Here is a 72089-nt window from a genome sequence, read left to right on the forward strand (position 1 = left end):
ATAATTGAGTATTTTAGAAGAAAATCAGAAATCCTCATTTTATCCAAAAAATTTTCAAAGCTGAAATGAATATCTGAAACAATCAGAAATCTTTTTGGAGCTGAACTGATGTCATAGGTTGAAAATTTTTGGAATTTTGGAAAAATCTGAGTAGAGTGTCAAGTTTTTGATGTGGGATTTAATTTATTTTGTTCAGGTTTTTTTTTTGGTGAGAATTAAACATTATTTCATACTTAAAAAGCCTTCCCTTGTTGTTTGTTGTTGTTTAAACACTGTTACAAGTGATTTGTTGCAACTGGGCTGTTTTAGTAAATAATGACCAGTTCTCCGAAAATATCGTTTATCAGAAATAGGCCCGGTCCTGACTGTCTTGGATAAGTGGAGTTGTACTGTATTGAGATCTTAAATAATACGAATGTTAGCATGCATTCAGTTGATGGGAGATTTTCTAGCCCTGGTCAACATAAGTAAAGCAAAAGCTGAGCTTGAATGCAATACAAAAACATGCTGTACAAAGTCACGCAGCTTAATGGGAAGCAAAGGGAAACCAATGTTTTAAATGTTGATTGCCCTTTAGTTCCTAAGGATACTGCATGGCCTGTTGAATTTCGCCCACACATTTGTGTATTGCCCCTGGAATTGTATCTTGCATTGCAAACGAGATTGATGTAAAAAGCATATCAACGTTACGTGGAGGGAGCAGGCATTGATGGCCTTTAGAAACACGGAGTTCTCCGTTGGACTCTCATCCATCCCCAGATTCAAGCTCTTATCTAAGGACTTGAAGACAAAATCTTGCCTGATGCTGCAGTGTACCAATAAGGGAATCCACATTGTCCAAGTCGCTACGTTGTCAGAATTAAACACTGAATTGAGGAAAGTTAAAAATAAAAGATCCTATGGCACTACTTTGAAAGTTTCCTTGATAGTCTAGTACATTGATCTCCTTCATTAAAGCTTCTATTTAGTCAATGTTGTGCTATAGGAGCTTCCTGTACATAATTTGGCTTCCATTTCTGTTGTTCTACAAAAGTAACAACATTTAGATTCAGATTCAGATTTACTGTCAGAGTACATACATGCATCACATACAACCCTGAGATTCCTTTTACCTGCGGGCACAGCAGAATTACTAATTGGTAGTGCAAGAAATAAACTGTAAACAGTGTAAACATGTAAACAAATAAAATAACTATAAACAAATAACAAATGTAAACAAACTGACTGTGCGATACAGGGAGAACAAAAGAAAATCAATAAAGTGCACAAGTAAGAGCCCTTAAATGAGTCTCTGATTGAGTTCATCATTGAGGAGTCTGATGGTGGAAGGGTAGTAGCTGTTCCTAGTGGTGCGAGTCTTGTGGCATCTATACCTCTTTCCTGATGGCAGCAGCGAGAACAGAGCGTGTGCTAGGTGCTGTGGACTTTTGATGATTGCTGCTGCCCTCCGATGGCAGCATTCCCTGTAGATGTACTCAGTAGGGGAGAGAGTTTTGCCTGTGATATACTGGGCTGCGTCCACTACCTTTTGGAGGGTTTTACGCTCAACGGTATTGGTGTTAACAGACTGTGATGCAGCTGCTCAGTACACTTTCCACCACAACGCTGTAGAAATTTGCCAGGCTTCCTGGTGTCATATCAAACCTCCGCAAACTCCAGAGGAAGTAAAGGCGCTGACGTGCTTTCTTCACGATACCTTTGGAACATTGAGTCCAGGAATAATCCTCCGAGATAGTGAGTCCCAAGAACCTAAATTTGCTCACTCTCTCCACCTCTGATCCCCCAACAATCACTGGATTGTAAACCTCTGGCTTTCCTTTCTAGAAGTCAACAATCAGCTCTTTTGTTTTAGTGACATTGAGTGCAAGGTTGTTGCTGGTGCACCATTCAGGCAAGTTTTCAATCTCCAACTTGTATGCTGACTCTTCCCCATCCTTTATACAACCCATCACCGCGGTATCGTAGGCAAATTTAAAGTCTTCTTAAAGTGCATTAAATGCAGGTTCATCCAATGATTGCGCAAATTGGGATTGTACTCGCTGGAGTTTAGAAGATTGAGAGGGGATCTCATAGAGACCTATAAAATTCTGGCAGGACTGGACAGAATGGATGCAGATGGGATGTTTCCAAGGATGGGAAAATCCAGAACCCGGGGCCATGGTTTGAGGATAATAGGCAAACCATTTAGGACCGAGATGAGGAGGAATTTCTTGACCCAGAGGGTGGTGAATCTGTGGAATTCATTGCCACAGAGGGCAGTAGAGGCAGGTTCATTAAATATATTTAATAGGGAATCAGATATATTTCTTCATTATAAGGGTATTAAAGGTTACGGAGAGAAGGCGGGGACGGGGTACTGAACTTTAAGATCAGCCATGATCTCGTTAAATGGCGGAGCAGGCTCGAAGGGTCGAATGGCCTACTCCTGCTCCTATCTTCTATGTTTCTATGTGTCTATCCTGCCTTAATGTAGATCACAACTGCACGCAATTTTCAAGGTAAGAATAGCATTTAGCAAATGCATAAAAAATAACATTTTAGCTCATCAGCAAATGGTCACAAAGCTTAAAAACTACCACCTGCTTGCTCCTTGCGACCTAACCCTAACAGAGCAAAGCACCAAGTTATTAATTCATTTTTACCTTCAAAAAATACAAGTTCCAACGAGTAAAACATTTGTAGTCAGTTTGACCCACTTTTTATGATTCCATGTATCCATACACTTAGATTTCTCTGTCTAAATATATTTAATAATTCCGGTGCAGAAAAGATGATTGCAATTATTGAAGTAGAATAGCAAAGCTGTTTTCAATACTCTCAGTGTGGTCCCATCAGCATTCTATATAATTGTAATACGATTCCTTTACTTTTATATACCATCCTCTTTGCTGTAAAGAATAATATTCCATTTTTATTCCTAATTACTGTGTTTCATGTGCAAAGACACCCAGATCCCTTTGTACAACAGCATCCTTTGGTCTCTCTAGTCAGACAATAGTTTTCTCTCTTCCTGCCAAGGTTGATAATCTCTCATCTCCCCAGATTGTGTCCCATCGGCCAGTCTTTTACCCACTCACTTTACATATTTTTCAACTCGCCGCATACTTACCTGCGTCGGGAGCAGAGCCCGTCGGCGCTGATGACATATCCAAGGCAACGCGGGGGGGGCCCATAGCGTGCACACATGGGCTAGTTAAGAGGGCTGCAGATGTGGGATGGATCTCAGATGCAGGAGGAGGAGAGTGAGAGCATCAGGATGACCCGTGTGGCAGAAAGTCAATGAAAAGGTCAGAGGGGTTTGGCTGGGTGGTGTTTGGGGAGATGAAGAATTAATTCAGTGTTGTGTCTGAAGGGAATAAAACAAGTCAACTCCATTTTGTGTAGAAACAAAGGAGTGAATTTATTCTCTAATTGTATGTGAACTGTTGCTCCACTTGGTGAGCCTGTGGGTTGAAAGCACCTTCCAGATTAAAATGGAAAGAGATGAGAATAAGCCCCTTACAGGGAGCAGTTGGGGAGGTCAAGTTGGAGGTTCCCCTCCGTTTTGTTAATAATGCACCGCTTGCTTCATGGTCCTCGAGGTACATTTCTCCGACCACAGTGAGACAAGTCAGAAGATCAAATCTAGTTTACTTATGGCTCATCTTCCAGAGCAAATTGCCCGTGAAGTGGAGGATGTTTTGTCTGATCCAGGTGATACGACACCCTTAAGGCCGCTATCCTGCGGTGTACTCAGATCTACTCCTATGCAGCATGGTGGCGTTCACAGACCACTTCAGCCCATTTAAGATGGTCCTTTTTTTAATAGAATGCCACCCAAAGACTTTTGCGATTGACAGAAATGGGAAAGCTGAGACAGTCTCCAACGACAGGTTGAAGCCGACATGCATCGACAGTTCAAGTTCTGCATCGGCGCTAGAGTCGGAGGACCAGCTGCAGCCCTGCCAGTCAGAGCATACATGGCCTGCCTTCCAATATCGTTATGAGGTCAGGCTGGGCTATCAGCCCTCCAGACTATTATGTAGTGGGACAGATCCAATCAGTCACCTCCTTGCATGGCTTGGAGACTGGGTGGGGGGGGGTTGAATCTGTCACGGTAGTGTACTTACCTGTGTCAGGAACAGTGCCCATCGCCGCTGATGACTTATCTGAGGAGATGCATGGGGAATAATAGTGTGCATGTAAAGGTTAATTAAGAAGGCTGCATATGTGGGATGAATCTCAGACACAGAGGAAGGAGTATAAAAGTGGAAAGCCAATGAAAAGGTCAGAGGGGTTTGGCTGGGTGGTGTTTGGGGAGATGAGGAATTCAGTGTTGAAGAGAATAAAGTGAGTCGATTCCATTTTGTGCTTGTAAGAAATGAGTGAGTGTGTTCTCTAATTGTGTGTAAACTGGGTAAATAACTGTCTACATCAGCATTTACACAAATAAATAAGAAAGCAGAAAGAAAACAGAAAGTACTCAAATTATTTAACAGCTTCAGACCTGATTAGTGAGAAGAGAAACAGAGTCAACAATTCAGGTTGAAGACCCTTCACCAGGAATAGGAAACTAGAATTCCCTCCCAGGTAAGAAAGAGAAACTTCAGAACAATGGAATCATAGAACACTGCAGTACAGTATTCAGCCCATCTAGTCTGTGTTGAATGATAATTCTGCTTAGTCCCATTGACCTTCACCTAGGCCATAGGCCTCTATAGCTCTTCCAGACATGCAACTATCCAAATATTTCTTGAATGTCAAAATCTGTTGGCAGCTCATTCCACATCCTCACCACTCTCTGCACGAAGAAGATCCCCCGTAAAGCCTGTTTTGCCAGTGAGAGGTAAACTGCAGATCAAGGACAAGTGGTGTTAATCTCTACTGGTTTCCTCTTCACTCTGAACATCACTGTTCATTCACCAGTTGTGTGAAGGCGAGGGCGTTGTCATGGATTTATACAGCATGGAAAAATGCCCTTCAGCCCAATTCATTCATGCCAACCAAAATCTCAGTTAATCCCATTTGCCAGCATTTGGCCCATTACACTCAAAACCAGCTATTCTTAATGGGGGCATGCTCCCGGCACCCCCTCCCCCTATCCCCATGGATGCCACAGCATATTTAAGGCAGACCATGGACTAAAATCATAAAATAATTCATGATTTTTTAAATATAGACGGTAGGAGAAAATTATGGAAGAGGCCAACTCAATGACTACTTCACAGGGAAGGGGCCCATAAACTTTGAGCAGAGTCTTAATGGGGATACAGTCAAAAAGAAAGTTGGGAATGTCTACTCTACGCCTTCCCTATTCATGTACTAGTCCAAATGTTTATTAAATGTTGTATTGGTCCCTATTTCTACCACCATTCCATATATCGTGACCACTTTCGGTGTGAAAAACCTTACCCCCTTTAAGACTTTCCTCTCATCGTGAACCTATGCTCGAGACGTGATTTTTTTATTCTCCACCCTCTCTAGTTTACTCACACCCTTCCTGGCACATGGAGACAGGATCTGCACATGTGTGGTCTAACCAATGCATTTTCATTGCTCTTGTCTGATCTTCAGGTAGAGAAGATTTGTCATGTCGGCTTAACCATCCAATCCTGAGTGGAAGAAATTCACAAGTTGCCTAGCTGACTGATTGGCGGTCTTGCTCAATAGGACTTAACTAAATTATGATCTTTAATGGAATTAGAACAAGGCCTTCTGAAAAATGCAGCACTGTGTCACCAGGCCCATCACATTGTCCAGTAGAACTCTCTGGGTTTTTTCTCTCTTAGAGGTCGAATAAGGTAACCAGTCTCCTGTCAGCACCTAACTGCTGTCATCTATGCTCAAATACGTGATAAAATGTCGAACGTGCCCACCTTCACCTGAAGAAGCCATAACATGCATGTTCAGCAAGGTGTACATCTTGGTGCCTGCCCCATTGACCACCGCCAGTGGGCTGATCTCGCCTCAAACCGTGGATCTTGGCGCCTCACAGTTCGGCGGGCAGCAACCTCCTTTGAAGACGACCGCAGAGCCCACCTCACTGACAAAAGGCAAAGGAGGAAAAACCCAACACCCAACCCCAACCCACCAATTTTCCCATGCAACCGCTGCAACCGTGTCTGCCTGTCCCGCATCGGACTTGTCAGCCACAAACGAGCCTGCAGCTGACGTGGACATTTACCCCCTCCATAAATCTTCGTCCGCGAAGCCAAGCCAAAGAAGAGAAGAAGAGACATCAGGGCTAACTGTAATTTAAACTTTCCCAGTAGGGGAGACAATCCTTGAGAAAATGAAGTATGGTATTAAGTCAAAGATATATCTCTTTTTGCAGCAAGGCTTCAGTGCTACACATTGATCAATTATTTTACTGTATTTTTCAAAAATACAGAGGCAAAGTTAATAGGGCTTTTCACTTTCGAGTGAAAAACGATGAGAGGTGACTTAATAGAGGTCTGCAAGATTATGAGAGGCATAGATAGGGTGGATAGCCAATACCTTTCTCCCAGGGCAACAGTAGCAAATACCAGAGGACAACTGTCTGAGGTGAGGGGAGGAAAGTTGAGGGGTAATGTCAGGGGTAAGGTTTTTACACAAAGTAGTGGGTGCCTTGAATGCATTGCCAGGGGTGGAGGTGGAGGCTGGTAAAATAAAGACATTTAACAGACTCTTGGACAGGCACATGGATGCAAGGAAATAGAGGGTTATGGATGTGAGGTAGGGAATGTTTAGATTTCTGAGTATGTTTATATAAATCAGCATCACATCGTGGGCCGAATGGTTTGAACAGTGCTGTAAAGTTCTCTGTTTAAAAAGAATTGTTTGGTAAAGCCTATCATTATCTCTCTGTTTAGTGCAGCAAGGATATTTGAATATTATAGAGCAAATATTTGATAAAAATCATGCATTTTTTGAAAAGTAAGGCAGCAGATCAGTCTATACAATCAAATCTCAGACCAATGTTTCTGAACTGCAAGAAAGAGCATAACTAGGCAGTTCAACAGGCCACTTCAATGTGATTAATCATGGAACTTGCTGCTTTTCCATTTTGCTTCAGAACTGACTTTATACATTTTGGAATTTTTCCGACTCATCCCTTTATCACATCAATCTCATGGTTGAACCAGTGTTCTGTCAAAGACAGGAAAAGGTGTTGTGGTGGAATCATTCATTTTGCTGACCCACTATTCACATTCATTTTCCAGATGTTCTATAGTTTTTCTCAGTTAATCCTTTCTGTGCCAAGTCAGCTCATCCATCCCTTAATAACTTTCTGCTACCAATGGCATTTCTTCTTTTAGCTGGCTGATTTCCATGGAATTCTACTCCAAAAAACTCTTCACTTCTCCCTTTCCACTCCTCGAGACGCTCGACATAACCATATCACTTTGACTAACCATTTATTCTCACGTATCCTACTTGAACATTCCACATTTTAAAAAAAATGCTTCTTGACTGTTGCACTAAAGAAAGAAGCTTTCGCATTTCTGAGCACCTTTCATGACTTTGGAACCCCCTTAAAATACTGCACAACCAATATTGAACACTGCAGCTCAGAAGCAGGTGTTTTGGCCCATCTAGTCTCTGCCAAACTCTGTCTAGTCCCATTGACTTGCATGTAGATCATAGCCCTTCATGCCCCTTCCATCCATGTACCTGCTCAAATTGTTCTTAAATATCCTTAATCTTAAATTGAGCCCATGTTTACCATTTCAGCTGACAGCTCATTCTACACTCTCACCATTCACTGCGTGAATTGCCCCCTAACGTTACCCTTCCAGTTGTTCTCAACCTTTTCCGGTCCAAGGTTCACCTCGCCATGGCTCATTAGTGGCAATGACTTAGCAATATTTTCAAGTCAAAGGCAGCACAATAAGAAAGACATCTTCATCTAATTTAAAGTGTTTTATTTAACATATTTAAAGACCAACATGGAAACACGCTGTGGCTCACCACTGGACCAAGACCCACTAATTGAGAATCACTGCCTTAAACATTCCCCCTTCACCTTTAACCCATGTTCTCTCATCCTTGTCTCATGAACCTCATTGGATAAAGCCTGCTTACATTTCTCTATCTATACCCCTCATAATTTTGTATGCATCATTCAAATCTCCCCTCATCCTTCCAAGCGCCAGGGAATAAAGTCCAATGGAATGTTTTTAAAATATAGAAATCAGCATTTATTTTATTCATTCAAGGGATCTGGGATTGGCAGGTGAGTCAATATTTTAATTCGTAATGGACCTTGGGAAAGTGATGATGAGCTGCCTTCTGGAAACATTGCTGTCCCTGGGGTGTGGGGATACCCACAAATATCAATGGGGACGGAGTTCCAGTACATTGACCAAGTGATGGTGAAGGAAGTTTCCAATGGATGAGTTGGATTGGAGGGTAACTTCCAGATGGTGGTGTTTTTTAAATTTAAAAAAAAATTTTCACACTGTAAACCATATCAACCAAAACATGTACAAACGTTTCTCATTAAATTTACATAGTGGCATTTTCTCCAATTTTTCCCCCTTTCCCTCCCTCCCCTTTTCCCACTCCCTCCAAAGCCCATAAATATTCAACATATACAATACAATAAAACCATAAAACAATATCTTCACACAAAGGAAAATAAACAAGAAAAATGCGTCGTCTATTTATTACACACTGAATCTAGTCGTTTTATCTTCTTATCATTTTCATTTTAGGGGATGGAAGTCCTAGGCAAGCTCTCTCTGTTATGTTGCATGTATGGTTCCCAAATTTGTTCAAACAATGTGACTTTATTTTTTAAATTGTATGTTATTTTTTTCCAATGGAATATATTTATTCATTTCCCAGTGTGTAATAATTTTGCTTTGTTTTCATTATGTTCTTCTCCACCTTATACGTTTGTAATGTTTTGTATTTTTTTTTTGTCAGCCAATTCACTCCTTTTCATTATATCATCCCTTTTTACTAGTTCCTTTTCAGTACTTACTATCTCCCTTTCCAACTGCTCTATTTCCCGATTGTAATCCTTTTTCATCTTAGTCACATAACTTATTATCTGCCCTCTAATGAAGGCTTTCATTGCGTCCCATAATATAAATTTGTCTTTCACTGATTCTGTGTTTATTTCAAAATATGTTTTAATTTAGCATTCAATAAACTCTCTAAATTCGTGCCTTTTAAGTAGCATGGAGTTTAACCTCCATCTATATGTTCTTGGTGGGATGGCCTCCAGTTCTATTGTTAATAACAGGGGTGAATGATCTGATAGTAGTCAAGCTTTATATTCAGTTTTCCTAACTCTATCTTGAATATGGGCTGACAACAAAAACATATCAATCCTTGAGTATGTTTTATGCCAACTTGAATAATATGAATATTTCTTCTTTTGGGTGTTGCCTCCTCCATATATCCATAAGTTTAATTTCTTGTATTGATTTAACCATAAATTTGGCTACTTTATTCTTTTTGCTTGTCTTTTTACAGTTTTATCCAACATTGGATAGAAATTAAGGTTAAAATCCCCTCCTATCAATATATTTCCTTGTGCATCTGCAATCTTCAAAAAAATATCCTGCATAAACTTTTGATCCTCCTCATTAGGTGCATATATATTGAGCAAATTCCAAAATTCTGAGTATATCTGACACTTTATCATTACTTATCTCCCTGCTGGATCTATTATTTCCTCCTCTGTTTTGATTGGTACATTTTTGTCAACTAATATGGCTACACCTCTGGCTTTTGAATTATAGGATGCTGCCACTATGTGTCCTACCCAGTCTCTCTTTAATTTGTTATGTTCCACTTCAGTTTGATGCATTTCCTGCACAAATGCTATATCTATTTTTTCCTTCTTCAATAAATTTAGTAGCCTCTTCCTTTTAATTTGGTTATGTATTCCATTAATGTTTATAGTCATGTAGTTCAACGTGGGCATCTTATATCTTGCTTTCACCTCCTTTCCACCTCCTCGCCACCTCCATCCCCCTTTTTCACATTTTCATCTTAGTTTTCCCTTATTAAACTCAATTTACGACAACACATTTAAAACATAAAATACCCCAACAGCTCCCACACCCAATAATACCTTAACCCCAAATGCTCCCCCCTTCTCTTAGTTGCCCCTTATCCCTTGCTGGGCAGCCACAACTCCCCTTTCCATTTGGATTGCGATCTTGCTCACAAACATCAACTGATTTTGCAGTGACGGTTATTCCCTCTCCCCCCCCAGCCCCCCCAGAAAACACTTTTTTTACACACATATAACAAAGCTCTCTCTTATTTTTCCCTCCTTACTTCCTTCCTTCCCTTCTCTTTTCCCTCTTTAGTTCTTTACATATACACTGTTTTTACATCTTTATATATACTTTATCACCGTTCTTCATTCTTGTTACATCTCTTCATTTCTTCTGTCCTGCAAACATTCTGCAAATTCTTGCTTTTCCTCCAGATCCGAGAACAGTCTGTTTTTCTCCCTGGGTATAAATATTTTAAGCATGACTGGATGTCTTAACATGAATTTGTAACCTTTTTTCCATAAAATTGTTTTTGCTGTATCTTTTTGCTTCTTCCTCCTCTTCAAGAGTTCAAAACTTACGTCTGGGTAAAAAAAATACTTTTGACCCTTGTATTCCAATGGCTTATTATCTTCTCTAACTTTATTCTTTGCCCACTCCTGTATATTTTCTCTTGTCGTATATCTCAAAACTTTTACTAAGGTGGATCTTGGTTTTTGATGTGTCTATGGTTTCGGAGCTAATGCTTTGTGTGCCCTTTCTATTTCAATTTCTTCCTGCATTTCTGTTGTTCCCAGGACCTTCATGTCTGTGCCTTCTTCACCCTCCTTCAGGCCCACTATTTTTATGTTGTTTCACCTACTATAATTTTCCAACATATCAATTTTCTGAGATAACAAATCTTGTGTCTCTTTAATTTTTTTGTCACTTTCTTCCAATTTTTCTCTTCAGTCATTTACTTCCATTTCTACAGCCATTTCCCACTCTTCCACATTCTCTACTCCTTTCCCTATTTCTGTCATGACCAGCTCCAAACTTTGCATTTTATCTTCTGCTCTTTTCATTTTCCTTTTAATTGCACTAAATTCAAATGATAACCATTCTTTTAATGATCTCATTTGTTCTTCAAAAAAAGCTTTATCTATATTCTGTCCATCAGTTTTACCTTCTATTTCTCTGTGAAGATCTTGGTCTTCTTCTTCCTCTTCTTCTGTGTCTGTACTTGTGTTTGTGTCTCCTTCTTCTCTTCTTTGTGTCTGTGTCTCTTCTGTTTTTCCTGATGAGCAGCTTGTATCTCTTTGCTGGGCCTCCTCTTGCTGAGCCTCTTTCTATTGGTCCTCCCCTCCTGGGCTGTTCGTCTGTCGAGCCTCCTGTCATTGATCCTCTTTTCGGTCACCCCTCCGTCTTTCTCCCTCGTCTGTTTCCTCGCTCCCTCCTCTGCTGCCTTCCTCATCCTCCAGCTGAGCACCTTGGTGTCGAGCGTCCCTCAGCTGTTCGCACTGTGGCTGCCCACTTCTCTGCTGAGTCCCCCTCCCATTGGTATCTTCTTTTTCCTTTGATTGTGTAGTTGCGCACTTTTGTTTGGCTCTGAGAGCCATTTTTGAAGTCCACCGGTTGGGAGGTCGCAACTCCGCAGGGCAGGCACTAACCTTGGGGATCGGGCGCTCCTCGCCACGACAGCTCCCTGTTCCTTCATGCAGGTAGGGCCTTCTTCTTTCTTCTCCAGTGACTTTTCTACTTCTTTTTCGGTTGTTTTTACTTTCTCCTTCTTGGGTGCCATCTTCTTTCTCTTCTCTGAAACTTTATCTTCTATTTCTTATATTTTATTTTTTGTTGTGCTTTGTCTTTTCCTAACTTTTTTCCTATTTTTCTGGAGAGGGCTGGTTTTCCCGACTGGCCACTACTCCATCACGTGACTCCTCCCCCAGATGATGGTGTTTCCATGCTATTAATGCTCTTGTCCTTCAGCTGGTAGACGGGTTTGTGGTGAGTTTACACAGTGCATCCCATAGATGGTTGACAAAAGACAAAGGAGGAAAAACCCAACACCCAACCCCAACCAACCAATTTTCCCCTGCAACCGCTGCAACCGTGTCTGCCTGTCCCGCATCGGACTTGTCAGCCACAAACGAGCCTGCAGCTGATGTGGACATTTACCCCCTCCATAAGCCCATAGATGGTACAAAGTACTGCTATTGTCTGCCTATAGTGATGGTATGGTTATGGGTGGGGTGCCTATGAAGTGGACTGCAACGTCCTGCATGGTTTTGAGTTTCTTAACCCAAACCCTAATTCTTACGCTAATGCGTGGTGAAGGTCCACTTATCCAGAAAAGTGGAAAGTGTTCCACCACATGCATGAACTGAGCTGTGTAGAAAGTGGACAGCTTTTGAGGATTCTTAGCCTCTGACCTGCTCTCGTAGCCACGTTGTGTATTAGCTTCTCCAATGCAGTTTCTGATCAATGGTGAACCTGCAGATTGTTGATACAAATTGTAGTACCATTGAATGTCAGGGTTAGATATTCTCATTGCCTGGCACTGCTTGGTGGAAATATTGTTTGCCAACTATTTGTCCTGATATTGTCCGTTTTGCTGTATTTGGTTGTGAATTTATTATCTGAAGAGTCATGAGGGGTGCTGAATATAGTTCAATTGTCAGTGAATACCCTCACTTTGGATGAAGCAGTAAAGATGGTTGGGCTGTGCACATTATCTAGGGACATCCTGCAGCTGAAATGATAGGCCTTCAATCACCACAATTGTCTTCCTTTGAGTTAGGTATAATTCAAACCAGTGAAGTGGTTCCTCCCCGAAACCCCTTGACTAGTCTAACATGGGCTCTTTGGTGCCATATTCAGAGTCAAAGAACTTCATCATGTGGTATTGGGCCCTTCGAGCCAACTTGTCCATGCTAACCATCTTTCACATCTGAGCTACTCTCATTTTCTAGCATGTGGCCTATATCCCTCCAACCCTTTACTATCCATGTAAATATCCAGATGTTTTTTTACGCATTGCAATTATATCTGCCTCTACTCTTTCCTCTGGCAGCTCATTCTATGTTCCTACGAGCCACTGTGTGCAAAAGTTCCCCCTCAGATCTTTTTTAAATGTTTGATTGTAGGCGATGAAGAGACAAACTTCCTGAGGTGGCGATGGAAGAGCATACTCACCAACCTCCATTCAGAATGCTTCCTTGTCCACTCTTGGGAAGGTTGAGTGATCGCTTTGTGGAACACCTGCACTGAGTCTGCCGGGTTGGCCCTGAGCTTCCAGTTGCCTGCAACTTCAAGTCTCCCAACTCGTGACCAGATGGCCTTTGTGTCTGTGATTGTCCTTACTGTTACATTAAGGCCAAGCCAAGCTTAAAGAGCAACACCTCATGTTCTGCCTGTAACCTTGTAACCATGTGGACTCAATATGAAATTCTCCAACTTCAGGTAACTCATTCTGTTTTTCTATCTGTATGAGGATTGGATATTTCCGACGATCATCATGTTAGACCTATTTTTCTTTTTATATTTGTATGGTCTCATCTGCTCAGCTTTACCCACTATCTTATGATTAGCAACACGTTACACAGACAAAGTATCTTATTCTGATCTTCGCTACTTACTTCTTCTGCGGCATAAATTAATTTGGTCTAACCCTATCAGAGATATTTCCTTTTTTTTTACCCATTCCTCCATCACATTCTCAGCTGTTGACAGCTAAATAGTTTTCATTTTTTCACCAGTTCTGAAAGGTCCCAGACGTGAAGTGTTAATTGTTTCCACTTCCTGAAATGGAGTTAGTCCTGCGGCGTATTTCCAGCATTTTCAGTCTTTGTCTCAGGTTTCCATCATCTGCATTAAAAAAAAATCTACTACAATGTAATGCAGACTTGTGGGGAATTAATTTGTCGCCAACTCTTGCATGCAGACCCCAGATCCAGTAACACGTTTTGTGCATAGTTGTCATAAATGATAACTGGATTTGAAGGATAATATTAAACAACTGTGGAATCAAGAAGTTACACAGTATTCTTTGGCAAACGTGTTCATCCACACCTCCTCTAAATCTTTCCAATCCAAGAAACCGTCTAAATGTCTGTTAAACATCACAATTGCACCCGTTTGTACAGTTTTCTCTGACAGCTCCTAACTCATACACGCCACCCTCTGTGTGATAAAGGGCAGAGTGAACCATGGGTTGATCACAGTCAAGACAGACCTGGAGATCAAGTTAAGGGAGCAGGTGGATTCTGTTCCTTCTGTGCCAAATTCACAAGTGGAGACTCAGGACCTCGGGTGCTGAGTATAACGCCATCTCCAAGGAGCAACTAGCAATTTAAATGGGTATAATTAAGGAGATAACCTTGTAAACCATTGCACCAGTTTCCTGGAACAATCAATTGTTGATTGCAGTTGATCTGCGCACATTTATTTTTTTTTAAAGCAAAGAAAAGCTGAATTATTTCGATTTTGTAAACCTCTTCAATCAAGATTTTCATTTATATTTCTCAAATGTTTTGTGCAAGTGCCAACATAAGCACATTTTCAGTAGAGATCTGGCACTGAGAAGTTTCTTTGTTTTCTCACTGTTTTGTTGTATAAGAATACTTCCCATTTTTATAAATTTTATAAATTTATACGTACAGCACGGTTACAGGTCCTTTCGGTCCACAAACCCGTGCCACCCAATTATACCCAATTGACCTACATACGATCCCCGTATGTTTTGAGTGGTGGGAAGAAACCAGAGCACTTGGAAGAAACCCACACAGACACCAGGAGAATGTACAAACTCCTCACAGCTTGATCCCCGGCCCAGATCGCTGGCATTGTAACAGTATTGCGCAAACTGCTACGTTAACCGTGCCATTTAATAACTCCTGGGAGAAGATGATAGGCATTGGCCCATTGCAAGCCATCCGTTGAGTAGTTGCAGAAATGAGTAGACGAACCTCACAAATGGTGTTAGGTCCTAAACTGCAGGATTTAGACCCAGAGGGAATCACCACTGACTGAAGCAAAAATCAGCTTACAATGCAGACATTTATTTATCACCTCACTGTCTAGACTCTAAAATATATGCATGTGATTAAAGACATCCTCTGTTGGATAACTAACCCCAGTGGGGCGGGGCTGTTTGGAGAAGAATTCATGAACATAATCAGCAAATACACTAAAGCCCCTCCAGTTTAAATATCATATGGAGTATTTTGGAGGATCAAGGACCAACCCACCAACCCTGGTATCCAGCACCTATGAGGATTGGTAGTTGCTGGATAAGTGTATTTTCCATTTGTTTGAGACTTACTCCACAATGTTTAACTAATACACCTGTATTAAGAATAAACAGTAAAGACTAAAATATTACTGATGTACTGCACATACATGGAACAAATTTTACTTGCCTGAATAATATAATCCTTATAGCATTTTACTTTATTTTCAGCCACATTTTTTGAAAGCATTTAATCATCGCTACATCAGCAGATTCCTTCTCCTCCACAGAGCCACCTGAAAGATGAATTATAATATTCTAGATAATTAACCACCACCCCTTCCCCTCCACAAGTTTACAGATAAAGCCTCTTACTAAGCAAGGTTAAGGAGACACTTTAAGAGAGTTACCACAATGGCGAACGACATCAAACGGTCCTTCATCCTGGGTGACACCATTGCTGTTTCACACAACTCTATTCAAACAAGGTGCTATGAGCAAAGCTCGACCAAAGCCCTCCGCTGGCTGAATATTTGCTCCCATCTTCCCCAAAGTTTTAGTGTTACTTTAGAGAGCATTAACTTTTAAAATTTCAAACACATTTTCTAACCAATTATTTCATTGTTTATTTTATATTTAAAATGTATTTTCCTCAATTTTTTTTTCTGTTGAGGCTGCCGCTTTCTTGAATTCCGGATACCAGGGGTTTTACTGATATTAGGACGTAAATCCTCCTCTTCCTTATCAACAGCTGAGAAAATGGGCTTCAAGCCACTCTACCTCGGTGAGTTGTTTGGAAAATTACGTGTTATGAGAAAGCTCATTAATATATCTCTCTGCAGCACACTTGTTCACCCTGCATCCTGATATGACTTCCTTTTGTGTCGGAATCAGAATGTTCACTTCTGCATCTGAGGCTTGTGTGTAAGTACGGCAGCTGAAGCAGTGGTGATGGGGTCCTCCAAATGCAACACCAAATTGCAGTTCAAACTCTATTAATGTGAAATAAAAGCACTCACATAGTGACTAACAGGGGAGTGAACTCTTCATCCCTCAATAAAAGAGGTTATCATGTCAGCGCTCATGTGAATCGACTAGTTTAAACTGTCACACTATTTTGCGTAATCCAATGATCAGCTTGCAATGCTCATTGCCAGTGGTTCTCAACCTTTTTCTTTCCACTCACATACCACTTTAAGCAATCCCTACACCATCGGTGCTCTGCGATTAGCAAGGGATTGCTTAAGGTGGTATGTGAGTAGGAAGGGAAGGTTGAAAATCACTGCTCAAGACCCCATTGCTACTGAAATATTTTGCTTGAGAAAAATTGTCAATGGCCCATTTCCTTTGGAGTTATGAAACTGTGCATATAACGAGTCAGTTAGGTACGATTAAAACAGTGGATATGAAACCTTATCTTTCCACCCAAATATACTTTAAGCAATCCCTTACTAATCACAGAGCACCCATAGCATGGGGAATACTCAAGGTGCTATGTGAGTGGGAAGGGAAGGTTGAGAATCACCGCTCTAGATCCAATTATTACTGAAACATTTTGATTGAGAAAAATTATCATTGTGTAGCGGGTTGGGAGCGAGCACGACGAAAGGACTGAGGCGACAGGCTGAGAGCTCGAGTATCACAACTGCTTTAATTTGAATTCCACGCTGCAGCCTTTAAGCCCGTCTCTAGTCCTGCCCCTAACATCTCGGCGCTTGCGTCACAGTGACGGGAGGATGCATGAACCCTTTCCTGTCTGGACCAGAAGAGACAGTCCTGCTATGCCATCCTTGCCGCAGCTGCCGCGCTGACTGCGCGTGACAAGTGGGGCCGGTTTTCCACCCCAAACATGTGCATTGCCACAATTGGCCAATTTCCTTTTGAGTTCTGAAACCTGGCACATAATGAGTCAATGAGGTATGATTAAAACCGGGGTTTTCAAACTTTTTCTTTCCACTCACATACCACCTTAAGCAATCCTTCACTAATCACAGAACACCTACGGCATGGGGGATACTTAAGGTGATATGTGAGTGGGAAGGGAAGGTTGAAAACCACTTGTCTAGACTCTAAAATATACACGTGATTAAAACCATTCTCTGTTGGATAACTATCCCCATGCAATATAAAAGGTGAGGTTGTTTGGAGAAGAATTCAGATCACTATGTACAAAAGAAGTTCCTAGAAGATAAAACACTTTGGAACATCTAGACATCCTGAGAACATAAAAGTTGCTATAAAAAATGTAAACCCTTCTTTCTATTGCTTCCTTAAAGTAATGCAACCAATGCAAACACACAGTTACCTAGAAATTTTAATATTACATTTTAGTGGCAAGACAAGTGTTAGTGTGACAATAATTGCATTTGTGAAAGCTTCAAAATGACCAAGATCTCAAATTACAGAGTTCACAGTGGCATTGTAAGGTTTCCTGGTCGATCATTTTCAGCTCTGTGTTTTCACTTTCTCTATTGCACGTTCTTGCAGCTATTGGCATTCAGACTTGCAAATGTAGTCTGTGCTGTCACCTCCACAGGAACACCTGGCAATGCCAGCAGCACACCTCTAGCTACTGAATGAGTGGATGTGCAATGAAATTGGTTAATAGGAGAATGTAGAAGGATTTGGATAGATTGAAGGAGTGACCTAAAAAGGAGCAAGGGGAACATAGAGCTTCTCCAGAGCTGCACTCAGGTAATTCTGACAGGAAGTGGTCAGGGAGGTCTCCCTAATGTATTAAGTGAAATTTGTGAATGCTGAATTTTGTTCAAAATCAGGGCAACACGGTTAGTGTAGCAGTTAGCGCCATGCTTTCGCAGTACCAGTGATTCAGGTTAGAATCTGTCTGCAAAGAGTTTTGAATGTTCTCCCTGTGATCTGCATGGCTTTCCTTTGGGTGTCCTGGTTTCTTCCAATCCTCCAAAAAACTTAGAACATCACATCACACAACAGCTCCTCCAGCCCTCAATGTTATGCTGACCCATATATTGTTATATAAAAACAAAATCCTTCCTACCTTGCAACTCTCTATTTTTCTTTCATCCATGTAACTGTCTCTTCAATGCCCTAAAGTTTCAGCCTCCACAACCACATGTGGCAATGTATTCTAGACACCCACAACTCTGTGTAAAAAAAACTTACTACTGATATCTCCCCTCAACTTTCCTCCCTTCACTTTGTACAGATGTTTGCTGCTCCTGCCCCTGGGAAAAAGGTGCTAGCTTTCAACCTTATCTATGCCTCTTTTAATCTTGTAGATCTCTATTAAGTCACCTCACATCCTTCTTCACTCCAAAGAGAAACCATGCCTCATAAGATTTATTTTCCAATACAGGCAGCATCCTGGTAAATCTCCTCTGCACCCTCTCCGTGGCTTCCGCATCCTTCCTATAATGAGGTGACCAGAAATGAACACAATATTCTAAGTGTGGTCTAAGTATGGGGCTTTAGTAGGTTAATTGTGTGTAAATGGCCTGAATGGTTGAAATTTTTTAAACTTAGAATTTAATGACAGCAATGCAGAGAAATTAATGGGACAAAAAGTGCTCACTCTTTCAGTTCACCAAAACTTTGCTGAAGAATTCCAACCTGAACTGTCGATCATTCTTTCTCTCCCAGCTGTTACTGCTCAACCTGGTGAGTTATTCGAGCAGGTTGCTTTTAACTCCAATTTCTAGCATCTGCAGTCTCTTTGCCTCCAATGTAGAGAAATCCTTGTATCAATCAATACTGTCTGCTCCAGTTGGCTTAAGATCAAATAGACAGTTTTCTCTCCGTGAATATGGGGTGTCGATGCAAGAGCAGACGCAAGATATGGCAGAGACCAGCAGCCGCAGCCTGGAATGACGCTGAGACAGGAAGTTCAGAGTGACCTTGACCCCTATGGACAAAGCAATCCAGGCACATGTCACAGGGAATATTAGATGACAAATGAATACAGTTTAAGTGTTAGGACTTTAAATAGGGGTCATTTAAAACCTGGAGGTTTTCTGCATAAACACGAGCTGTCATATTTTTTCAGATGAAAATCACACTGTAGATGAACATTGATTGAACTATTGGTGGTATAATTTGGGGTACTTTAAACTGAATTTGGGATTAAAATCTGCAAGTTAAATTATTCAGCACACAAGTGGGAACAAGACCGCTGATCTTTCATCCTTAGTTTGGGATGTTGCAAAGGAATTTTTTTGGCCAATGTTTGCAAAATTTTGACACTAAAAACATTATATTTTGTACCATCAGCAAGCATAATCATGCCTTGAACTGAAAATATGTATCATAACACATTTACATTGAAGCAAATATTAAAAAAGAAAATAACCTTCCTGCTTCAATGAAACAGAGTAGGAGATAATGTCTCACATGGAATTTTGATGTAAATAGGCTGTGTTTACTACCCTCAGGAATAAGGCAATTTCTTTCTTGCTCGCTCAAATGACAGCCACTCCTAATAATTGACTTTAATTGATATTTGTGTCAATGAATAAATCAAAGTAGTTTTTAGAAAAAAATGGACATTGAATTGTAGGATCCAAGGATGAAAATGATTTAAAGCAAGAGGTAAAGTATTATAATTACAGTATCTACAGTTTTGCAATGAACTCAGCTTCAGTGACCACTAACGGTTACGGTGAATGTATCTGTGCGTGAATTGGGACTGACTAAATCTGGAACTGTGAGTAGGGTCAGAGAGTTCACTAAATGCTCAGCATTTAGTTCCTATTTGGATCTGAAGTGAGCAACAAGGAGTCTGTTTAGTGTTGAGTTAAACATAAAAATCCGCGGATACTGGGATCTCACTGCAATACACAAATGTGCTGGAGAAACTCAGCAGGTCACGCAGCATCTATTGGAAGTTAAGGATAATCAATGTTTCAGGCCTGAGCCCTTCATTAAAGAATGAGGAAAGAGCAGCCAGGCGCCTGAGTAAAAAAGGCGGAGATGAGGGAGGAGGGATAGGGGGATGAGCACAGGTTGACAGGTAAGAGGTCATAGATGGATAACAGATGGGAGGGTAGAAAAGAAAATGCTGAGGTATGGAGGGGGGTAAGTAGCTCTCTGAATGGAGAGGTAAGGGAAGGCGTGGGGAGCTGGAGGAAGGGAGATATAGGGAAAGAGGAATTTGGGGGAGGGGAGATTTAATGGAAATTGGAGAAGTAAATGCTAATGCTGTCTGGTTGCAAAGTACACATTTTGTGTGGTGCTCAGATAACGTGGACACCCGTAAATGTCGGTACACAATGCAATCCTAACTTACTACTTAGGTGTCATTATTTCCAGGTTGATCTGGGTGCATTACTGAGGGATGCAGCACTAGGGGAGATATTGTCCCTTGAATGAGATGTTAAACCAAGGAGCCATCTTTCTCCCAAGTCAATATAGAAGGAATCTAGGAAGCATTTTGGACCAGCAAAAGGACTTTTAGAATGCGATGTTAAACCTGAGGATTCATTTGAGAGGCAAATTCCCAACTAAACTCTTGGTCAGGGTATATTCTGCTGTTGGAATCCATGTTCCTATCGCAGAACAATAGATAGAACTGACATTCTGATACTGTCAGTAGGTTCAAGGTTCTACATTGGACAGTTAATATATGGCAGTCATACACTTTAGAACTGTCACTCTTCAGTCATGTCGTCAAGTCACCTTTATTTGTCATTTATACCATACTCACAAGGTAAAGACAAGAGAGCGTTTTTCCATGACCACAGAGCATATTTACATAAATTAGAATAGAAGTTAAACACACTTAAAATTTTAATACGTATACAATAACAGTCCACAGTACCTTATCCACAAATGTTCTGGGAGTCTGATGGCTTGGGGGAAAAACTGTTACCCAATCTGGACATAACAACCAGAGTGCTTCACTACCTCCTATCAGATGGCAGAAGGGAGAACAGTGTGTGGAGTCCTTCACAATGTTTATTGCCTTTCGCCTGCATTGAGTGCTGTAGACGCCCTTCATGGTAGGAAATGATCTTTTCCACTGACTTCAGTCTCCTTGCAGTCCGAGGAGGTACAGCTTCCATACCAGGTGGTGGTGCAGTTGCACAGGATGGTCTCCATACATCCTCTGTAGAATGTAGTGAGGATGGAGGGTGATCCAAGGCAGTGAGGGGATAAGAAATGGAGAAAAGTATCTAGAGCATTGAAGTATTATACAACACTGCAGATGTAAGTGATTAAGTAATACACTGTTGATGAGAGCAGGTGATAGTTTACCAATGAAATTGGCAAAAAGATAATGTCATGCTGCTGAGGCTGTAGGCAATAGAATGCAATATGATAGTAAGAATATAGGGAATAGCATATATTGAGAGTATAGGAAACATGGTACTGAGGATATGGGAAATAAAATGTAGTATTTGACTAAGTTATAGAATAATATAATATAATAACATTCGAGTGTTAAAACAGGCCAGAATAGGCAATAGAGTATAATATAGTCCTGATGTAGAAGATAAGGATCAAAGACTTTAATATTGCACTGAAGGTATAGGTAATTGTGAAATATGTAATCAGTCTGAAACATTCCACTGCTCCACAACTATTTTGTATCCCACTCTGTTAAACTGCAAGCTTTGAAGCATCATTCTAAGGCACCTTTATCACAAATTTCTGTACCAAAGTCTTGATAATAGAGCCACTCTTTGTTGGAACCTAGCTGGGGAATTTCCTTTAAACTCTTGGCAAGAACACACAGGGATTAGCCTATTTCCATGCTGTTGTGTTGATAGCTCCACATTGATTAACCCCAGATGCGTTCTCTCTGCTGCCTGTCGTGTGTTCAGCACTTGTTGCATATTTTGGGGAATGCTCAGAGTGCAGTAGATGTCACTGAATAATATTTGACCATTTTAGTCCCACTCCAATCTCATTGGAACACAGAGTTCTGCATGTCTTAATGAGGATCAAACTTCAAGGAAAGTTTATGGCAAAGTGCTCACTGCAGAATGAAGAAGTTGGAAGTCACAGTCCAGCTTCCTAATGAGGCTTTGGGTGCATTTGGATTGATGACGTTGCAGAGGGGAATTTTATAGGAGATTTCAGCTGTGCGTTAAGTACAGGTACGATGATTTTGCCTGAGGAGATGCAGTTGCTGTAAACTAAAGTATGAGGTGAAGCAAGATGTGATCTAATTGAACTGGGAAAAGTAAAGATTCCCTGAAGTTGTTACATGGATAAATATCCAGAATTCCACGTGCAGATGATATCTTCAGAACATTTGCATTTATCAAGACTGCATTTCCACCCTGTGCATCTAGAACGACCATCTGGAATGACCATCTGGAACGACCATCTGGAACGACCATCTGGAACGACCATTTGGAAAGACCACCTGGAACGACAATCTGGAACGACCACCTGGAACGACCATCTGGTACCACCACCTGGAACGACCATCTGGAACGACCATCTGGAACGACCAGCTGGAACGACCATGAGAATGTGTGATGTTTACTCTAAAATAAATTCTTTGGGAAAGCACAACTTTAATAAAAAGTGGGTACATTATTTTATTCAATGCCCTCTGATGCTTGGAATTAATATTTTAAATTTGATTTGTAAGTACAGAAACAAAAAAATTACAGTATTCGACCCAAATCTGATGATTGGACTGAGAGCTGATGAAGGTTTCGGTAAGATCTTCTCTCATCTTTCTACACGAATGAGTTTTGTCCCTACTCAATATAGGTTACTCAGTCTCTCATAAACTAACCTCCTCAATTCCAGAATCAACCTGCTGAACCTCTTCCACACAGTTTCCAAACCCAACACAGTAAAATTCTTATTATCCAGCAGCTATGGGGGTTGGTAGATGCTGGATAAGTGAACTTTCCAGTTGCTTGAGGCTGCATGCTGCGTGCTTGGAGAACTAACTGCGAAGCGAGCCAATTTTAAACTTCCTGATTTTTTACCTATTTATTTTCAATAATTCCGCTTGAGGCTGCTGGTTGCTTGAAAACCGGAGAACAGGGGCTTCATTGTATATCCTTTCCCAAGTAAGGAGACCAGAACTGCACACACTGCACCCTCACCAGTACCCTGTACAATTGCCGCGGAACTTCCCTGCCCTTAAAATCAAACACTTCTAGGAACCTAGGCCAACATTCCATTTCCCTTTTTGAATACCTGCTGCACCTGCAAGCTAACTTTCTGTAATTCATGATTCCTCCTACTTCAGCACTAAATACTGCTTAAAGCAAAAACTTACACCAACACTCAGAATAATAAAGACCATGGCAGCCTGAAGCAACAGTCTAATTTCACCTGGTTCTCACACCTAAATGTTGGCAAGTGACCAGGGCTGGGGCAGTGACTTGGCTTCAGAACTGGATTTGATTGTAACCAAAGGTGGGAGTGGAACTTTGCTTCCTCTCAAACTTGTAAGAGAATTTAAGATTTTCTGTGAATGATGTGATTGGACACCTAAACACTATCAGAGGTAGTGGAACATTTTAAAGCAATAAAAGTAATTAAAAAACAAGCAATCATGAAATACATTAAAGAAAGTTACACGTCCAATCTGCAAGCTGAGAAAAACCATAAAAATTAAACGTGTCTCCTATCCTGTGCCATGTTTAGACTAATGATGGATGAGAGAATCAATTCCCTGGTGATGGACCTTAATGAAGGACAAGGTGTCATCTGTCACTCAGAAATTCTCAGATTCAATGTTGAGGCACGCAAATCCAGGCCTTGTCTCTGTCTGAATAGCCATATATTTGTGGTTCCTTTTAGACCGTTTGGAAACCCTATTTACAGCTAGCAATTTTCAACCTGACATGGGAAGTTAATCATAGAACACTAGAACAAACAAACAGGCTCTTTGGTCCATCAAGTTCATTCAGAATTATTATACTACCAAGTCTTATTGACCTGCACTCAGATCATATACCTGCCCTCAATGTACCTGTCCAAATTTTTCTTAGCACAGTACGATCGACTCTTGGTGGCTACCAGCTTGCAATCGGGAGTGAGGTTGGTGAATAGTGGGGGGAGGGTAGAGAGGCCACAAGTAGCCTGTGGGGGGGCTATCCGACAACTGTATGTCACAGATGGTGAAGGGGGTGGGGGGAAGGACCCGTCGAATTGCAAGGTGACCTTCTGCAGTTGGCACTGGAATTACAAGGGAGCACAAAGCCGGTGTTTGAGCAGTCAGAAGTGTTCATTCACTACACCTCTGACAGTCAGGGGTCACTACATAGGGCCCATGGATGGCTACAGAATATGATTCAGACAAGAGAGATTCCCAGTGTTTGGCGGGCCTTACTTTAAGAGACAGACTTTTAGTAGTATCAGGGTGGATAAAACACTCTGTACTCTTGCTATCAAATAAGCATTTGCCCATTTACCTCGACGTCCATCATGGACTTGGGGAGTTCATGTGGTTCCCCCTGATTCAGTGTCTGAGACTGTTGGATGCTCTGCTGCCAAAATGACCACCCTTGGCCGCAAGATGGACAGCCTCGACCCCTCGTGGTATCGTACGTCAGGGAAGATGGCGTTTGGTGCGCAGTTCAAAATAGCCCCTCCCATGATTTGCCAATGGCATAACTGGAATGCAGGGAAGAAGGTGACGATTGCAATTCCCGGGGTAGTGAATGGCCACAGGTGTTGCTACTGGTTGTCACGGGTGGTTTAGATTGGTAAATTTTGGAGTAATGGCCTTTTTTTCAGCACCGGGAGCATACCGCATCCTTGGCAGGGCAGTATTTCCTCGGTGCCTGCCCTGCCTGCAAAAGTAGCAACTGGAGAGATTGCCCAATGATGGCAGCTGTGGTCAAGTCATTCGAGTAATGGGTCGGTGTAGGTGACCAGTCACTCGCAGGGTGGGATGATGCCCCATCTCAGGGTAGAGGCGACCAAGCGGCCGAGTAGTCATCCGAATTATGGAGGGCCACCTCCAGTGTCTCTGTAAGCTCAACCACCCTTTTGCTCCTGTAATCACTGGCACATGTATCCAGAGTAGAGGGTGGCAAACATGGGCATCCTCTACACATGATCCAGAGGACCCGCAGAAACTCAACACTAGACTCACCAGGGCATTGTCTGCGTAGACCTCGTTAACCTTTTGGCAATACTGGGCTTTGAAGATCTCAATCACTACCTAGTGTGAGCTGGCGTTGTTGATCATGGGAAAAACCTGGGGCCTGACCTGCGAGAGGAGTAGTCTCAGCCGAATTTTGTCCATGGTGATAGTATCTGTTAATGAAAAATGGAGGATATTCAAAAAAGAAATTTTGAGGGTACAGAGTAGTTATGTCCCAGTGTGGATCAAAGGAAAGGCTGGAAGTCATAGGGAGGCTTGGTTTTCGAGGAATATTGGAAATTTGGTTAGGAGAAAAAGGGAGGTGTGCAAGAGGTATAAAGAGCAGGGAGCTGAGAAGTTGAAGGAGGACTACAAGGAGTGTAGAAGGAATCTTAAGAAAGAAATTAGAAAGGCCAAAAAAAGGCATGAAGAGGCTTTGGCTGACAGAGTAAGTACATTAAAAGTAAAAGATTAGTGAGATATAAAATTGGACCCCTTGTAGATAGCGAGGGTAGGCTGAGTGAGAAGTCTGAGAAAATGGGGGAAATTTTGAATGATTTCTTTGCCTTGGGAAAAAAATGTTGAACCAGTTGAAGTAAAGAAAAATAGTGGGGAGGTCATGAAGCATATAAGGATAAACGAAGAGGTAGTGATGGCTGTGTTAAAAAAGATAAAGGTGGATAAATCTCCTGGACTGGACAAAATATTCCCTAGGACACTCAGGGAGGCTAGTAGACAGTTAGTGGGGCCATTAACAGAGATATTTAGGATGTCACTGGCCACAGGGGTGGTACCAAAGGATTGGAGGGTGGTACATGTGGTTCCTCTGTTTAAGAAAGGGTCCAAATGCAAACCTGGGAATTATAGGCCTGTAAGTCTGACGTCTGTGTTCTGAGGGATGCTATTTACAAATTTTTGGAGGTACAAGGATTGATAGGGAGTAATCAGCATGGTTTTGTCAGGGGTAGACCATGCTTGACAAACCTGATTGAGTTCTTCGAGGGGGTTACAAAAAAGGTTGATGAAGGGAAAGCTGTGGATGTTGCCTATTTGGACTTTAGTAAAGCTTTTGACAAAGTTCCCCACAGGAAGTTACGAAAAAAGGTGGAGGCATTAGGTATAAATAAGGAGGTAGTGAAATGGATTCAGCAGTGGTTGGATGGGAGGTGTCAGAGAGTAGTGGTAGAAAATTGTTTGTCCAACTGGAGGCCGGAGACTAGTGGAGTTCCTCAGGGTTCGGTCTTAGGTCCACTATTATTTGTTATATATATTAACGATCTGGATGTAGGGGTGGACAATTGGATAACCAAGTTTGCGGATGACACAAAGATTGGTGGTGTTGTGGACAGTGAGGTAGATTACCGTAGATTAAAAGGTGATTTAGGAAGGCTGGAGGTGTGGGCTGAGAAATGGCTGATGGAATTTAATACAGATAAATGTGAGGTGCTACATTTTGGAAAGGCAAATTTAAATAGGTCATATACATTGAATGGTAGACAATTGAGGAGTGCAGAGCAACAAAGGGATTTAGGAGTTATGGTAAATAGTACCCTCAAGGCTGATACTCAAGTAGATGGTGTGGTGAAGAAGGCATTTGGAATGTTGGCCTTCATAAATCGGAGTATTGAATTCAAGAGTAGGGAGGTTATGATGAAATTGTACAAGGCATTGGTGAGGCCAAATTTGGAGTACCGTGTACAGTTTTGGTCACCAAATTATAGGAAAGATATAATCAAAATAGAGAGAGTGCAGAGAAGGTTCACGAGAATGTTGACAGGATTTCAGGGTCTGAGTTACAGGGAAAGGTTGTGCAGACTGGGGCTTTTTTCTCTGGAGTGTAGAAGATTGAGAGGGGACTTGATAGAGGTGTTTAAGATTTTAAAAGGGACAGACAGAATAAATGTGGATAGGCTTTTTCAATTAAGAGTGGGGGAGATTCAAACTAGAGGACATGGTTTAAGATTGAAGGGGGAAAATCATAAGGGGAACATGAGGGGAAATTTCTTTATGCAGAGGGTGGTGGGGATGTGGAATGAGCTTCCGGCAGACGTGGTCGAGGCGGGATCATTGGTTACATTTAAGGAAAAACTGGATCGTTACATGGATAGGAGGGGACTGGAGGGGTATGGACTGGGTGCTGGTCAGTGGGACTAGGAGGGTGGGGATTTGCTACATCATGGACTAGTAGGGCCGAACTGGCCTGTTCTTTGCTGTAAGTGGTTATATGGTTATATGGCTGCCGCCAATAAGTTTTTGAGGCCTTGAAGCCACAGCCCGAAGGTGTCCGGGGCATCTAGCGACCGTGTGTTGATGTCAAATTTCTCTGGATTTAGGTGTTGCCCAAACGCCTTTGAAAATTTTAGCTATTAAAATTGATGTCCCATCAATAATTGAGAAGGCTGAGTTGTGAAACAATCAGGCTTTTAATAGCTAAAGGCTGGAACACTATCAAACAACCGTCCACCTCCTAGACTGATCAGAGCAAAAGGAAAGGGGTAGTCTGTAAGGGGCTATGGGTAGGATTTGTCTCGGCAGGAGGGTCCAGTCGCTAGTAGCCAATCATGGTGTAACAGTGGTTTACCACAATTTGCATCCACAAACTTTGTTAGTGCAATTTGAAGATTGAATTTGCAGTGGAATTTGTTCTAGAGAGGAGGCAGCATAGTTTGAACATTTTCCTATTTGTCACAGAGTCATAGAAGAACTGAATCATGAACCAGAAAAATAGGCCCGTTGGGCCATTTTGTCTATGCATACCATCAAGTTCCATACCAATCGCATTTAGCGCACTTGGTTCATTGCCTTCTTTGCCTTGGTTGTCCAGTTGAACCTTAAATTTCATAGAAACCCCTGGTTTCAGACTCCCCTACCATTAGAAACATTCTCTCCACATCCTCTCCAGGCTTTTCAGTATTCACTACATTCCAATGAGACCCCCTCACCTCCTCATTCTTCTCAGTGAGTAAAATACCGGATGATATCAAATGATCCTCAAATTAAAACCCTTTCATTCTGGGGATCATTGTTATAAACCCTCTCTAATGCCAACACACCCTTCCATAGATATGGAGCCCAAAACTACTCTAAATATTCAGTGTCACCTCATCAATGCCTTATAAAACCTCAATCTAACAGCCCACTTTCATATTTTATCATTCTTGAAATGAATGCTGGTATTTCATTTACCTTCCTTACCACTGTTTCTACACACGTTGACTGTTAAGGAGTCTTGCACAAGAACTTCCAAGTCCGCCTTGATTTCTGAACTCGTTACCCATTCAGAAAATAGTCTACACCTTTATTCTTCCCACACTCCTCTCACTGTACTCCAGGTGCCATTTCCTTGCCCAATTTCCGAGCAAACTCAGTGCTACCTCAACACAACCTGCCCATCCTTCAATCGTTCAATCATTCTCAAACTTGGTCACATGGGTATCCAAGCCATCACCAAACCATTGACATATAATGTGAAAGGAAGTGACCCCACCTCTGAGCCCTGCGGAACACCACTGGTCACTGGTAGACAACTAGAAAAGACACCTTTTATCTACATTCTCTGCCTTCTGCTGGTCAGCCAATGTTCTAACCATGCGAGTATCTTTCCTGTAATACCGTGGGTTGTCATTTTGCTTAGCACTCTCATGTGTAATACCATATCGAAAGCCTTTTTAACATCCACGTAATCGGCATCCTTTGTCTATCCTTCCTGTAATTTCCTCAAAGAATTCCAACAGGTTTGTCAGGCTTTCTCCTTCAGGAAACCATGCTGAGTGATCTGTATGTGCTTAAACCTCATCCTAAATAATAGATGCATCTATTAATGCCAGGGGCAGCGCTGTTGCTGGTGTGGACCCATGGAGCATGTGGAGGGGAGATACACCACTTCCGCAGGGTCCAACCACCCAGTCAACTGCTATCAGATCCATAAAGGAGCCAACGATAGATTTATTTATGACCCAAGATGGTGGCACCTATGATAGGCAGAAGCCACAAGGGTTTGCAGACCCCATGGAAGTGGAGGACTGGTACAGAGCACCAGAAAATGGGGAAACTATCTCCCATCTGAGAAGGAGAAGCAAAGGAGATGACCCATGGGATGGTGACCATGGCAGTTGACCTGTGAGAGGGCTCTGCAACTGAAAGAGCCACGCATGTGGCAGGCTACTGGAGACTTGAAGCAGGAACCACAGAGACTGGTGGCTGCTGGAGACTGCTGTTGGGAGACTCGCACCAGGCTGCAGACTGCTGGAGACAGGCTCAAAACTGGCTGAGGAGTTACCAAGCACCGGAAGCGGGATGTGAGGGGGTGCCAAAAGCATTGAAGGTTCATGATCTGGAGCTTGGATTTGGACTGGAGTCTGTGCGGCTGCAGAAGTGCAGGAGGTGAATCTACGGACACACAGTGACTCTGGGGAATCTCTCTTTTGCTTCTCTTTCTCTGACCGTAAGAAGCGCTTCAGGGAATTTCTGCCGATGGCGAATCTGTCTAACTTACAGCAGGCAAAAGAAATTTTGTGTAATATGACACTGTTTTATTGCATGACAATAAAATGAATCTTAGATCTTGAATTTTTAACATCTCACCAATCCCAGGCCTACCTCCTTTCTTGAAGAATGGAGTGACATTAGCAATTTTCTAATCCTCCAGAACCATTCCACAATCTAGTGATTCCAAAAAAGATTATTACCAATGCCTCTACAATTCCTTCAGCTACCTCTTTCTAAACCCTGGGATGTCATTCATCTGGTCCAGGTGATTTATCCACCTTCAGAACTTTCAACTTTCCCAGCATCTTCTCCTTTGTGATATCAACTACACACACTTGCACCCTTGACACTCTTGAACTCCTGGCACTCCTTCCGCAGTGAAGACAGATGCAAAATAGATGGTTGCATTGAATACACTGTGGCCAACAGCGATGGAGGCAGGTACAGTAGGATCTTTTAATGGACTATTAGATAGATACATGGAACTGAGAAAAATGAAGGATTATGCAGTAGGGGAATTCTAGGTGGTTGTTAGCTTAGATTATTAGGTTGACACATCTCTGTGGGCTATAAGGCCTGTAAATGTCTATGTTCTATGTTCAAACCGGTACCAATGCACTTCCTACAGCTTTCAGGTGGACTGTGGTGGCATCCAGACACCCCACAACTAGGGTGTCATCACTGCAGACGATAGGCAAGATGAACTACTCCTTTCCTGCCCCTCGCAATGCTTATAGATTGGTGCCTGTTACATAATTACAAATAAACACAATGGAATTCTGTTGCAATCAACATGTCGACATGCAAAAAAAAATGATTAAACCAGACTTACTTGGTCTGGGAACCTGTTACATCAGGAGTTGATTAATTCAGGAGCAAATTGGAACATGTTAAAGATTTCTTTGCATTTGGAATTACCGAGGAATTTGCTTATATCAATATTGCAGTTTGGTGGAAGTGATTAAATATTAGGAAATACATTACCACTTACCCAAAGTGGATTAGTAGAACCATCTCCCCACACCTATAAAGCTGTGCAGTCTAGTCTATGTCGATAAGCACTTCAAGGGTTATCTGTTGGATTGAAGGAAATATTTATTGCAGCTGTGACTAAGATGAGCTCTTGTTGCACCCTGCAGGAAATAAGTAGTTATATTCTAAACTAGTTCCACTTAATAAATTCATCTTTTAGACAGGTTATAGTGGATATCATAGACCAGTGCCAAGATTCCACAGTGAGAACATCAGACTGAAGTGTCAGTCTGAATAGTTCGGGTCTTTGAGCAAACCCTCAGGTAAAGTCCCATCACCCAAACAGACAAAACCAGAACCTATGATTTATGGATTAAATAAACCTAAAAGGAAATTTGTCGAGGGGAACAAAAAAAAGACAGACAAGAAGAGAAAGAGAGAGTCAGACAGAAAGAAAGGGGCAGAAAGAGAGAGAGGAGAGAGAGAAGGTGAGATGTGCATTTTTAAAGAGCTGATGCCATTCACAATTCTCTGGGTGCCTAATATCTTGGTGCAGAAACACCAGGAATTGGAAGACACCCAGCAGTCCACACCTGAGACCTGTCAGCGCAGGGATTTATTCATTTTAATAAGGGTTTGAGGATGGTGCCAAGAAATGCTTGCTGTGAATTAAACCAAGTTGGCCCGTTCCTCCAGGATCTCAGACGGAATGTTCTGTGGCTCTAAGTTTCCATGACGCATGCAAGGGATGAAGTGATGACATCTTTAATGTAATTAATTATCTCACCTGTGATAAGTAATCTATAAAAAGTAGAATTCTATGAATGTAATGAATCTGAAAGCTTGTGTCAAACATGACAAGTGGGTCTGTTGCTCTACATTGGCAGATGGACACTGCATGTAGGCGAGTTACTAGTGCAGTGGGTCGCAACCTTTTTTCCCAACTCACATACCACCTTAAGTAATCCCGTAGGGACCACAGACCATCCTATGCACTAGGTGCTTTCTGGTTAGCAAGAGATTACTTAAATTGGTATGTGAGTGAAACAGAAATGTTGAGGACTGTACTAATGCCTTTCAAATGGATGAATGAAACTCCTCCAGATCTCTACAATGCTCCATCACTGGTCTCCTGAAGTTCTGGTATTCATTTTTACGGTGCAAGTCACTGTGCCTTCATTATCTTCCTTTATTCCAAAATGATCCCTGCACTAGCCCTTAATGGTCACTTTATGGCAAGCAAGCTTTGTGCCACTTGCCCCCCTGTGACTCAGGCTAAGTTTGTTTGATCAGTCACTTTGTTTCACTTGTAGATCAACACTGGTCTCTGCCCACTCGTAGTCTGTGGAATTCTTGCAGAGCTAGTTGGAAGGAGGGGAGGTTTGATAGAGGTATGCAAAATTATGGGCGGTACGGACAGAGTAAATGGAACTAGACTTTGTTTCCCACTAGGGCTAGGTGAGGTACAAACTAGAAGACATAGGTAAAAGGTGAAAGGGAAAAAGTTTAGGGGAACCATTGGGGGAACTTCACACAGAAAGTACGGAACGAGCTGCCTGCTAAGGTGGTGAATGTGGGCTCAGTTTTCACATTTAATAAAAATTTTGAAAGATACATGAATGAAAAGGATATCAAGGGCTATGGACTAGGTTCAGGTCAATGGGACCAGGCAGAATAATAGTTCAGCACGGACTAGAGGGGCCAAAGGTCCTGATTTCTGTGATGTAATGTTCTATGGTTTTAGTAACTGTGAAATACAACAGTACTGTCATCTCAAGGACCTGTTGTGATGGGACTTATTGTCATTACCTCCCCTAAGGGTAGATTAGTCTAAGAAGTTCAAGTATACTGCTCCACCAGAGGGTAATTCCAAGGTTAATTAAGAGCCAACAAACTTTGCCTTGAAATGTTCCAGACAGGCACAGTGCTTTAATTCCATGGTCAATTTATCCTCTCTGGGACTAATTAGTGCCTGGACCAAGATCTGCTTCATGTCTGCGAGGAGAGGTGGGTGCTACATTGAGCAGAAATCCCAGGGAAAGTTTTAATTTTGTTTGGGCATCATGTTCAATGCAGACATTGTGGGTCTAAGGGTTTGTTCCTGTGCTGTATGTTTGATAACTACTTCCTGAAGTTGAGCCATTTCAGAGGGTCAAAGAGTCAAACCGTTTTGGTTAGTCTGAAGTCATGATCAGATTTCCACCACTAAAGGACGTTAGTGGATCTGATGGGTTTGTAGAATAACATTAGTCCTGGTGTTAGGTTTGCAGTGCAATACACAAAAGTGCTGGAGGAACTCAACAGGTCATGAAGCAAACCTATATAACCAACATTTCAGGCTTGAGCCCTTTGTTAAGGTCTGGTCCTAATGTTTTATTCCTTATTTAAGGTCTTTGTTAAGGTCTGGTCCTAATGTTTTATTCCTTATTTATTTAATAGCAAATTCCTTAGCTGCTGAGTTGGGACTGGAAAAAAAATAATTAAACTCCTCTAATCCAGAATCCACGTGTCTATAAATCCCAATGGTCTGGTATCCAGATCAATTCTTAGTGACACTATATGCTCAGAATAGTGGGGTCAGGAAAACCGAGGTCCGGCAGGAAGAGTGGGTTTGCTGTGTTTGGGAGCACTTTTTTGGTTCAGCTCCCCGATGTTCACCAATGAGTAAAAAAAAAGTGAGAAAAAAATGCCGCCGATGGTAGAAACACAAAATAAAACCAGAACATGCTAGAAACACTCAGCATATCAGGGGAGCTTCTGTGGAAAGCGAAACTATTAAATTGCTGCAATATGTCAAGAGAGAAAAGGGGATAATAAATGTGAATGGATATTGACAATTCCAGTTTATGCAAGAAAAATTGATGTTTCAGAAGTGCACGTAGATCTTTTGGTGGTCTCGGAGTAGTTAATGGTTAGGTTCAGATTATGGTTACAGAGCAGCTGATGGTTAGTTTGTGCAAATGGTTCAGGCAAGCTAACGTGCTAAAGGAATAACCATTGAGGATTATCTTCAGCCATGCATTAGCCAGAGCCACATTGTTATAATTTCACTTCAACGCCGTGTTCAAGCAATTTCCTTCCAAAATAGTCAAAGACTCAAACAGCAGGAAAGCAGACCCTTTAATCACTACGTCCATCCTGAAGAAGTAGCACGACAGCACTTTTCCTCAATTTCACTCAGAACACTGGGAGTTTTAGAGAGAGAAAAAACAATTATTGGAATTGCCCAAAGGCACAAAGAGCATCTTTGGTGTTGAATTGCTGTCCCACAAAAATTGTTTCCCACAGTGGGTGAATTGAGGACAAAAGGGCGCAACTTCAGGATTGGATGGCACAGAAATTTCTTCAGCTAGAGGGTGGTAAGTCTGGCACAGCCCACTGTGGAGCACAGAGATTTAAGACAGAGATTGATAGATTCTTGAGTCACCAGGATATCAGATGTTAAGGGGAGTAGGCCAGCCAGTGGAGCTGTGGGAAAATGGATCAACTCATTATTTAATTGCGGGCAGACTTGATGGGCCTATTTCTGCTCCTGTGTATTATGACATAAAAATAACTCAACTAACTTTCTTCTCAAACTTCCCCATTCTAAATAAAAGAATACCTAACTTAGAGTCTTTCCTCATCGCTAATGTTTTCCAGCTGGGTAACATTCCTGTAAACCCCTTCTCTGTTACTGTAATGTGGCAATCATAATGGTGTTGATTCAAGATTCAAGATTCAATTTATTATCATTGTATTAAAACATATTACATGAAATTGCTTTTGCCTGCTGTAAAGCAGACAGATTCGCCATAAACAGAAATTGTCTGAAGCGCCTCTTACAGTGAGAGAGAGAGAAGCAAAGAAGAGTCCCCCTAAGAGCCACGGGGTGTCTGTAAATCCGCCTCCAGCACTTGTGCAGCCTCCACAGCCACACAGAGTCCAGTCCAAACCACTGGCAACACAAGCACCAGATCCAAACCTCCGGCACGGTCAGGAACCCCTCAGCGCCTTCAGCACCCCCTTGCATCATGGTTCCGATACCTGGTAACCCATCAGCCAGTTCTGAGTCAGTCTCCAGTAGTCTGCAGCATGGTGTGAGTCTCCTGACAGCAGTCTCCAGTAGTCCTCAGCCTCTGAGGGTGCCTCACCTGGAGTCTCCATCAGTCTGCCGCACGCGACACCATTTGGACGTGACAACTTCTGCATGAAAAATAGTTCTATTTATTTATTTATCTTTTGATTTTAAACTGTTGCACTTAACATGCCATTTAACATATGAAATTGGATTGCAGAGGTGAGCCCAGGTATTTTTCTTATTACGGTTAACCATGACCTGTGATGAATATAAAATATTTTAGAGCAAAAGCACTGTGTGGTTCTGCCCTTTACTGACCTGTGCTGTAATATGACAGACAATTTAGCATATCGATGTGGAAGAATGTTAACACATGGTGTTGCCTTGCCCTTGTTAATGCAATATAACAGTGCCTCATGCTCAGATGGGCATCGTTTTCCAGAATGCTAAACCTTGTAGCAATTGTGACTTTCTTTGCATCAGAGACTGGACACAACTGGGAGATCACTTCGCTGAGAACCTTCACTCTGTCTGCATCAATGACAGGGATCTACCAGCGGCCAACCCTTTCAATTCTGTGCTCCACTTCCACGTTGACATGTCCATCCATGACCTCATACTGCCAAACTAAGGGCACCTATAAGTTGGAGGATGGTGCCATCTGGGCACTCTCCAAATTTTTTTGTCCGGTTTCTGGTAGCTTACTCCCTGTTCTCTGTCTCTTCCACATCCCTCTTCCATCCTGCAGCTCTCCATCCCCTTCCCTCTCCATTCAAGTCAAGTCAACTTTATTTATTGTTCATACCATGCTTGTACAATAAGACAAGATCATATTTCTCCAGGACCAGAGTATATTTACATAGATATATTAGGAAAACAGCTAATACATTAACATATTACACTGAAGGTCTACGGCACATTATTGTTACGAGCCCAGAGGACCCCAAAACCCAGTAGCAATAGATGTTCACCAAGACAAATGGTTACTTAAACAGAAGTTCCTTTTAATTATCTTTAAACATGAAACTTATCACTATTAACTGAACTAACCTAACTTAACCCCCTTCTAATTCTAAGCACACCTGTTTGAAATGTGTGTGAAAGTTTAGAAAAGTTCTTTGATTCACAGTCCAATCTCACTTCTCATTCCTCCTAGTTAACTGGTTGCAGGCAATTCTTAGACTGTGCTCAGAATTTAACATTTATGAAGTTCACCAGGCTTTGGTGCTTGAAAGGTTACCACTCAGGAAAGTCCTTGTCAGTTTTCAGAGAGAGATATGTTGTTCCTGGACACAAATTGATCCTTTTTAATCAGCCACTTCGGTGTCTTGCCAAAGAAACTTGCCACATCAGGGTTTTCCAGATGATATCCTCTTTGTTTCGGGTCTCTTATTTCAAGTGAAACATTAGGCAGCCTGTCCTCTCCTCTTGCTTGAACCACAAGGGTTTTGACCAGGCTGAAGTAAACACTCACAACCCATCTTCCAAATGGGGTTTTCCACAAGCTTGCCAGCTTGTCCTGTTCCAGTCCCAACTGCTGCTGCTGACTGTAAAACTGCAACACTGATCTCTCCCTGAGAAAAAGCCTATTTTACTCTCTCTACTTCCAAAACTACATGATCCTCTTAGAACAGCAAGCTGCACTCCCAGACAGCCTGTGGCTCTGAACTACTCCTCTGATCTCTTTCATCTATTGCTTTTCAAATCAACAATCCATTGGTTAAGTCTCTTGGGCAATCCCCAAAGTTTTTGCAAAGGCCCCCAGGAGCTGCCCTGTCTGGCTTGAGCAGAGCTCCAGTATTTTAAATGAGATCTGTTTCAAAGTGTTTGCATGCAACCTACACTTTAAAAAACCATAAAGAACGCATATCACACAGGGGTAAAAAAGAACAATTACTTTATTAACAAAAAAATTCACCTTCAAACTTTAATTCAAAATCCCCCCTTTTATAACAATGCCTACTATTTACTATGCAAATCTCATAACAGTGTAAAACTAATAAATTCCCCAACCTAAATATAACATATGTAATTAAAGTCTAAGTTATATTTCCAACCAGCCAACAGAAAAACTTAGACACAAAACAAACACAAAACACACAAGACTCACAAAATTTTGATCTTAACCGAAGCAAGGATCATAAATAAAATTCAGTTTGTTTGATAAACTGAAGCCAAAAGATCTTTGAGAGAGAGAGAGAGAGAGAGAGAGAGAGAGAGAGAGAGAGAGAGAGAGAGAGAGAGAGAGAGAAAATTCGAGGTTGTCTTGTATTGCTTGCAGACAGAGGAACCACTGGCTTCGTCCAGATCCTTCTGGCTGCCTTCGGAATGTTCATCCTTTTTGAAATCCCAACATTCTAAACTGTCCTCCAGACCATGACTCATGCTCTGGGCCTCCTTCCACTCCACAGCATCACCCAGTGGTGGTTTATCATCCAAGTCCAGAAATTTTTAGATCATTTGCTGCACATGCTCAGTCCGTCTCCCACTCTCTCAGCAGTCCACCTTCACCTTGGCTCTCTAAGGCAAACTGCCACTTTTTAACATAAAACCACACAACACAGAACTCTGTAACAATATCTATATACAATACAAACACAATATGATCGGTCACACTATCCACAAATTTTACTGGGAGTTCAGGAACCTGATGGCTTGGGGGAGAAAGCTGTTTTCCACTCTGGACATAATTGCCCGAGTGCTACAGTACCTCCTACCAGATGCAAGAATGGAGAATGGTTGAAATGCCAGATGTGTGGAGTCTTTCACAGTGTTTATTGCTTTCCGCCTGCATCGAGTATAGTAGATGTTCTTCATGTTAGGAAGAGGTTCCCCAATGGTCTTTTCCACTGACTTCACTATCCTCTGCAGAATCTTGCAATCCAGGGGGGAGGGGGCAGCTTCCAATCCAGGTGGTGATGCAGTTGCACAGGATGCTCTCGATATTTTCTCTGTAGAATGTAGTGAGGGTGGAAGGTGGGAAATGGACTTTCCTCAGCCATCATAGGAAGTAGAGGTGCTTTTGGGCTTTCTTAGCTATGGGACTGGTGTTAAAGGATTAAAGGATCAGGTGAGATTCTCCACCAGGTGCACTCTGAGGAACTTGATACTCTTGACGACCTCAATGGTCAGGGAAGCGTGATCTCTCTGGGTCCTCTTGAAGTCGACCACCATCTCTCTCCCCAGGTCCTCTTGAAGTTAACAAACAATGTGATAGTATGGGATACTATCACCAATATATTTACATATAGTAACAGTGATTAGGTGAGAGCTGTAGCCACACCTACTGGCATGTCATAAAGGGCTGCTCCGAATGAGACCCAAGCCAGTCTGCACTAGTCAACCTCAATGTACTACGCTCCAACCTTCTGTTAATAAAAGCCTTGATTTGAATCAACAAGTCTGAGTCATTCAATGCGCTACAACCATGTCTTTTGTTTTTTTTTACTGTTCAGATACAAGTTGTCTGCACTGTACCAGTTTGTTAGTGTTTGCACTTCATCTCTATACGCTACCTCCGCATTCTTACTGATAGGTCCCACCACTGTCGTGTCGTCAGCAAACTTGATGATGTAGTTGGAGCTGCCTTTGGTTTCTCAATTGTGGGTCAGCAAAGTAAATAGCAGTGGACTAAGCATGTCACCCTGGGGGACCCCTGTGATCTCAGTGTGATAGTCTTGAAGGTGCTGTTTCCGATCCGGACTGATTGAGTTCTTCCCGACAGGAAGTCAAGAATCCAATTGCAGAGGGGAGTGTTTAGACCCAGCAGGAACAACTCCCACCACTGAGCTATCCCCCTCCCCCTCTTTGCTGGTGTGCTCTCCCTCACTCGTCTACATATTACCTGAGGGACTGTACTCCTCCCCTTGCCCCACCCCCACCATTATTTTGTTTGGGCATCTGTACATTTTGCTCATACCTTGATGAAGGGCTGAAGCCTAAAAATGTTGATTAAGTATCTTTATCTTGGCTATATAAAGTACACAGAATGGCCTGCTGAGTTTTTCCAGCTTTGTCTTTTTACAATACTCCCAGTCTACCTATTGGCAAGAAATGGCAACTTCTTGATGCCCTTTTCAAGCAGGTGGGATACTCTAAGGGCATCAATCATCCCAGTACCCAAGTAGAGTAGTGTGAGATGCCTCAATTACTACCACCCAGTAGCACTAACTTCGACTGTGATGAAATTCTTGTTGTGGCCAGAATTAACAGATCTGGACCCACGGCAATTCATCTATCTTCACAATCGCTCCACAACAGATGCCATATCGCTGGCTCTCCACTCAGCTCTGGACCACCCTGAAAACAGCAATTCATACATACGGCTGCTCTTCATCGACTTCAGCTCGGTAGTGGAGAGGGTCAAGAAATTCAAATTCCTGGGTGTTAACATCGCCGAGGATCTGTCCTGAAGCCTCCATGTTAAGGCAATCACAAAGGAGGCTCGCCAGCAGCTATACTTTGTGAGGTGTCTGTGGAGTTTCGGTATGCCATCGGAGACTCTCGTTAACTTCTTCAGGTGTACCGTGGAGAGCATTCTGGCTGGCTGCATCATTGCCTGGTTTGAAGGCACCAACTCTCAGGACAAGAATAAACTCCAGAGGGTTGTTAACTTGGCCTGAGACATCCCAGGCGCCAGACTTCACTGCATCGAGGACATCTACATGAGGCGGCGTCTTAAAAAAAGCAACTTCTATCCTCAAAAACCCCCACCACCTCTTCACTCTGCTACCATCGGGAAAAAGGTACAGGAGCCTAAAGATGAGCACGGAATGGCAGAAGGGCAGCTTCTTCCCTGCTGCCATCAGATTCCTGAAAAATCAATGATTCATAAATACTGCCTTACTTTTTGTGGACTATTATTTTTACTGTTGTAAGATGGTTATAATATAAATGTTTGGACTACGACGCTGCTGCAAAGCACTGAATTTCATGACTTGTACATGACAATGAATTCTGATTCTGATGTTTACTGGGATGTCCGATATTTCCTATGATGCAATTGATCTGCCTTGTATTAGGAGAAGAGGATTTGGTTTCACTCCTTCCTTTCCCAGTATTGGATCTCCCACCACCTCTGATAAGGTCATAGACTAATGCAAAGAATCAGATTTGTTTGATTCTACCTTGGTAATCAAGAGGCAAGATTCACCTCACAACCTCCACCTTGGTGGCACTGAACAAGCACTGATTCTGATCTTGATGCAGGAATTTGTAACATGGCATGAGGAGATTCTAGCTGATTAATAATTACATGTTATCCTCATCTTTTTTGCAGCTCCTCACACTAATGTCCTAACTTAGAGCAGGCAGTAATAATAATGAACATTCCAACACACCTATCTTTGGCAGTTTATAACTTGTTGAAGCTTCACCCTGTCCTTTCTCTCCCAAAAGCAGCGGAGTCGCTATGGTCTGAGATTAATTTATGCACAATGTCGGCACGTTTGGCGTAGAGGGTAGCACAACGCCGTTACAGCGCCAGTGATCAGACTGCTCTGTCTATAAGGAGTTTATATGTTCTCCCGGTGTCTGCGTGGGTTTTCCCTGAGGGTTCCGGTTTCCTCCCACCGTTCAAAACGTACTAGGGCTGTAGGTTAATTGGGTGTATATTTTATGGCATAGGTTCAAGGGCCGAAATAGCCTATTATTTTACTATGTCTAAATTTAAAAAAAAAAATAGAGAAATTGGCTTCAGCAATGCTTCATAGACAAATAGAATAGCAAATGATCAGTCATGCCCTTTTGTGGCAGTCCAGGAAATGATAGTTATCCTAATCAGACTTAAAATTCTGGTATCATACCCCACCCCTGTCACAATTCCTTTCTTCTGTCGGGCAGAAAATAGATGAGCTTAAAAATATGAAACTCTAGATTCAAGATCAGTTTCTTTCTATCCCTTGATGGCCCGCTCACTGATCAAAGATGTTTAATGGTACTTCTCGCTATAACCTGCACTTTGTCCTGGTACCAATATACCCTGCACTTTTGTTTTTAACTTTGTTTGTTATCATCTGACTTACATGTACAACCAGAAGAAACAGCTTTCCTCTGGACCAGGATGCATACGCACACATGCACACAGTACACAGCATATAATAATCACATAAAAACTTGAAGACATAATGGAAAAATAATTACAGGAACTCCCTGTCTTACAACCGTAATTTGGACCAAAGGATTGGACGCAAGTTGAAATTTTGCCCACGTGCGTGGAGGTGCATAAATCTTAAAGCAAACTTTTTAATCAAATCTTTTTTTTAATCGTAGATGTGATGAAAACAACTTAAAGCTTCCTGAATTTATTAATCAACCTTGGTGACCACATTCTGGTCCATGCTTACCTTGGTATTCGTATCCCGGGGTCCTGGGGCCTGTAAGATGGGTGTGGCCATCTTGATTCCACACACGCACACGAATCAAGATGGCCGTGCCCAGCGTAAGGACCCCATGATGCTGACTAACAAGGTAAGTATGCACATTTTAGCTCTTACATGCTCTGTATCCCTGTTATAGTTTGTAAAATACAACATTAATTATGTCCTTGGTTACAGGATTCTATTCATCAATCTCACAACCTGTGGGAAGAAGATATTACCCAGCCTGGCAGTCCTGAATCTGATGCTCCTGTACCTCCTGACAGATAGTAGTGGGTCAAAGATACTGTGTGATGGATGGAAAGGGTCCTCAATAATTTTTGAGCCCATTTGAAGCAATACTCCTGATAATTATTATCAATAGAGGAAATGGAGACCTCAGTGACCTTCTCGGCTGTTTTGATGATCCTCTGTAATTGGCTTGCGGTTTGATGCTTTGCACCTACCATTCCACATTGTACTGAGATATGAGTTGTCCTGCTTGGTTAACTATGAGGTAAACTGGAGTTATTTCATTTGGAACAGAAAGAGTGGAGGAGAAACATGACATGTAAAAACAAATGAGAGGCTTATGTGGAATAAATAGGAAGGATCTGTCTCCCTTTGCAAAGATATCAAAATGCAGGAAATATAAAATTAAATTGGTAGAATTTTTTTATAATTTAGACATCCAGCATAACAGAACATTTCGGTCCACATGTCCATGCCACCCAATTTACACCCCATTAACCTACACCCTGGTACGCTTTAAACAGTGGGAGGAAACCAGAGCCCCTGGGGAAAACCCACGCAGACTCGGGGAGAACATACAACCCCCTTACAGACAGTGTGGGATTCGAACCGCGATCTGCCCCTGATCGCTGGTGCTGTAAAGGCTCTATGCCAACCATGCTGCCCCCACCTTTGAGATTAGGGGGATGAGGATCGCTTCTTATCCAGAAGGCGAGAGGTTGTCCGAAAGTCATCAGGTGAAAGCCCGGCGGAGGTGGAAGTCATCATTGCATTCAAAATGCACTTTCATGGCTCTCGAATAGATGCGATCTGCCAGATTATGGACCAAGATCTGGAAAATGGAACCAGGCCAGGGCACATTTTTAAAGTGGTATGAACATGGTGACCTGAATTTCCTCCTGGGCTGTAAATGTTCTGTGATTTCTAATTCACTGGATTAAAGAAATGAATAGATGCCTCACAGCTCTATTGACAATTACAGTTGTTTTATTTTTTGAATCACGGTATGACATAATACACATAGAGACAAAAGGATAGGATGTCGGGTCTGAATGCTTGGGGTGTAAAGAGTCATTCAGTAGTTAAGATTTTTCGTTCATCTTAAATTAAAAAAAAGCATTGCAAGGATTAAGAGAACAAGCATAAAACTGGCGGAGGGTGGGAGTTGGCAGAGAAGATCATACTCTGGTGGTAAGAGGCAAGGAGACTTGGAAGAAACAAAAGGTGTGGTAGATAATTGTGAGTGAAATTCAGTCCTTGAAGTTAAGTCATGCAGTTCATGTATAGTGAGTGGTGTATGGGTGTGGACAGAAAATAGAGTACTTTGCAATTTCCATTCATTTAAGAGGCATGTTTACTTAAATGCCTTTGATTTAAGTCGAGTTCATTGTACTTATTTTGTTCAGTTGTCTCAGCACCTACTAATACCAGTTCATCTCTAAAAATGCTGTCTTCCTTGCAAAATTTTGTCTTCATTGGCAAAGTAGAATTGGTCTCCTGAGGGCTTGACAATATTGAGAATGTAATTTCTTGCATGGGCAAGTCTGATACCTCACAAAGGTGGGAATTTGTGAAAAGGTATAGAGCTTCCCAAAAGCACTTATGATTGGCCTATCTTTGATTTACCAAGATTAGCGGAGTGACTTAGCACAAAGCTATTACACCACCATTGACCCATGCTCGAATCCGTCGCTGTTTGAAATGTGTTGGTGCTTTCTTCCCATGTCCATGTGCTTTTTCTCCAGACGCTCTGGTTTCCTCCCACAATCCAAATGGGTCAGTAGATAATTATTTATATGCGTGTATTGGGTGGCATTGACTCTGGGCCAAAAGGGCACATGACTGTACTGTACCTGGTAAAAGATTAAATAGCTGTGAAGGAAACAGTGGCTGAAAGTGGCCTCCATCTTTCCACAGTCAGTAATGTCAAATCCACCATTTTTCTATTGCCCTTTCATCCCAGACATTGTCGACATTCACAGCCTTCTAGTTCGGCAATGGCTTAATTGTCAAATTGTTGTCCTTCTTTCAAATTCCTCAATGCCTCCCCCCACCCCTTTACCATCCTACCATTGTAATCTCCTCAAGCTTTGAAATGACCTTGTTCCACCAATAAAAGCCAATGCATGTATTGGCCCTGATTTTAATCAGTCCACCACTCGTGGTTAGGCCTTTTGCTTGGCTCAGTATTTCTTCCCTATCCTTTGCCTCCCTCCCTCCTTCTTTAAGACCCTTCTTTAAATCAACACCCATAAATCCAATGATTAGAAGAAATCACTTCAGCTTAGCTATCTTTTGCACTTTTAAGGGAGAGGCAAAGAGTCACATTTCAAGTTTTCACAGGGGTTTTGCTTGAAGAGGCCACTTCAAAGGAAGTCTTATGTATATTGCCTTTCACAGCCTTGGTTTGGATAAATCAGCATGGTTTAAGAAAACACAGATCACTTTTGATGAAACGGGTGGAAGATTTCAAAGTATATACTGAAGTCTATGCATGCCTGAGCCTCTGGCCATCTCCTATGTGATCCTCATCTCACTAACCTTTTGCAGCCTCGCAGAACAAATTGAGCTCCAAGCCGGGCTGCCACGTCCATATCACGAGGTGGAGAAGTCTGCAAGCGCTCTGCTTCTTCCTTGAAGAAAGGCTCAGGGCCAAAAGGTCAGCAAATACATCTTTGCTTTTTATGGATGCTAAGTTTCTCCAACCTTTCGGTGTGTTTTTACTACAATTGGTTTGTCTGCAGACTTCCATGTTCCACTTTCTGGTCGATCAAATCCTTCCTAATGGTCTGCATCACTGAATGTTGTTGCAGTTAATTTAAAATGATTAAAAGCCACTCACTAAAAATCAGTACCTTTAAAGCCAACAAAAAGATAATAGAATGTACAATTACTTTCCTTTTTGCTTTCAGCCAATTCTTCCTGTTCATTTATAGCTCTTTATCCTTTCTCTAGCTTTTGAGGAATTGAGAGTTATGGGGAACTGATACCGAAATGGAGTTTTCCCCACTCCCAATAAGTCGAAACTCTGCCTGGCCTAAAACTCATGTGATGTTGTGTGTGTGCTCTGATAATAAATCTGAATTTTAAGCTTTGAAGGTTGTAACAACATCCAGCAGCGTGCAAGAGGAGGAGAGTGATTATACCAGGATCACTCGTGTAGCGGTGTTCCAATGAGAAGCTCAAAGGAGTTTGGGTTGGATGATATTTAGGAAGTTGAAGGCTTCATTGTTGTGTCTAGTGGAATAAAGGAAAGTCGACTTCATGGTGTGCTGGAAGAAATGAGTGAGTGCATTCTTTATTTGTTTGTAAGCTGTTATAAATCAGATAACCTACACCTCCTCCTCAACATCTATGATGGTTACCTATTGCCTAGGCTGTCATCAGCCAATAATTGGGTGATACGATTGTCCCTAGATGGCTGAGTACACTGCAGAATCACCTCTTTAAGGATGTCGTATGGGAGATTACCATCCAGATCAACCAAGATATCCTCTACTTCACAGACAATCTGCTCTGGAAGACGCTCCACAAGTAAACCATACTTCGTCTTCTGACTTGTTGCTCTGAGGGTAGAGAAGTGTGCTGCAAGAATTGTGAACCATACTGGTGCATTATTAATAAAAAGGAGGTAACTAAAGCAAAAGATAAGTAAACTGGTGATTTCTTCTAATCATTGGATTTATGGGTGTTGATTTAAAGAAGGGTCTTAAAGAAGGAGGGAGGGAGGCAAAGGATAGGGAAGAAATACTGAGCCAAGCAAAGGCCTAACCATGAGTGGAGGACTGATTAAAATCAGGGCCAATACATGCATTGGCTTTTATTGGTAGAACAAGGCCATTTCAAAGCTTGAGGAGATTACAATGGTAGGATGGTAAAGGGGTGGGGGAGGCATTGAGGAATTTGAAAGAAGGATAACAATTTGATAATTAAGCTGTTGCCGAAATAGAAGGTTGTGAATGTTGACAATATCTGGGCTGAAAGGTCAATAGAAAAATGGAGGATTTGACATTACTGACTGTGGAAAGATGGAGGCCACTTTAAGCCACTGTTTCCTTCACAGCTATTTAATCTTTTACCAGGTACAGTACAGTCATGTGCCCTTTTGGCCCAGAGTCAATGCCACCCAAATACACCCATGTAAATAATTATCTACTGACCCAATGGTGCTGCTACTCTGGTGACCCCATGAGTTCACATTGCTGTCTAATTTAAAATGGATAATGATGAGGTACCCCCTTACTGGAGTAATTGGAGAGGTCAATCTTAAGATTCACCCTCCCTACCTCCTTTTTATTAATAATGCATCAGTATGGTTCACAATTCTTGCAGCACACTTCTCTAACCTCTGAGCAACAAGTCAGAAGACGAAGTATGGTTTACTTGTGGAGCGTCTTCCGGAGCAGATTGTCCGTGAAGTAGAGGATATCTTGGTTGATCTGGATGGTAATCTCCCATACGACATCCTTAAAGAGGTGATTCTGCAGTGTACTCAGCCATCTAGGGACAATCGTATCACCCAATTATTAGCTGATGACAGCCTAGGCAATAGGTAACCATCATAGATGTTGAGGAGGAGGTGTAGGTTATCTGGAACAGATCCTGTTGAAGGAGATTTTTGGAAACAGAAGTTACTTCAAAGTTTACCTCATCATATTCAAGGGGACCATGCTGACCTTGTTATGTCTGCAACCTCCTCATGGAAGATAATGAGATCGGCTTCTTCCCCTCGTCAACAGGAGTAAATGGAACTGGAATGACTGCTTGCTTTGCCTTGTGAGGATCCGGCACCTTCTCAATTGAAAGTAATTATGGTGGAGCAGCAAGTGGCAGCACTGACTACGCCATTCAGGTTTAGCAACACAATGGAATTCCTTCCATTGACTAGTTTGGAATTGTGGTGGTCTACAAATGGCAGTCAGGAATTGACCAGCCCAGGCAGTCGAGGCACAGCTGCCCATGGGCACATCAGTCACCATCTTTTTCTCAGAGGTGTTCAAATTCTTGTTGATTCCAATGCAGAGATTTCAGCGGTCCCTCCAACCCCTGAAGAACGTAGACACCCTATTTGTCATGTGCTCTTTCAGCCATGAATGATTCTCATACTCAAACATATAGTCAGAGGTAACTCATGTTGTAGCTCGATCTCAAGGCACCTTTTTGATGTGTTTTCATGGTTGCAAATGTGACAAATTCAATTTGGGAGCAAATTTCTTATTGTATTTTTCTTTGTTGCTGGATTTGAAAGATCATTGTGTTGTGAACACCAGCTCTTATATGCAAATGAGTTTCATTTGTCGTCCCTCAAATGTCATCAACTGCCTGACGAGCCTTCAACCTGGCTCCTCCCCTTTCCAAACCTTGCTCAAGTGTTTCTTCCACCAAGTCACCACATTGTATCATTATACAGGCATTAAACATGTTGTAACACCCACCCTATAGAGACTCGAGGTCCTCCGGTTGCAGCACGGAATCATAGATTACCCTCCAGATTATCTTAAAATCGTGAATTTCTCAGCAAACCTCCATGGCCAAATTATATTTTAGAAACCCAGTTCATGCTAACTACCAGATTGCATCGAGCCTTCGGATGTCGCGAAGATGGCAGTAATTACCCCTTTCGGCAGGTTTGAGTGTCTGCGAATGCCATTCGGTCCACAGAATGATGCTCAGACTTTCCAATGATTTATGGACCACGTACTCGCTGGCCTCGATTTTGTGTTTGTTTACATTGACACTATTCTGTTCGCAAGTCTAGATGAAGAGGAGCACAAGCTCCACCTTATCTCATTGTTTCAGAAGCTTGATGTGTTTGGCCTTGTGATCAATCCCAGTAAATGTGGTCTTGGTGCTGCTGACCTTATATTTTTGGTATGTAGAGTCACACAATGTGGTATTTTACCTGATGAATCAAAATTACGAGAGATTTGACAATTTCCTACCCCTGTCACATTTGGCCAATTGTGACGTTTTTTAGGCATGATGAATTTTTATCTCTGATTCCTGCCGAATTCTGCATCTTCTCTATTACCCCTCACTGAACAACTAAAAGGATCTGATAAATCCGTGTCCAAAAGGCCATTAACTTTTGGAGATGATGCCTTGCGGGCTTTCAACAATGTTAAGACTGCACTTGTGAATGCCATGATGCTTGTACGTCAGAAGCCCAACGCCTTTCTCTCTCTTACTACAGATGCGTCTGTGAGTGCTTCGGGAGTAGTGTTAAAACAGCGAGTTCATGGGCAATGGCAACTGATGGCATTTTTTTTCAGTCAAGCTGTCACCGGCTCAGTCAATGTACAGTACATTTGGTCAATAGCTCTTGGCCATATGCCTTTCTAAGAGTATCTTTAATGCCCTTATTGTTCCAGCCTCCAGCACCACCCTTGGCAATGCACTCTAGCCACCCAGAGCTCTCTGTATAAAAAAACAGATATCCCTATTGTCTACCCCAAAACTTTCCTCCCTTCACTTCGTACAAATGTCCTCTGGTGTTTGCTGCTCCTGCCCTGGGAAAAAGATGCTGGCTGTTCACCTTATCAATGCCTCTCATAATCTTGAAGACCTCAGTTAAGTCACCTCTCATCTTTCTTTGCTCCAAGGAGAAAATCCCTAGCTCTGCTAACCTTGCCTCATAAGGCATATTTTCCAATCCATGCAGCATTCTGGTAAATCTCCTTTGCACTCCTCTCCATAGCTTCCACATCCTTCCTGCAATGAGGTGACCAGAACTGAACACAATATTCTAAGTGTGGTATATAGAGCTAAAACATTAGCATAGCGTAAGTTAGCCATGATAATGCTGAATGCTGGAGAATGCTGTTGGACATCGGTGGCCTCTTCCTCTGTTCTTGCGTTCTTGTGTGTTCTGGAGCAGATTTTGCAGCTCGAGCTCCAGGGGACCTGGAGAAGTTCAGACTGGTCCATTGGATTCCACAAAGCAGCAGATATTGTTACCATCAACAAGCTGATGGTAACGTTGGAAACTGTGACAATACCAGGCAGTTCCCAGAATTAATACTGGTTGGAAGAAGGAGATTTATCATGCACTGTATTTATTAAAATGAATTGATACTTATTTAAACTCATTAAAATATCAAGGACAAGGCTCAGAAATTAATTAAAAGAAATGTTACTCTCTAAGGATCTGAAAAAAAGGATAGAAATTAAGCAATCATAACTCTGCGTTGGACTACGCAGGAGTATTGTGGCAGATCTGGAGAATGTGGGGTAATATATTGACCTTGGAGGAGGGACTACAGTGCCCTTCTATAGAATGGTATCTTAGACTTGCAGGTTTAAGAGACCAGTGGCACAGTGTTACTGCAATTAGTCCTGCTACCTCACGTCTCCTTGGATCTGGGATGATAATGATAATGGGCACTGCCCAGGTGAAGTTTACAAGTTCTTTCTTTGACTACTTGGGCTTGCACAGCGAATTCCACAAAAAAGGTTAAGATTTAAAATGGAGAGAACCATACAACCATAGAGCATTGCAGCACAGAAAACAAGTCCTTCTAGTTTGTGACAAACTATTATTCTGCCTTGTCCCACTGACCTACACCCTCCAAGTTTTTCTTAAATGCTAAAATTCATCCCGGATTCACCATTTCAGCTGGCAGCTCATTCCACACTCCCACCGATCTCTGTGTGAAGTTCCCTCCCCGAATGTTCCCCTTAAACTTCTCCCCTTTCAACCTTAACCCATATCTTCTGGTTTGTATCTCACTTAACTTCAGTGGAAAAAAGCCTATTTTGTCTATATCCTCTATCAAATCTCCCTCATTCTTCTATGCTCCAGGGAATAACATCCTTACCTGTAATTTTCCATAATTCAATTCCTCAAGTCCCGGCAACATAAATAGATGATTATTTTTGGAGACACAAGAGAGATTGCTGATACTGGAACCTGAGCAACACAGAATCGAATGGGAGAATTCAACAGGTTGAGCAGTACCTTTTGGAGCATTTTGGGCCTGAATCCTTGTAATGTGCGTCCTTGTAAAGACTTGTTGATCCAAACCAAATTAAAAGACTGGAGCTTATCACAAGTAGATCGACCAGTCCAGAATGACCTGGTCTGGCTAGGAGCAATCCTTTAAGACCTGCCAGTAGGTGTGGCTACACTCTCAACCAATCACAGTCATCCTACACTACCATCTGTACATAGACACATTGGTGATAGAATCTGTACTATCACAACCCTTCATTAGGAGTCCATTTGTTTTGTTGGAGGGGAAAATTGAGAATATAAAAAATTGAGAGCAGTGATGGGAAACTAATACTAGAAGATCTTAGAAAATAAAATTGGATAGGGTCTCTAAATTGAACAGTTGAGGTCAGATCATTCTTTGGAGACTGACAAATTTTTGTTAAGGTAAGAAATATTCATGGAAAAAGAACAAGAGAATGAAATACAAATGCCTGCAGATGCTCTGATTGTAGTCAAAACACAGAAACGCTGGAGGAACTCAGCAGGTCTCGCAGGGGCCATAGGAGCTAAAGATGTATTACCGACACCTGAGTCTTTCCTCAAGGTATGCGTGAACAAAGACAGGCTGAATTAAAGGCTGGGAAGGGAATGGGAAAGAGTGGGAAGGGAACAGTCCAGACAAACAGACAAAATATGTTAATTGGATATGATAAGAGGAAAGGTGAGAACTGATTTTGGCTGTATGAAAGGTGACAGAGGGAAAAGGGAAGAGAGGGAGAGAGAGAGAAAGAGATCTGTGTAAATAAGGACTACAGTTCTCAGCATGCAATGTGCATGGTTGGACAGAAACTGGAAGTGGCATATGACAGGGGTTGTCCGTTGGAAGTCAGTTGTGGCAACTCAAGGAAAATAAAGTTAGTTAAATGTTAAACACACATTAAGTCGTTCTTCTTGAAAGAACATCAGAAGGGCCTGACCCTAAGTAAGAGAAGACAATAATTCCTAAGCATGGCTAAGTCCTCCTACACTGTTGCAGTTTACTGGCAATCTAGCTGATAATTGGAAATGCTTCAAACAGCGTTTCAACATTTATTTAGAAGCTGGTGGAATGGGAGAGACTGATGGAAAATGGAAAGAGTCTATGTTTCTACTCATGATGGGTGAAGATGCTTTATCATCTATAACACTTTTCAAATTGATGAGACAACTTTCACATTGGACAATCTGATAACAAAATTTGTGAAGTATTTTGTTCCGTAAAAATGTCACATTTGAGAGATTGAAGTTTTTCTCCTGTGACCAGAAACAAGACTTGAACTTTGACCAATACTTAGCCAAGCTTAACACATTGAGCAAGTCCTGTGAATTTGGAGATTTGAAGAATTCACTCATTAAAGACAGAATGGTTTGTGGAATCCCAGATAATGGACTTAGAGAAAGGTTGTTGCGTGAAAAAAGATTTAGCTCTTGTAAAGGCTGTGAATATGTGTAGGGCAGCAGAGACCACACAAGCACAAGCTAATGAGCTGCACAGGACAGACACAACATGTGATAAAAACAGAAAAGCAGAGCACCAGGAGTTTTCCAAAGCAACTGGAAAGCAAAGTGGTAAGCTCAAACAGTAAATGCAGCAGGAGTTGAGGTAGACATATTTCAAAGATGCACCCTGCCTATGAAAAGTTCTGCTATAAATGTGGAAAGAAGAATCATTTTGCAAAGTCCTGCAAAGCAGCGGATACCAAGAGAAAAGTATATACAGTGGATGAAAAAATAAAGGAATTCTTCATGGATTCACAACAGACTGCTGTTGGCAAAACAGAATAGATTGTTCCATTTAAGTTCGATGCTGGAGGTTAAGTAATCTATGGATGATTACAAGACCCTCACCATAAAGAGCAAGATTTATCTTGTGAAATTAAAATTGACAGGCTACACTGGAGAGAATGTTCTAGTAAAAGGGGGCTGTATGGTGACTTTAAAACACAGAGGGTGGGCATCTAAACTCATAGCTACTGATTGTAGAGAGTACAGGCAATATTAGGTTTGGTGAAAAAAAATTCATAGTGGCTTCACAGACCAAAGGTAAACACGAAACACTCATGGAAGTGTACGCAGATGTCTTTGAGGGGCTTGGATGCTTACCTGGCATACACAGGATCCACACAGATGAGACAGTGACTCCTGTTGTCCATTTATGAAGGAAAGTTCCATTTCCACTTAGAGAAAACATAAACAAGAACTAACATGCATGGAATGGATGAAAATTTAAGAAGCTACAGGGTGGGTTAGTTCACTGGTCATTATCAAAAGAAAAATGGAGCATTGTGTATATGTCTGGACCCAAGAGATCCCAATAAAGCCATCAAGAGAGAGCATATTAAATTGCCGACATGGGAGGAAATCATGTCCCGGTTTCCAGGTGCCAAGTGGTTTAGCAAACTTGATATGTCATTGGGATTTTGGCAGATGAAGCTTAATGAGGCAAGTTTGAGACTATACACTTTCAATACTCCACAAAGAAGATATGGCTTTTTTCAGCTATCACATGGGATCTTGTCCACACCAGTCTACCTTCTTCTTCTGGCTGTCCATCCCATAGGATGCTAATGGTTCCTTTCAGTCAGTTTGTGAGGTTTGATATGAGGATGCCCCACTCCTCAGAAAGGAACAGCCTGTGTGTGAATGGATTTAAGTAAGTTAAGGTTCCACAGGACCAGACCCACCCTCTCGACATCCCCTCCCGGATCCAGCAGCCTGGTGAGGTCTAAGATGTCTGGGGAATGTTCTATTGCATTGAAGGGCCAGACCAAGCTTCGATGCAAGGGATTCACTTTCCACGCTTCACGACACTTGTTTACTAGATGGCCGTTGAACCTACAAGAAGGTTTTTCCACCATTTTTTTCATTCTTCAGGTTTTCTAGCCATCCTCTGCACCAGGAAAGCCTGGTGGGAGGAGCCGGTTTAGTCACTGACTACCCGACCATGCAATGTGGTACCAGTAGCACTCAGATGAGTGACCTGACAGTCTTCCATACAACCATCCACATGATCTTTGAAAGTATATCTGGAGACCATGATGGATGACATCATTGTATGAGGGTCAACCAAGGATGATAATGATACATGACTGATACAAGTGATTGACATGACACGGAATGTCAATTCCAAATTAAATAAAGAGTAATGTGAGTTTTGCATAAAGACCCTAATTTTCATAAGTGATGTTATATCTGAACAGGGAGTGAAGCCTGATCCAAGAAAGATATCAGCCATTGAGAATTTTGCGAGACCCCAAAACAAAGAGAAGGTGAGACCACTTAGATCACTCCTTGAGCAGAAGAATGAGTGGATATTGTCACACAAGCAAGAAGAGTGCTTCCGGGCTCTCAAAAAAGTCCCAACAGAAGAGCCTGTACTAAATTTTTATAATCCGGATAGACACACCAAGATCTCAGCTGATGCATCCGATGTGCCCAGAGGACCCCAAAACCCAGCAGCAATAGATATTCACCAAGACAAATGTTTACTTCAACAAAAGTTGTTTTTAATTATCTTTAAACATGAAAATAGAATCAAACTTTAACTTATCACTATTGACTTACTTAACCCCCTTCTAATTCTAAATGCATGTGTATGTCATGTTTAGAAAATTTATTTGGTTTACAGTCCGATCTCACTTCTCATTCCTCCCAGTTAACTGTTTGCAGGCAATTCTTATACTGTGCACACAAATTAACATTTATAAAGTTCACCAGGCTTTGGTGCTTGAAAGGTAAATCGTTACCGCTCAGGAAGGTTCTTGCCAGTTTTCAGAGAGAGATTTGTTATTCCAGGACATCCACAACTGATGTTCTTCCATCAGCCACGTCAGTGTCTTGCTGATGAAACTTACCCCTTTAGGGTTCTCCAGATGATGACCTCTTTCTTTCAGGTCATCACAGAGCTCTTTTCTGTTTCTCTTATTCCAAGTGAAACATTAGACAGCCAGTCCTCTCCTCTTGCATGAACCACAAGGGCTTTGACCAGGCCATCTTCCAAAATGGGGCATTCTTAAAGTTTGCGAGCTTGTCCTGTTCCAGTCCCAGGTGCTGTCTGCTGGATGTAACACTGTACAAGTGATTTCTATCTCTGCAGAACTTCTCTCTCTCTCTCTCTGAGAAAGCCTGTTTAACTCTCTCTCCCACATGTCCCCCTTAGAAAGTTCAGCAAGATCTTTCATCTGTCACCTTTTGTAAACAACAATCCATTACTGAAGTCTCTTGAGCACTCTTCAAAGCTCTTGCAAAAGCTCTGAGGCCCCGATATGTCTAGCATGGGGCAGAGCTCCAGTATTTTAAATAAGATCTGTTTTAGTGTTTGTATGTTACCTACTCTAACAAACCTTTACCAATTTATCTCCAAAAAACATATCTATATATACACTGTCAGTACTACTGCAGCAAAATGGCACATGACAAACTGTGGCCTATGAATTAAAGGCTTTAATAAGTGCAAAAGCCAATTATACACAGATAGAGAAAAAGCTTCTTGCCAGCAGTGATGCATGTAAAAGGTTCCATCAATATATTTTTGGACGCTTTCGGAGTGGAGACAGACCATAATCCACTGGTCTCAATTATGTCCAAACCATTGAATTACTGTCCCATGAGAGTACAGCACATGTTGATAAGATGCAGAAATATGATGTAAAAATGATCTACACGCCAGGAAAATACATGCACTGTCTTGAGCAGTTGACAAGAAAGTAAAGAGTGACCAAGAGGTTAATGCAGAGATACAGGTCTATGTTGACATGATTATCACCTCACTTCCAGAATCCCAGGTTAGAACAGAGCAGATCAGGAAAACAATAAAAGAGCTCAAAGATACAATACAGAGACGATGGCTGGCAGCTTAGAATGACTGTCCAATGGGTAGTTGGGATTACTGGGCATGCAGCAATGAACTGTCAGTTGTGAAAGATAAAGACTTCAAAGGGAACAGGCTTGTGATTCCAGTGTTGCTTCTCAAGGAAATGCTGCAGAAGATACACAAAGGACAGCTTGGTGAGGAAAAATGTAAATGTAGAACTCGAGAGGTGATGTACTGGCCAAGAATGAACTAAGACATAAGCCAGACCACTGCTTCATGTGAAATATCCTTTACCTATGCATCTTGGCGCCTCACAGTTCGGCGGGCAGCAACCTCCTTTGAAGAAGACCGCAGAGCCCACCTCACTGACAAAAGACAAAGGAGGAAAAACCCAACACCCAACCCCAACCAACAAATTTTCCCCTGCAACCGCTGAAACCGTGTCTGCCTGTCCCGCATCGGACTTGTCAGCCACAAACGAGCCTGCAGCTGACATGGACATTTACCCCTCCATAAATCTTCGTCCGCGAGATGGATCAAAGCAGCAAGCAGAATGGTTTACACCACACCCTGTACCAGACAGGCTGTATTTCAAAGTTGGAGTAGATTTGTTTGACTGTAATGAGAAGAGTAATATAGTAGTGACAAACTATTTTTCCAATTACCCAGAGGTAAGAACACTGCAGTCAACATCTAGAAAAAGAGTTATCACTTTCACGAAAAGAGGCGTGAGGCGTGGAGTAGTATCAGACGATTATCCCAGTGAAGTAGTATCTCAGTGAAGTAGTATCCATGATTTTCCAGCAGTGAATTTGAGTCCTTTGTCAATACTTGGGGGTTTCAGCATGTAACTTCAACCCCATATCACCCAAAGTCTAATGGCCTAGCAGAGAGTTCTGCGAAGATGGTGAATGACCTCATGGAGAAAGCGAACGTGAGGATTTCCACAGAAGTCTAATGATGTACAGAAGTGCCCCACTACAGATGGGAAAATGCCGATGGGTCGACACATACAGACCAACTTTCCAAAGCATAAAAATCTGTTGATGTCCAAAGGAGCAAACAAGGTCAAACAGGCTAAAATGAAAGAGCAAATGAAACAGAAACAGTATCGTGACAAGACTATGAAAAGCCTACCAGTCCTGAAGCCTGGAGTCCCAGTGTGAATCTGAGATCACAATTCTGGCAAAGAGCCTTGCCAGGATATGTGCAAGAGGAAATAGATCCCTACCTGATCCAGTAAGAGGGAAGGACACCTCTGAGAAGGAACCACACTGATCTACGACCACAAGCTCCAACCTATAGTCGTGCCCGTCACCTATCAGTATGCAAAAGTGTCCAGCACAGAAAGAATCAGGAACTGAAAAAAGCCCGACTGAAAGAGAAAATGAACGAAGAACACAATAAGCAATTTTTAGACACAGTGGACAGATTGTTGAGCGACTTCAGCTGCGTCTAAAAGAAAGAATGGTTGCATTAGAGGATAAAAATATATCAATACAAGAATCTGAACTCAAGAAAACAACATGAAGAGTCTCTTCATGATAAGGAAATGGAAAATGCAAACCATCTTCTTTCAACTACAAAGCTTAAAGGATCTGCCACACTCTAAGGAGAGGAACTAGCAGCTATATCGCCCACTGCAGCAGCTGTGGCCAAGATTGTGAAGCCTGGAATGAAGCTCACAGAGTTGTACAATGGATATGTTGAAGCCCAAGATCAATTGCTATTGGCAAAACAGGAAAATAAGAGAGTGAATAAATATTTGGATGAAATTGCAAGAAGTCGAGATGAACACTCTGCTTCTGAAGTGCCAGCATGAAGAATACAAACGTGTAAAAATCTGTTGCAAATCTCTCAGCTAAGTTAGAAAACGTCACGAAGGAAATTTGCCATTTACAAAAATGCACACTGATGAAGCGAACAAGCATCCTTCATCACTCAACAGGGAGAATCAGAGACACTAAATGCAAGTGTCAGATCTTTCAGAGCAGAATAAGGAGCTTTTGGAGAAACTAGAAGATGCACGAGGAAATCATATTTTATGTGAAGATGAAATTAGTTCTCCTGACATAAAAGGTTCCTCTGAAGTAATTTTGCAGCATCTGGTGACCTATCATAAAGTTGAGGAACTGGAACAGCAAAATCAACAGCTATTGGTGACTGTTCATGAATTTGCTGTTAAACTGGAAAAGGCAGAGCAGGAAAAAAAGCTCTTCAAGGTTTTCTGAAATTCTGCTGAATCTTGCGGATGTCCTGAATGAACTTGAATGACTTCGTGAAGCCAGAAGGCATCAGATGCAACTGGTGGATAGAGTCTGACCACGGAATGTAGATACTTTAGTTTTGCAGACATAGTATTGTGTTCGTGCTTTTGTTTTGTTTTCTTAAAGGGGAAAGATGTATGTAAATAGGAACTACATTTCCTAGCATGCAATACTCATGGTTGGGTGGAAACCAGAAGTGACAAATGATGGGTGTTGTCAGTTGGAAGTCAGATGAAGTAGCTCTGGAAAATAAAATCGGTTACATGTCAAACCCACGGAAAGTCGTTCTTCATGAAAGAACAAGCATAACAGTCTGCAGTCTTCTGCATTCAGCTGTTAACACCTCTCCATTGGAGAGACAGGACGTGGGGTGGGAGATCACTTCATTGTGCACTTTGGCTCTGTCTGTCACAGTAGCATGGATTTCCCAATGGCCACCCATTGCAATTCCCCATCCCATTCCCTTGCTGACAGATGCACTGCCAGACTGGGACTGTCCACAGATTGGAGGAACAACATCTCATCTTCTGTCTGGGGACAAACTAGCTGGATGGCATTAACATCAATTTCTCTGGATTCTGTGGAGAACCCGCCCCTTGTTCATGTTGGGAAGAATATAGGTTTGGTGGGTTCACAGAGAGATGAGTCGGGACACAAGTGTTTCAATCATACTTAACTTTAATTAATACACAGAAGATGAGCAGGGAAGAACATCAAATGGTACTTGATTACTATACAGGTAAATAATCTTTTATCCAAAATTCTGAAAACCAAAATCTCTGAAAACCAAACATGCACAACAAAGCTCATGCTTGGTATCAAACATGACCCCACGCGACCCAACCCCACCCAGCGCCATGATTCAGTGCTAGTAATTTTATGGTCTATCTTTATCTCACTTCATTTACCAACCCCCCCCCCCCCCACCCTGTCCAGTGACGCTGCACCCCAGAGAGCACCTTCTAGTCAAAGGTATATCTATCTAAAAAAGAACCTATGGCAAGGGTAGCCAATGGATCCAAATAAACGGTGACAAGAAGGTCTTGCAAGAGGTGGCCTTGGTGGCTGCCATGTTACATTTGGCATTGTGTAATTGAGTGTGAATGCTAGGATGAGGAAGGAGAATGAGTGTACCAAGTGTGGTGAGCATGGTGCGGGGAGGGGCATGGCTGCCACCATCTTTGCTATTATTGTATTATCCAAAAAATTCTGAATTCCTAGGTTCAGTCCTTGGTTGGAGTCCAATGCCACTGGCCACCTATACTGTATACACTTGAGTACAGACTCTACAGACAGGGACTTTCACACGCACATCTGGCTCCCTCTACCAATGGGGGTGCGGCCCTTTGCAAGCACTGATCTATTGCAGTGCTCTGGCTCAGCTTCAGTGTAGCACACATCTTACCTGCGACACTTCCAATGACGTCCACAGTAATGACCTGGCATGGAGTAATGTCTGGGGCTTGGACAATAGACAATAGGTGCTGGAGTAGGCAATTTGGCAAGGCAGAGAGAAAGAATGTGCTATGCATCAATGTTATATACAGTCCTGATCTGGGCACATAGCCATTAATGACCCTAGGTAATTTGAATGAGCCAAGGGCAAGGTGTGCAATAATGGGTGGCCAGAGTTCAACCTCGATTGACATGTGATGTGACATGTGAATAAATTTCAGACAGGAAAGACATGTTCTTCTCCACAATCCACATATAACAACCCTTCCCCCAATCTTCTTCCCACTCTTCTTTCTTTCTCTCTTTCTCTTTTACTTCTCTTTCCCCCTGTCTCCTTTCACAGAGCCAAAATCAATTCTCATCTTTTCTCATTATATTTAATTAAAATCTTTTGTCTGTTGGTTTGTATTCCTCTCTCTCCCATTCTTCCCCCCTTTCTTTCCCAGCCTTTAGTTCAACAACCTGTCATTTTTTCACATACCTTATGGAAGGGCACAAGCCCAAAGCATTGGTGATACATCTTTACTTCCTATGGATTCTGGGAGACTGCCTGAGTTCCTCTAGCATTTCTGTGTTTTAACAGAACAAGAGAAGCATTGCAGAGTTTTGTCAAAGATTGGCTCTGAATAAGCTTCGGAGTCACTTTCATTTCCCATGGAGATACAAATGGCTTTACCTGTTAAAGTGGTCTTCAAAAGTAGACCACTTTTGAATTATCTTTGCTGTCCTCTTCCTACTTCTTAGGCTGTCCCTGAAGGTTGAGGGTGATTTACTTCCACTCTAAGTGTGGGGTTGGCCGATAAGACATTGTGGGCTCAGCAGATTCTGGCCGGGCAAGAGATACTTGATGAGGGAGGCGACTGGGTAGTTTGTAAGATGCTTTCTACTTTCTTTCTACTCTGGGTGATCACATGAGTGGTCATGGGTCAGGGATTCCTGAAAGGTGGCAAATGTGATGCTATCTTAAGGAGATCTTGTGTACATCTGTACATCTTTAAATCATCTCCTCCACCAACCATGATGGAGTTGGAATAGAATCTAGTCCACTGCAATCAAACAAACTGGCCTGCCATATGAGAGTAAGTCAGGCTTAAATGCTTGAATAGACAATGAGTTCATAAGACATAGTAGTAGAAAGTAGGCTATTCAGCCTATTGAGACTGCCCCACCATTAAATCATGAGCTGATCCATTTTCCAACTCAGCCCCACTGCCCGGCCTTTTCCCCATGACCCTGGCACATGTTATCCTGGAAGACCATGTTCATTTTGGTTTGCTTAATTTTCCAATGTATTTGGAGAATTTTGGGATTTGCTAATTCAAGATGCCTACCATGGGAGAAATTCTATATAAGTTTGATGGACCATGAGTTCTGTGCCAGGTTAGAGATCTTGTCTTTCAAACATCATTGCCAATCCAAGCTCATTGCTATCAATACTCTGCACCTTGGCTTGTCATGCTGCTGTGTGGATTCCAGGTTGTGGAGTGTGAGATCAGCTATTAGCTGAGAGTTTAGCTACTGGAAGTGAGGGGGAGGATGGTGCGGGAGAGGAAAAGGGAATGGACACATCAAGGAAAGTGACAAGTTAGGAGGCATGAGTTCAGAGGGACATTGGGATCATAGAACATAGAATATAGAACACTATAAAGACCCTTCAGCCCTCAATGTTATGCTGACCCATATATTCCTACCAAAGTAATAAATGAAACCCTCCCCACCGCATAATCCTCTATTTTTCTTCCATCCCTGTGCCTGTCAGAGTCTCTTAAATGACCCTATTGTTGTAGCCTCCATCACCAACCCTACAAGGCATTCCAGGTTCACACAACTCTACGTGTGAAAAATTTATCCCTAAGCTTTCCTCCCTTCACTTTGTACAGATGTCCTCCAGTGTTGGCGACTTCCAACCTGGGAAAAAGGTGCTGTCTGTTAAGCTTTTGAAGGCTCACTGCCCCCCGTTGGGGCCTTGCTCCTCAGAGTTGCCTGCTCAGGGCCCTGCCACATAGTTCACCACCCTGCCCAAGCCCCACAAACCCCACTCGATAATGTGCACAGGTTGGGATAAAGAAGAAAATCTTCTCATCTATCCTGCTCTCTCCATTCTCTGCTTTCCATCGGGATTGCACCCTCTGTGACTTCCTCATCCTTTCCCAGCAAACCTGGTACCTACTCCTGCGAACACGAGAAGTGGCCCACTTGCATCAACTCCTCCTCCCTCACCACTATTCAGGGCCCAAATAGTTCTTCCAAGGGAAGCAGCACTTCACTTATGAATCTGTAAGAATCATTTATTGCACCTGGTGCTCCTGATTCAACCTCCTCCACAATGAGGAGACTGGATGCAGATTGGAATGTATCTTCATTGAGCACCGTCACGCTGCCCGTTTGGACAGTGAGGATGTCCCATTGGCTAACAACTTCGATTCCACCTACCACTGCCACACTGGCATGGCTGTCCATGGATTCAGGCTACTAAGTTGAGAAATGCAACACCTTTTATTCTGCCAACCAGACTGCATCAGTACTAACTGCTCCAAATTCTGAAACCCCTTTCCCCTGGTCTCTCTCCTTTACTCATTGCCCCTGTTGCCCTTTCTCCAGCTCCTTACCCTCCTTCCCTTCCTTCTGCTATTAGAGAGCTATTTTTCATAGCCCACTACCCTTTTTCCCCTCACTTCTCTGCTTCCTTGTCTTCTACCCACCCACTTGCTCTTACCTGTTAATCGGTGTTCCTCCACCTTCTCCTCACCTCCCCCTTCATCTTTTTTATTCAGGTAGGGCTAAGGTCTGAAACGTCATCTGCCTTTTACTTTCTGTGGATGCCGCGTGACCTGCTGAGTTTCTCCAGCAGTTTTATATGCTGCACTGGAGCCCGGCACCTGGATGCAAGAGAGAGGGAGGGATTCACAGTTTTTTTTGGGGGGGGGGAATCTGAAGGAGGGTTGGAAGAGCTCAGGGGACAGTCTTAGACTTAAGAAGCAGAATAAAAGCAGTCAGTTGGAGGTGAGTGGTTGTTGAGTCTTGAGGGAAGAGAAGGCAGCAAGTAAGCATATTTCTACCTGTCTATTCCTCTGACTGAAATTGTGTTGTACTAAATTTCCCCATTATATCCACTTCAGGTTCACTGGTTCCATCACTCTTCACCCAATAAGGTTGATAGTGGCTTAGCCATCTCTCAGAATTAGCAGAAGCTTGGGAAAAAAAATGCATCTTAAAACATCCTATCCACATTTGTTCCAACAAATGTTTAATTGGTGCATCTCCTTTAATTAAACTTGACAAGGTATATGAAAATAATGCTGCTATAATCTGGGTGGTATCACATATCTTGCTACATAATGACGCCAAGCGGCTGGTTTGCTGCCAACCAAGTGACTGTAGTTTTTAAAGCCATCCTTATTCCAATGAGTGTGATTCAATGGCACAAACAATCCTGCATAATTGATGTGCAAAGGGTTATGTTCAAATAAAAGTGGCCTTTGAATGTTGGCTCACTTCCCAGATTATCAAGACCCAGGTCCTCTGGCAACTTGTCAGTTTTTCACTCTGGACTATGGGCTCTGGTTCAACATATGCTCATCCCCAAACATTATGTTTTTTTTTCATCCCAGCTCTTCAAAAATCTTTAACTCGTGCATATTTGAATTTCACATTCTTAATTGTAAGCCATTTAGTGTCTCCCCACTTGCCGGCAGCAGGCAGGTGAATAATTGCCAACATTCTGCCGGTGTGATTTGTAGCTGGATTGATGGATATGCTAAATTGGCCCAGGGTGGCTGCCTGCTGATTTCCTCTGCCTCACTGTGAGGACCTGTCTGCCCTTCATTCACCATCTCCCCTTGGTAGAACGGCTGAGGTCAGGAATTCACAGTGTGGCATTACGCTTTGTCATTCTGTTGCCATTCCACAAAAGATTCTTGAAGAACTGCCAAATTTCAGGGATCACGATTGTTAGATCTTCAGGGATTTAATTCATTCATGATTGTACACATAGTCAAATAGATGATATTCATTATAAAAGCTCCACACTTTAGCTTTAAGTGTCCTATGCTATCATGAAATGACATAGAAAAACAAATCAAAAGCAGCATTTGCAATAGGAACCATTCCTTCAATGGTTGCACTTTATCAATATTATGTTGGATTTGGATCACATGAAGTTAATGGAAGATGAAGAGAAGAGACATAATTCAGATCATAGAGATGTAATTATGAATAGCACAGAGTAAAGTTGAAAGGGAGAAGCCTGAACTGGATTTCAAGAAAGACCATTTAACACTTTCGAGGAAGAGCAAAGAGGGAGAGACCTCATCTGAGGTCCTTTGGTCAGGACTGACCACGTGAATGTAACACGCGAGTGGAAAAAGCTTCCTCTATAAATGCCCCTTGGTTAGAAAAGAAGAATTTGTGGCATTAAACCATGTCACCAATAATTTTCAGGTGATAAGAAAGAATACAGTTAAAAATCCCTGGTATCCAGCACCTATGGGGATTGGTAGATGCTGGTCAAGTGTATTTTCCGGTTGCTTGAGCCTTGCTCTTACAATGCATAACTAATACACCTGCATTAAGAATAAACAGTTTTAAAAAAAAGGTACCATACTTCCATTGAACAAACTTCGCACATGAATATATGAACTTTTTACTTTATTTTTGGTCACATTCTAGGTGGCTACCACTCTCTGTAGAAAACAAAACTGTCCTCACAAATTCCATTTAAACTTTCCTCTTCTCTTCTTAAAGGTATGCCCTCTATCATTTGCCACCTAAGTATGTCCAGACCATCTAAATATGCCCAAAGGAGTTAAAGAAGAAGGTCTGCAAATGCTGAAGTCATGTGCAAAACGCAAACGTCCTGGCGAAACTCAACAGCTCATGCAGCATCTACACAAGGTAAAGGGTAACCAATATGTCAGGTTATTATTCCACAAGTTTTATAAATTGTGTCTCTTCTCTTAAGCCATCATTAACTTCATAAACCTGACATACCTTTAATAAAGTGCAACCCTTGAAGGAACACTTTTAATAACACTCTAATGCAGGTTACAACATATTTTCAATCCTCCTCAAAGCCTCCACATCTTTCCAGAAATACATTGACCAGAACTGCACACAATACTCCATTACTAAAGTTTTAAACAGCTGAAATGTGACTTCCCAAGTTGTATACCTATTGCCCTGATCAATAAAGCTCAGTGTATCATATGCCCTATTTATCAACCTTTCTCCTTGTGTTGCCATTATCAAGGAGCAAGAACTGAGGAGAGTGGATGATATGAAGGTACGAGTTGTGGATAGAGCTGGAGGCTGTTGTAGGTTACAAAAGGATATAAACAGGATGCGGAGTTGGGCAGAAAAGTGGCAGATGGAGTTCACTCTGGATAAATGTGAGGTGATGAATTTTGGAAGGTCAAACCTGAAGGGTAAATACAGGATTAATGGGTGAGTATTTAACTGTGGGGAGGAAAAGAGACACACTGGGGTCCAAATCCATACATCGCTCAAGGTTGCCACGCAAGTTGATAGGACGGTGAGGAAGGCCTATGGGATGCTGGGCTTCATTACTTGGAGGATTGCGTTCAAGAGTGAGAGGTCATGTTGCAACGTGACAAATCTCTGGTGAGACCACACTTACAATATTGTGCTCACCTCATTATACGAAGAATGTGGAAGGTATGGAGAGGGTGCAGAGGAGATTTATCAGAATGTTGTCTGGATTGGAAACTAAGTCTAATGAGGCAAGGTTAGCAGAGATAGGAGTGTGGAAGGATGAGAGGCGACTGAATAGAGATGTACAAGATTATGAGAGCCATAGGTAAGGAGGACAGACAGTACGTTTTTCGTTCCCCCCCCCCCCCCCACCCCCAGTGCCAAAATAGCAAATAGCAGAGGACATCTGTACAAAATGAAAGGAGGAAAGTTTAAGGGAGATTTCAGAGAGTTGTGGTGGGAAAGGTGGGGAAGGCTGAAACATTATCTGCACTCTTAGACAGGCACATGGATGTAAGAAAAAGAAAGGGTTATGAGGTGGGAAAAGTCTTGTGTATTTTTTGGTAGGAATATATAGGTCGGCACAACATCAAGGCCTGTAATGTGCTCTAATGCTCTATGTAAAACTAAGTGCACATTGAAAGAGCTGCCATGCTTACAGTAGGCAGAATGGCCACTTGCAACTTACTCTTCTGTGATTTTGGTAGCTGACTGATTTGCAGCGTATTCCCAAACATTAAGTTTTCTGCCTACACCCCCATCCCCTTGCATGAACATGTGATATGTGGTATGCAGCACATAAAATCCTCACAGGATTTACTAGAACTGTCAGCCAGCAAAGAAGGAAAATACACTAATTTCTCACCCCAGGATGCCTCAGTTTAATGAGGGCAAATCCTTGAACTGAAAGCTTTGATCTGATTCCCAAGGGACGGCTTGTTAAGTGTAACATGGCGTATTCTTTGTGGGAAGTGAATCAGAACATTTGGAAGATGAATAAGCAATAGGGATATCCAAGTGTTTGTCTGAATCCTCTAACACACACACACGTCAAACTCAGGCCCGCCGGCCAAGTTTGGCCCGGGATATATTTATATTTGGCCCGCAAGATCATATCAAATATGTATTAGAGCTGGCCTGCTGGCCGCCGCGCCAGTATAGCGCATGCACAGCTAATATTACAAATCCCAGAATGATTTGCAAATGCATTGGCGTCAGCCCGCTAATCGCCCTCACCTCCTCTGTTTACTTTCATTAGTATCTGCGACCTGTCGCCTAACTCACACCTTACGAAAAATGGCCAAACGAAAGACAGAAAACAGGACCTTTCAAGACAGGTGGGAGGCAGTCTTTTAAAAGACAAACTTGTTTGTCATTGAAGCAAGTTGTTATTTTATTGACTTGTTGGCTTGTGAAAAAAAAAATTAAAAGGAGCTTAAAGACTATAGAGAAATATTATTTATTGAATATTTTATTTCTCATTTGTTAATGCTTCTTCTGGAAAGAGTTTAACCAAAACTATTATTAAACATTTATTTTAATAAGAAAAAGTTTAACATTACATATGTTGAAAGAAGAGAAAACATGCAGATGTTGTTGAAAATTTTCAATAAATATTTAGTTTGGCCCACGACTTAGTCCAAGTTTTTAATTTTGGTACTCTGTGAATTTGAGCTTGACACCCCTGCTCTAATATGATGGTGTATTTAAGAATGAGTCAGAGATTAGTTACAACAAGAGGTTGGAACTCCAGATGTATTGAAATATGCTGGAAATGTTTTGGAGTTTGTCTGTTGTCAGATTTGAGTAACCAAAAGCAAATGAAATACATCTGTTATACTTGTCAACAATATACTATATTTGTCTCACATCTTTTGGGACAACTCTTTTAGATGTATGTGCATCAGTCAGAACAGATCAGATTAATATTCTGCCAAAAGGAACGACCACTAATGCAGCACTCCCTGAGTACAGCAGTGAGAGGTTAGCACAGATTCTAGACTAAAAGTTGGCTTTGGACTCATACCCTTCAGATCCAATGGCAAAATGTTTCTTTATTTCTTTGGCTTGGCTTCGTGGACGAAGATTTATGGAGGGTTTATGCAAGCTCGTTGGTGACTGACAAATCTGATGCGGGACAGGCAGGCACGGTTGCAGCGGTTGAAAGGGAAAATTGGTGGGTTGGGGTTGGGTGTTGGTTTTTTCCTCCTTTGTCTTTTGTCAGTGAGGTGGGCTCTGCGGTCTTCTTCAAAGGAGGTTGCTGCCCGCCGAACGGTGAGGCGCCAAGATGCACGGTTGGAGGCGAGATCAGCCCACTGGCGGTGGTCAATGGGGCAGGCACCAAGAGATTTCTTTAGGCAGGCTTTGTACCTCTTCTTTGGTGCACCTCTGTCTCGGTGGCCAGTGGAGAGCTTGCCAAAGAACACGATCTTGGGAAGGCAAAATTATCATCCATGGAAACACAGCTGGAACACAAATGAAGAAACTTAGGTTTAGTGAAAAAATTCTAGTCTTAAAGGGCAAAACAGGTTCAGATACAATCATCAATAGTGGGGTGAACAAAGTGAAAAAAAGTAGACATCTTTCGAGTAAATCCCATTTTGTAGTGAATTTTTTAAGTGGTTGATATACCTCAGGTACATATTTAGCAGAGTCTCCACACACCCTTTCTTCTTACGTCTTAGGCAGCTCCTTGGATTGAGGAGTTGCTTTCACCTTTATTTTTTTCAGATTGAGAGGCTACTGATGAGGCCAATGTTGGAACTGCAGGTTCTTCCACAGATGGGGTAGGAGGACTGTGGGTAATTTGCGTACTCCCTGCTCTGCCTGCTCTCCCTCTCTTCCCCATCCCTCTGTCTTCTTTCTTCCATCTCTCCAACTCCTTCCCTCTCCATCTCCCCTCCCACTCTTTGCTGGTGTGCCCTCCCTGAAGGAGGCTCCCTCCCTTAACAACCCATTACCTCTTGCCTGTCAGTCTGTGCTCCTCCCCTGCCCCTCCCCTCCATGGTTTTATCAGGGTGCCTGGCTAAATTTTGCTCAGACCTTGATGAAGGGTTCAAGCCTGAAATATTATGTATCTTTATCTTTGCTATATAAATTACACTGTTTGACCTGCTGAGTTTCTCCAGCATTGAGTTTTTACTTCAACCACATTGACTGCAGACTTGGACTCTTGTGATGAGCTCCTTCGGTCCTTTGCACAGGGCTTTGTGCGCTCTGGATTCAATATCCTCACTACCACCCCAAATGTCCCTTCTAGAGTTTGAATGGCCATAGCTCTGGATTTCCCAGTGGTCAGTGGAGATGTTACAACATTTCAAGGATTCTTTGAGCACATCCATGAATCTTCACAAGATAGCTCACAGAACACAGAGGCTGTTTCAGGAGTCTGGTGTCAAGCAGATGAAAGGTCCTGGCTTGCAACTTGATGTGTTCTTTTTATTCCCACTGTTGCTGCTTGATCTGTTGAGTTTCTCCAGCAGACCGTGCGAGGCTCCAGATTCCAGCATCTGCAGTCTCTCCTGTGTCTTCCGTTTAAACTTATCCAAGAAGGCCAATCTATTTGTCTCTCCCTGAATATGAGCAAATAATGGATGATACAGAAAGTGATAACAAGAAAGTCTGCAGGAGCTGTGGTGTCTTGACGAAGCGCTCAGGCCCGAAACGTTGGTTATGTATCTTTGCCTTGTTTGGGCACTGCAGGACCTGCTGAGTTTCTCCAGCAACTTTGTTTACTTAGAGTAAGTGATATTTGCTGAGAAGCAACTTTAAATCAGAAAGATATCCTACAGCACTGACTGTTTATCCAAAGGAGAAATTGAAAAGGAATTGCTGTTCTTTAAAATAAAACATTACCAGGATGTGAAAAAGAACTCGAGCATAAAATAACTTCATGTGGGCTCCTGATTGAATGTACCTGTTGAATGGAAGGTCTTTGCTTGTTTTGATGTGTATCAGTGAAGGGAAATAATATAAATTTGAACCATAGGAGGACCACCATTTAATCCAATTTTTTATGATTGAATTCTTTCTCATCCCCTGTAAATGCTTTGTGTTAAAACATTAAATATGGATTATCTAAATTAAGCCAACTTCCCAGCTTTCGGTCCACAGCTCTACAAGTTATAATTCTTCCAGGCACTTTTTAATATCGGTAAAAAGGTAAAGGTTCCATTACAGTCACATAATGCTACATTTAGAATGTAACATACATGAAATTTTTCAACTTTTGTCTACTGTAAACCAGACAGAGAATCACCACTTTGGCTAGTGGTCCACACAGAAACCTACAGTACAGTAAATCTGGTGTTCCTAGGCAGTCTCCCCTCCAAGTATGGACCAGGCCTGAGACTGCTTAGCTTCTGAGAACAGACAATCTCAGGTGCATTCAGGCTATTACGCTTCTATAATGTGGGGTTTTTAACCTCCATCACCCTTTCAGAATGTGAGGTTCTGATCTTCATTAGTTATTGAGTGAAATTATTATTTGTCCTCAATTTCCTCTGTTCCTTCCACCACATAATCAATGTCCCGACTTATTTATTGTTCTTTCTGTGAATGGAAAACGGTAAATCCTGCCAACTTTTTCTAACCCTCTCATTATTTTATAAACCTCAGTCAAATCTCCCCACAGTTTCCTTTATTCCAAGGAAAACAGCCTTAACCTCGAACATCTCCTGTTAACATTAAATCCCTAGCCCTGGTAACATATACGTAAATCTCCACTGTACCCTCTCGGGTGCCATCACCGTCCTTTATTGAAAGAATGTTTCCTTAACTCTGAATACACGTGGACTGTGACTTCAATGACATTGCTACATCTGAATCATAACTCACCATTTTCAGGTGTCAGGAAGCTCCTGTATTTTAGATTTCTATTTTATTACACTGTGCATAAATTCCTACCACTACCAACAAAGGCCAGCTCCTGAAAACTAGTCTAATTTTTGGATCTTTTTGGTTATTGTTCAAAGTTTAAGATGGATAATAAACAGCAATATTTCATAAAGAAAGATTGCACGGGGAAGGCTTAGCTGTACAAGCTTAGAATTAAAACAATGTTAGCCATCAGAATGCTTTCACTTTCATCACCTGCGAGAATCTTGAGACAAAATGCCATTTTGTGCTATCATAGATTAGGAGGAAATTTCAGATTATAATACACTTAAATCTGTGCAGAATGTAGGAGATTCCAGTAAAGTTTTTTTGCCTGTCGGGACAACCTCGTAAATTTGAAATGATGCGAATTATTAAATAATTGACGTTAAAACAAATGTATACCAGGGAAAATATTCCCTTTCAAAGAATGTCTCGATTGGTGTCAGCTTTAATTTGATTTTTGGACCCAATGCATTGATTGAAAAATAAAGGAAAAAAAAACCTGACCTGAGAATTGAAATGATTGCACAATTTGTAAATTGTCAAATTACTGTTCGTTAGATTTCATTGCATCATTTGAACACTAGAACTATTATCCCATCCCACTGGGTGAGACAGAGGACAGAAAGATTCAGGTTCACCATCAAACTTTAATCCTATTTTTATTAAAGAACCTAATTGTGCCATACATAAGCTGGGTAGTTAGGAGTTGTCATTTCTACAAGGGAAGCTGAACAACACTGTAATCGTATCATCTCATCTTCAAATCTGTATGCAGGTCAGGCTCAAAGAATACATTGCAATATCAAGTGTGGATGTCCAAATTGGTGTGCACATAGAAGTCATTGGAGAATTATAGTAATGGAACTCTTTGGCAAAAATACAGAGTTGGAATGGAGTTATATTTCCTCTTTCCGAAAGGAGCTGACACAAAACTGATTTGCACTGAAATATCGAAACACTCAATTATTTAAATGTCTTTCATAAATATTGCCTGATAACTGCCAATCCTTAATAATATTGCACCAGTTAAATAGGTCGATGGAGATCTCCCATAAACGGTAATCCAATAAAGTGGGCAGAATAGCAGGACACAATATTTCTCAGCTGCTCTTCCTCCCAGTAAATTAAAGCAATTTTATCCTCTTTCGCCTCCTGCATATCCGAGCCTAGCTATTGCACCACATTCACAAAATGCAACAAGTCATGATTATCCACGATGGATGGCATTGATGGATCGCTCTGGACCTATCCAGACCTGGAACAGGACAAACTTCAATCGACAAATTAGGCCAAAGGACCTCCTTCCGTACATGACTCTAAATGCATATGTAGCATATGACAGTAATTTCTTTGATAAAATATCTGAGTGTCACGTTGTTTTCATTGGGTTTCATTGGCTCAGTTCTTTATGGGTGTCATGAGTTGCCTTTTAAACTATGTACAGAGGCAAAAGAGACAGCAGATCCTGCAACCCAGAAGTGAAAACTCTTTTTCTGTGAGTGGAAAATAAATAGGTAAATAAAAACCAAAGTTTAAAATTGGTGCGCCTTCCCAATCATACTACGCCCCATCTCAAGCAACCAGAAAATTCACATCCGGCATCTACCAATCTCTATACCAGGGGTTTCACTGTATAATCTTCCATAAATTCTCAAGACTCCCATGTCATACCAAAATTAACAGCCAAGCTGATACAGAGCTCCAAAGAGGGGATCAGATTTTTAAAACATGTGAAGGGAAGGGATGAGATAGGAAATGATAGGTGGATCTCTGTGGTCCTACCCTCTGCCTCTACCCTTCTCTCCCCCACCTGGCCCATCAACCCCTTCTCATTTGGATTCATCTATTGTTTACCAGCTCCTGCTTCACTCCTCCTCTTCACTGGCTATCTATACTCTCTACCCTGATGCAGTGTCTCGACCCGAAACTTTGCCTCCACAGATGTTGCTTGACCCACTTGACTGACTGGAGTTACTGCCTTTGGAAGAAAGGTGATTAAGAAGGTCACTGAAATCCATGAAGGAGTATCATAAAATTATGAAAGGCAATCTCAGGGTGAATATGGAAGACAATTCTTCTTCCTAGAGAGATCACAAATGAGGGCCATAGACTTAAGGTAATAGGTGGCAGAATGAGAGGGGAATTGAGCAAACAAAAATCTCTCTCACTTGATGGTTGTCTGGAACTCTGCCTGAAAGATGGCTTTGGTCTCTCCCTTCAATAGGCGGAAGTTGTTTTAAGAAGGCCACGATCATCCCTGTGCCAAAGAAAAACAGGATAATGGTTCTTTATAACTACTGCCCAGTGGCTGGTCATGGCTCAATATTAATTCCAGCCTCTCAGCCAGCCTTGCACCATTTTAATGCCCCCATCTTCGCAACTGACTCTATCTCTCTGGCCTTCTGCTCATCCCTGGAACATCTGCAAATCAAAGATACCTATATCAAAGTGCTTTTCATTGATGACAGCTCTGCTTTCAATGCCATTGTCCCAAATAAACTCATCCACAAACTCCAGAACTTTGGTTTCAGGACTCCCCTCTGGTAAGATTTTCAAGAATTATTTTCTTATGTTACATGGGACTCTATTTTGAAATTGGTAAATTCATCTTCTCTATGTGCCTGACACTCATTATTACAATTTAAAGTAGTACATCAAGCTTACTTCTCCAAAGTTTAATTAGTTAAATTCAATTCTAATATTTCTTCAAAATGTGACAGATGTGAGACTGAAGAAGGTACATTGTATCACATGTTCTTCTCTTTCCATTTACTGGAAAAGTATTTTTCATACCTTTGTCTTTAGTTCTTAATATTAATTTGACTCCTAATCCTTTTCTTGCCCTGTTTGGTACAAGTAAGCCAACTGGTTTGAATTTGTCTGGGCTACAATCCCGTGTAGTCGCCTTTGCTCTCCTTATTGCTTGAAGAGCTATATTAGTGAGATGGGAAGATGTTGTCCCTCCTACACATATTCAATGGCTGTCAGATGTGATGACATGGTTGACTTTGTAAAAAAATTAGCTATTCCACTACTCAAATGAACTTTAACTTTGTAAGTTTATAGGGTCCTTTTGATAATTATTTTCATAATTTATAAGATTATTTAGATCCCATTTTGTGGTTTGGTTGTTTTCATTTTACAGCAGTGGAACACATATGTTCGACCAATAACTTCATACAGGAGGGGTTAGATTATTAGCATAATTTTTATGTTATGGATTTTTTTTGTCTTTTTCAATGCATCATAGGTTATTTGTAGCCAGATGTAATAGTATATCTACGTTGTTGGATACTTATTATTACCTTTCTACGATTTACTTATAAAACTCAATAAAAATATTAAAAAAGGACTCCCCTCTGAAACTGGATCCTTGACTTTCTGTCCGGAAAATCACGATTGGTGAGGATTGGAGACAAGGCTTCCTTGACAATCACCTTCAATCCCGGTGCCCCAGAGGGCTGCATACTCAGCCCCTCCCATAATCTTTGTATAGTCATGACCGTGTAGCCAAATATAACTTCGGCTCCATCTGCACAGGTGAAACCATAGCTGCCATTTAGATTTCAAACAAAGATGAGACAGAAGGTAGAAGGGAGATGAAGGGTCTAGTGGCTTGGTTTCAGGACAATAATCCCTCTCTCAGTGATGGCAAGAACAAGGAGCTGATCGTAGACTTTCCAAAGAGGGATAGAGCTCATTCACCAGAGGTGGAGATAGCAGGCAGCTTTAAGTTCTTGGGCATTAGTTTCTTCTCCCGGTCCAAACATGTCAAACTGACAGTAAAGAAAGCACCCCCAATAGTCTTCTTCCTCAGAAGCCCAATGAAATTCAGCCTGTGCACTGTGTCCCTGA

At 41.9% G+C, this 72089-nt stretch overlaps 2 long non-coding RNA genes and 1 pseudogene across 2 annotated transcripts; 2 read left to right on the top strand and 1 right to left on the bottom strand.

Annotated features, from left to right (window-relative positions):
- Nucleotides 1-20789: 20789 nt before the first annotated feature.
- LOC138752272 (uncharacterized) lies at nt 20790-22710 on the top strand. Its single transcript, XR_011350467.1, has 2 exons — nt 20790-20869; nt 22461-22710. It is a non-coding gene; the product is annotated as an uncharacterized lncRNA (long non-coding RNA).
- Nucleotides 20902-37019, bottom strand: LOC138752271 (uncharacterized). The gene is made up of 5 exons (XR_011350466.1): nt 36859-37019; nt 34715-34873; nt 30708-30790; nt 25238-25401; nt 20902-22625 (listed from the first exon to the last, which is right to left on the bottom strand). It is a non-coding gene; the product is annotated as an uncharacterized lncRNA (long non-coding RNA).
- Nucleotides 37020-55045: 18026 nt separating this feature from the next.
- On the top strand, nt 55046-56463 carry LOC138752853 (nucleoprotein TPR-like; annotated as a pseudogene).
- Nucleotides 56464-72089: the final 15626 nt, after the last annotated feature.

Source organism: Narcine bancroftii, chromosome 2 (genome assembly GCF_036971445.1).
Source record: "Narcine bancroftii isolate sNarBan1 chromosome 2, sNarBan1.hap1, whole genome shotgun sequence".
Classification (NCBI taxonomy): Eukaryota; Metazoa; Chordata; class Chondrichthyes; order Torpediniformes; family Narcinidae; genus Narcine; species Narcine bancroftii.